The 72,089-nt window shown below is 35.2% G+C and overlaps 4 protein-coding genes and 1 pseudogene across 5 annotated transcripts; 2 read left to right on the top strand and 3 right to left on the bottom strand.

Moving 5' to 3' along the window:
• The first annotated feature begins 13,312 nt into the window (after positions 1–13,312).
• On the top strand, positions 13,313–17,999 carry LOC139878959 (mitochondrial-processing peptidase subunit alpha-like). Its single transcript, XM_071865399.1, has 13 exons — positions 13,313–13,465; positions 14,344–14,577; positions 14,965–15,261; positions 15,356–15,523; positions 15,923–16,093; positions 16,184–16,264; positions 16,408–16,474; positions 16,714–16,811; positions 16,890–16,962; positions 17,081–17,151; positions 17,255–17,304; positions 17,470–17,582; positions 17,659–17,999. The coding sequence occupies exons 1-13, from the start codon at positions 13,427–13,429 to the stop codon at positions 17,703–17,705; spliced, it is 1,509 nt and encodes a 502-aa protein (XP_071721500.1). The 5' UTR covers positions 13,313–13,426; the 3' UTR covers positions 17,706–17,999.
• Positions 18,000–19,177: 1,178 nt separating this feature from the next.
• On the bottom strand, positions 19,178–21,283 carry LOC139878943 (phosphatidylglycerophosphate phosphatase PTPMT2-like). Its single transcript, XM_071865398.1, has 6 exons — positions 20,751–21,283; positions 20,354–20,476; positions 20,156–20,249; positions 19,991–20,073; positions 19,749–19,838; positions 19,178–19,671 (listed from the first exon to the last, which is right to left on the bottom strand). The coding sequence occupies exons 1-6, from the start codon at positions 20,949–20,951 to the stop codon at positions 19,417–19,419; spliced, it is 846 nt and encodes a 281-aa protein (XP_071721499.1). The 5' UTR covers positions 20,952–21,283; the 3' UTR covers positions 19,178–19,416.
• LOC139843202 (leucine-rich repeat extensin-like protein 4) lies at positions 21,234–24,802 on the top strand (annotated as a pseudogene).
• Positions 24,803–25,297: 495 nt separating this feature from the next.
• Positions 25,298–26,663, bottom strand: LOC139878927 (large ribosomal subunit protein eL31-like). The gene is made up of 3 exons (XM_071865397.1): positions 26,562–26,663; positions 26,352–26,460; positions 25,298–25,789 (listed from the first exon to the last, which is right to left on the bottom strand). Exons 2-3 carry the CDS (start codon positions 26,432–26,434, stop codon positions 25,510–25,512), a joined length of 363 nt encoding a protein of 120 aa, XP_071721498.1. The 5' UTR covers positions 26,435–26,460; positions 26,562–26,663; the 3' UTR covers positions 25,298–25,509.
• A 9,885-nt stretch (positions 26,664–36,548) lies between these two features.
• LOC139878901 (zinc protease PQQL-like) lies at positions 36,549–45,873 on the bottom strand. 2 transcript variants are annotated; one of them, XM_071865395.1, is made up of 21 exons: positions 45,551–45,873; positions 43,883–44,129; positions 43,681–43,806; positions 43,410–43,547; positions 42,950–43,084; positions 42,575–42,832; positions 42,365–42,502; positions 42,208–42,277; positions 41,894–42,107; positions 40,889–40,994; positions 40,065–40,298; positions 39,650–39,814; positions 39,422–39,571; positions 39,250–39,341; positions 38,457–38,538; positions 38,279–38,362; positions 38,069–38,185; positions 37,882–37,992; positions 37,462–37,542; positions 36,927–37,097; positions 36,549–36,786 (listed from the first exon to the last, which is right to left on the bottom strand). In XM_071865395.1, exons 1-21 carry the CDS (start codon positions 45,763–45,765, stop codon positions 36,709–36,711), a joined length of 3,012 nt encoding a protein of 1,003 aa, XP_071721496.1. In that variant the 5' UTR covers positions 45,766–45,873; the 3' UTR covers positions 36,549–36,708. The 2 variants fall into 2 exon arrangements, with proteins under 2 accessions (XP_071721496.1, XP_071721497.1); XM_071865396.1 differs by lacking the exons at positions 36,549–36,786; positions 36,927–37,097; positions 37,462–37,542; positions 37,882–37,992 and having other exon boundaries at positions 38,067–38,185; positions 38,457–38,533.
• Between the last annotated feature and the right edge of the window lie 26,216 nt (positions 45,874–72,089).

The following is a 72,089-nucleotide window of genomic DNA, read 5'->3' as shown; positions in this document are numbered from 1 at the left end:
TGAAGTCCATGGAAATACCTTCCCACTTCCACTGGGGTATCTCTGGTTGAGTTAATAATCCTGATGGCTTCTGATGCTCAGCCTTAACTTTAGTGCAAGTCAAGCACTTCCCGACATAGGTAGCAATGTCAGCTTTCAAATTCGGCCACCAATAAAATGCCTTCAAATCTTGGTACATTTTATTTGATCCCGGATGAATTGAGTATCTCGACTTGTGTGCTTCCTCCAACACTAGTTCTCTCAATCCACCAAACTTTGATACCCAAATTCGGTTAGCAAAGTACCGTGTTCCATCCTCCTTGATGTCAAACTTCTTATCCATCTCTTTGAGAAATTCAACATCAACATTCTCTTGTTTCATGGCTTCTTGTTGTGCTTCGCGGATTTGTGATGTGAGATTCGTACGGACAACTATGTTAAGCGCTTTAACCCTAAGAGGTTTCTCTCGCTCCTATCTGCTCAAGGCATCTGCCACAACATTCGCCTTGCCTGGATGGTATTGAAGTTCGCAGCTATAATCGTTAAGTAGCTCTATCCAACGTCGTTGTCTCATGTTGAGCTGCTTCTGATCGAATATGTGCTGTAAACTCTTATGGTCAGTGAAGATAGTGAACTTGGTTCCAAACAGGTAGTGTCTCCACATTTTAAGTGCAAAGACAACAGCTCCTAACTCAAGATCGTGCGTAGTGTAGTTCTGCTCATGAATCTTTAACTGACGCGATCCATAAGCAATAACTTTGTTTTGCTGCATAAGCACGCAACCCATTCCTTGTCGTGAGGCATCACAATAAACAACAAAGTCTTCACTTCCCTCGGGTAGAGACAATATCGGGGCAGTTGTCAACTTCTCTTTCAACAACTGAAATGCAGTCTCTTGCGGTTCTGACTACTCAAACTTCTTGCCCTTATGAGTCAATGCAGTTAATGGTTGGGCAATCTTAGAGAATCCTTCAATGAATCTCCTGTAGTAACCAGCTAAACCCAATAATTTCCGAATCTGCGTTGGCATCTTTGGAGTTTCCCAATTCTTAATCGACTCAATCTTTGCCGGATCGACCTGTATTCCATTGGCCCCTACAACATAGCCAAGAAATTGTACTTTTGATAACCAAAAGTCACACTTAGAGAACTTTGCATACAACTGCTCTTCTCTAAGCACGGTCAATATCGATCGTAGATGCTGCTCGTGCTCTTCCTTGTTCTTGGAGTACACCAATATATCATCAATAAACATAATGACGAATTTATCTAGGTATGGCTTACACACACGGTTCATGAGGTCCATGAACACTGCTAGTGCGTTCGTCAAGCCAAACGACATCACTGTAAACTCATAATGTCCATAACGTGTTCTAAACGCTGTCTTCGGGATATCAGCTTCTTTGACTCTCAATTGGTGATACCCGGATCTCAAACCAATCTTCGAATAACAACTGAATCCCTGCAGCTGATCAAATAAGTCATCAATTCTCGGTAGCGGATACCGATTCTTGATTGTCAACTTGTTCAATTTTCTGTTGTCGATACACAACCTCATCGACCCATCCTTCTTCTTAACAAACAAGACTGGAGCTCCAACTCGGAAATTCATGGCTATGTGACCCACCTTCTAGTATCGGTCGCAAATTAGGACATTACAACTCTGATATTCTTCACCACAGGAAGCTCTTGTAGTTCTAAAGGTGCAAGTCCGTATATCGTACGCGTAACGGGTGCAGCTGCTGGCACCAAATTAATCCGAGGGCCATTGGCCTAGCGGTATCAAGGAGTCCTTCTGACTCTGAGGTAATGAGTTAAATTCTCGTTTAGTAGATTATTCGTGTAAAATTATCGGATGTTCGACTCATTCAACCCTTTATCAACTTCACGGTGGGGTGGACGTGTAACCTCAGGGCAATCTCTAATGGTCGGGAAATACTCGGGTCTCTTAAATGTCGGCTCATCTTTACTCACATGTGCCAGAATTGCGATACATTCTCATATCATGTACTTCTGGACCTTCGAGTAATTAGCGTAACATGACGGTGTACTGATCTCTTCTCCGTACTCTATTATTATTGGTGAAAAAAATTCGAATAGTCTTCGGGTCGTAGCTGCCTTGGTTGTATCGTCAGATAACCAGTTTGTTTCAACCACGAGGTTAAAATTTCCCAGTTCAATAGTTCTATAAAGTACATGTTGTCTAAGGGAGGCACAGGGTTATAAAGGTTGTGACCAATTTCTCTAGCGTTAAGGCTTCCATCAGCACCGGTGTTAACATCGTGTATAAGCATTATGATCGGTGGGTGAGAGCAGTTTCGTGAAGAATTTCATGGAAAATGAAATTGAATAAGGTATAATGGCAACCCGAACAAAATATGATATTTAATCGAAAAGGGTTGGTACAATCTCCCAGAAGTGTGTGCCTCGCAGGAAACAGATGAAGTGTAGTTCGCGTCGATGCGTTCAAAGTTGGTTGGTAATGTTTGTGGGTATAACGAAAATGATTGCCGCTTAAGAAAAGTATGTTGGGGCAGAATGAGAAAGGATATAGTGACAAGTAGTATTACTAGTAGTAATGAGTGATGGGGTTAGCGATAAGTAGCGATGGATGGTGATAAGCAGTGATGATAGCGGTGGCAAATAAGTTATTAGATAGCATGCTCGCATCATGAGTATATATACATGTATACTAATGCACCAAATATGGCATAATAGTTATCAATCGGTAGGCTCGTGTTGGGAAACAAAATCATGATCGGCGAGTGACTGAATGATAGGTAAGTTGGAAATCGAGTGGACAATATCTACTATGTATTGTGCGGGTTGTTACCAGGAATCCTCCTCTAAAGACGTATCAGAATTAAGTTGTGATGCACAGTAGTGAGTAGTAAAGCGTGGATGTGTTAATGGTGATGAGTAGTGCTTGGTAGTGGTAAGTAGTATTGATTAGTATTGAGTAGTAGCAAGTAGCAAGGGGTAATAGTACGTAGTATTTAGTAATAACAAGCAGTGAGAAGTAGTGATCAGTCGTGACTAGTAGTCAGAGGCAGCGTGGAGTAGTAGTTAGCAGCAATAAACAGTACTGAGTAGTGGTATGAGATGACGAGTATGTTTAAGTAGTGTCTTTGTAGTGACGGGTGGTGATCGGTGGTGGCAGGAAGTGTCGAGCGGTGAGGAGTGGTGTCATGCTTACAAGTTACATATAAGTTATAATAACAATTAGTTTGCACAGTGTAAGTCTCTACTCATATTTAAGGTTATACAGTTTGTGTTCACAACGGTGTTTATCCAAGTAACCTACTTGACTCGCTCCCAATTCCTTATTTTTGCGATGTCGGAACTTCTATATGAGTCACCGTAATGTAATCCCGGTCATTACATTATGCTATCTCACATATCCATTCGACATCACTCCATAAGTTCAAGATAGCGTAGCCAACTTAATTTAGTTAAATCTGGCTTCGTGTGTACGTATGTGTTTCGTGATATAGTATATTTAGTCCAAGTCCATGTTGTATGGTATAAGGCATATATGTATGTGGTGTAATGTGTAGCCCTACATGTAGCATTGTGAAGCAAATAGTGCAGGTATGGTGTATAAAAGGCATCCAAGACACACAACTATAGACTAGACTTCACTAATGCGCCCTACGGTTAGACACACTCACGTATCCTAGTTCCCTATAGCCACGGCTCTGATACCAAATGTAACACCCCGTCAAATCCCTTTAACGGAATATTAACTCTGGTCCCAGTGCTTGGCTTGACTTCTACGTAACAGCAATATTCTACAGCGGAAGCAATTAATACCTGAGAATAAAACATGCAAAACGGGTCAACAATAATGTTGAGTGAATCTACAGGTTTTAGGTAAACAATACAGTATGTTTAAGAAATAACATTTTGAAAACGTTTACTAGTGAAAGACCACCAAAGTTTAATGTTAAAGTTTTTAGAAAACACCGTTTCTCGTTTCAAAAGTTTGTTGACACTACCATGTCAAATTTCAATCATTTGTAGACAACACCCTGTCAAGTTTTATCTCATTTGCTCGTAAACCACAGTTTAAATATCGTTGTATAGTATCTGAAAAACAGTTATCAGAAAAATAGTTTAATTTCCTTGACCACAAGATTCTATCGCTGCATACAACGAGCACCTGAATACTAGCATTAACCCGAGTATAGAAACCACTATACCCGCCTTTACCTCTTAAAATGTTATACACTTGTTCAAATGTATTTAATGTTCAAAATAAATGCACCACTGCTTTTATAGTGGGTGAGGTTGTCAACCTAACAGATTCGTCCATCTAAATTGTGCTTACACCGATGGTATTAAAAGTATTCAAGCTAGAGGATTTTTGAACAAACTCATTATGCATATGTGTAGTACTCATGTCAATATAAAAGTAATTGAAAACGTAAATGTAACAGCGTGTATTCTTATCCCTGAAAACATGTAAAAAGCGGGACTGTAGACTCACCTTTGAATAAAGCTCGGAATGAAAGACAAACGACTCGTACGGTTTAGACCCGAGTAATGTAACCTAAGTATATGTATTTAGGTTGGTCAATATATGTATCTTAAACAAGTGTGGTTTCATAGCATACGTTGTCTTATTGCTCAACTCGACGCGATTTAAAGTAAAAGTCAACTATATCATGCAAGTCAAACAAAGTCAACTGGAGTCAAACCGAAAGTCAAACTTGGTCAAAGTAGTCAACTAAAGTCAACATCAGTAGGTTCATGTCAAATATTGGTCAATAAGTCAAACCTAAGTCAAACAATACGTTTTAGGTCATGAATGATCATTTTCACAATCTCAGTTTATCGTCATGCACAAAGTTTATGAACATGTAGCATACTTAGCACATTATCTCATAGTACAAAATTCAAGTAAATATGAAAAACTCCAGATCATAATTATACTTAAAATCGATTCCAAAAAGTCTGGCCAGGGACTCATACGACAATTAAAAGTCAGGAATCAGAAGGGATACATTTGGGGTTTGCCAAGTCAGTTTCTGACCGCGCACTGATTTCATTTTGGCTATAACCGGAGTTAGGAACATGAAATTGATACAATACTAGTTTCCATAGTTCAAGGACAAATCAAAGTAACACATATCAAAAATCTAGCCACTTTTGTTTAGCCAATTGGTACAGTTTATTCGTGCAAGTTGATCATTCAGTTTTCAGCTCAAATCAGAATTCACATAAAGTATGGCTCTATTGTGCCCAATGCATAAGGTTTCAGAGATTGACATAAACTAAAAATAAGTCACATATCATGTTAAGTTTCATTTTCCAGAAGAATACATGCCCAAACAATTCAAAAAATACACAGAGTACAAAACCGTGTGCAATTTACAGATTCGATTCCCATTTAGTTAGTCACATTCGCATACGATTATCCGAAGATCTAGATACAATTAGCCTATGATATCTACATGAGAGATGAAGTACTTTTTGTATAATTTTCAAATATGCAAAGCTTTAATCACAAAAGTTAACACATTTTATCATACAGGGTAATCTTCATGCAAGTGCTGTATAAAACTACATTTACACTAATTCTAGCATATCTCGGGCTATACATAAGCAAACGACATGATATCCTAGTCTAACTTGAGTGTTTTTAAATTATATTTCCATTGGTATAAGTCTAACATGCCAATTCGTTTTCTATCAATACCATATTTCTGATCAAGCAACAAAAACACAACGATAATTCAAATCGACATAACATAATCATACGAAAACGAAATCAAGCGAATCCAAAGCCTAAACTCAATAGTTTTTCGCAAGGAATCTGATTACAACATAATAATTAACATTTGAAAAACTTAATTTTTCTGATCAAACAAATACAAATTCGTTTTTAAACCCTAGCGCATCAAACAATCAAAATAACGATTACAATTAACACGTACGCGTATAGACTTGAGCAATTGACAACATAACTATGAAACTCTAATAAAATTCAGATTTTAAGAATTAGGGTTTATGCAATTATACCTTTGATCGCTAAAAGAATTATATCAACGCGTAGAGGAGATCGAGAATTGCAAGTTTGATGTTCAAGGCTTAAGCAAAAATTGAATTTTTGATGGTGGTATTGGTGGTGGAAGTCGACGGCAGCCCAAGGGGAGAGAGGAGCCAAAAATTCGACTGATATTTTTGTTTGTGAGGGTTTACAGAGTTTTTAGGTTACTAGTTAATTTATATCAAGCCCTAACTCTTCTAATTAACACTTAAGTCCCTGTAGTAGTAAAAATTAAACATAAAGGGGGTGGGGAGTGGGGTTTCGGCCATGGCCCACTTGGGATGGGTTCTCGAGCTCTGGTTTTGCAATCCTGTGTATTTGTGGTCCGTTTTAAGTGCCGTTTAGTCGTACCGAAGGCCCAGAATACTAACCCGATCGTTAAACGCAACCAATCGCTTAATTTATTAAAAACCCAATAAATTAAATATTTTAAAATGTTAATAATTAATAAAATTAATTATTAAAATAAACCCGAGCGTTTCGTTGCTCAAAAAGCTATTATCAAAATCGAATCGTTTTTATCGTATTTCATTATCCGAAATATTTATTTGAATTAATTTCAACCCATATTAATTATTGTAACCCTCCAAAGATCAAGTACGCATTTATTACACATAAACACATAAAAGTTAAATAATCGCCGTTAAATAAACTAACGGAAGGTTAACGAAAGTAACGGAAAAATCAGGGTTGTTACAAATAGTATTACAATTATTATTATTAACATGATTATCATTATCAATATGGTTATTATTATTATTATGATTAAACTAATTATTAGTAATACTATAATAATGCAATTACATATTATTATCATTAAAAATGAGTATTATTAACATAACTGTAAATATTATTATCATCATTAATATTAATTTTAGGATTATTATTATTATTAACACTAATATGATTATAAGTATTATTATTTATATTATCATGAGTATTATTATTATGTATTTACGAAAATCATTACCAAAACTATCATTAACAATAAAACTAATATTTTTATAGTTATTGTCATTAATATCATTAGTATTATCACAAATAGAATTATTAACATTATTACTTTTCTTAGAAATCTTAAGTATTATAATTATTATCATACTTAATATTATATTATTATAATTACTATCTTCATTAACAAACAAGTGACATATATATATATATATATATATATATATATATATATATATATATATATATATATATATATATATACATACATACATATATAAATATATTCAATACATATAACATAACAAAATTTATATTGTTGAATAAATGAAACATATGTATATATATTCAATATAAAAAAAATAATATAACTAATAAAGTTATATATATATAAATTGGATCGATTACGATTATGTATATTAATAAATATACAAATGATATAGGTTCGTGAATTCAAGGTCAACCCTGCATTGTTCGGTATCGTCATATGTATTTTTTACTACAAAATACAGTATTGTGAGTTCATTTGATTCCCTTTTACTCTTTACATTTTTGGGACTGAGAATACATGCGCTGTTTTTTACAACTGCTTTATTAAATGGTTTTGAAATATATTTTGAACTGCGAATACATGAAATGCTTTTATCAATGTTTGACTAGATAGACACAAGCAAAACATTCCTCGAATGAATTATTATGCAGAAAGAAGTTCTGCGGATTATTATTGAATTATGTGGACATGATAATTGCCACCATTGAATTATGTGGACATGATAATTGCCACCGTTGAATTATGTGGACATGATAATTGCCACCCTTGAAGGCTGGCCGAAAACTACACGCACCTTAGTGAATCCGCACCACACGCGACTCAACTACCTCCACCGCACAACAATTGGGATTGGCCGAACTACACGCGCCCTAGTGAATCCGAACTACACGAGAATCACTATCCCAAAAGAATGACCGCATCCACACGTGTCACTGTGAATCCGAACTACACGAGACTCACTTCTTCAATATAATGACCGCATCCACACGTGTCATTGTGAATCCGAACTACACGAGACTCACTTCCACAATAAGACGACCGAACTACACGCGTCACCGTGAATCCGCATCCACACACGATCCACTTCCCAAATATCAACACAGGAATGGTACTCACATTCCCCATCGGTACTTGCATTTCTCGATACGTTATACAGTACCGATATAACACTACTCCCATGATGAAGTTAGCGGACCGAGTCAATGGTCATAACCCACCAATAACACACGCTCTTTAGGCCCCATACAACGAGTAGTGTAACATCGCGCACTGCTACACCATAGTGAATCCTAACGGAATACACTAACCATTCACCACAACAAAGTATATATACGCATACTTAAAATCATTCCATACCGCCTGGAATTTCCGCACACAAATCATACGCCCACGCGAACATCGCTATCACAATCGAGCAAGAACCACCTATATCGCACATAGGCACAAAACAATAATTCTCTAGAAGAGAATCCGACACGCACATCCCTTAATCGAGGAATCTCACCTTGCTCGTAAAACACGTCCATTATCTCTCAACGAGATTTACCACATTACCACCTCGGTGGTAATTCGAATCCGAAACCATAAGTACAATTTAACCAAAATTGTACTCTACCACAAATCGACCAAAACTAGGTCCCGACACAAATCCCGGATCTACTAAGAGTATCATCCGAAATTTCACACTAAAACCTCCCCGTGCGGGAGTGTCAACTCCCCCACTTGGAACTACGTTCCATAACCGCACCTTGTACAACCGTACAATACTACCAAGGGTAGACTTTACTAACAATTGGGTTCACACGATCCATCGCCACATCTTGCTCCAATCTTGAGCACCCGAAGGATTTTAACCTATCCTTAAACACTTCGAACGAAAAGTGTACCACAAATTACACAAACTCTACTCTCGCAATCATCTAATTGCTATAGTTTGTCAAATTTCCCACCTAGTCACTCATGTACCTAAGGGTTTCTCTCCGGCACCCCAAGTAAAATGTAACCGCGACACAAACGGAGTCAAACACCAAGCTAGTAGGTATGAAAGAGGCACCTATCGTTGCGTCCCATAGACTCCATTAACAACGTTCATCGAGATTCAAAACACTCGACCTCAAGGGTTTCACCCACCCGACGAACCACACGGTTCACCAACTTCAACACGAGAGCGAACACGCTCAATCCTCCTAACACCAAAGCCCACACCCATGGCTTGGTAAAAACATTTCCCAACACTAAGGAATGTTGGTTGCACCAAGTCTTACGCCCTTCATCCGTCAATCCAAAACGTCACCGTAGGGTAATTCCATTAGGAATGTCACCCGTAACAATAACATGCACAACACAATGCATTCAACAAACCGAGCTCATCGGCACATAATAAATAATTAAAGGACATATTTATTAAAACGAAACGTACCTTAACGTCTCCTTGCCACACCCGTCCCTGCTAACTTGGGACACTCCGACTTACGATGTCCTTCTTCTTGGCAATTGAAGCACACCGTGCCATCCCCCTTTGGCACCGAACATTCCCAAGACTTGTGACCCCTCAAGCCACAATTTTAACACCTAGACGCACTAGAGTCCGATATACTCGTTCGTGTACCACCCGTGCTCATACTCGGACCCTTAGTCCTCTTACTTGGAGCACCATACGAAATAACCCTTCTCTCACTTGAAGGTTCACCCATCTTCGATCGCGAATACGACTCGAAACCCCTAACCACAGCGAATAATTCCGCAAACGATTTCGCGTGACCTCTGCTAATTTTGTTCTTCAAGTCATCATTCAAAGTTCGATAGAAATCCTCCATCAACAAACGATCATTCCCCGTATACTCCGGGCAAAAACGAGCCTTCGCCATAAAGGTCGTCTTGAGAGTATTCAAATCCATAGAACCCAGTTGCAAATTTTGCAACTCATTACGCAATTTCGACAAGTCAGCTGATGTCCGGAACTCCTCAAAGAATTCCTCCTTAAACTCTTCCCACGATAACGCCATAAACAGCTCACCACCGATAAGATCAATCTTACCATCCAACCAATCCTTCGCTCTACCCCGCAATAAGCTAGTAGCGAGTCTTGTCCTCTTCTCGGGAGGGCATTCAATAGTACGAAAACACCCTTCGACATCCGAGATCCATGTTGTGCTAACCAAAGGATCCGGTTTCCTGTCATACATCGGGGGTTTAGTCCTCATGAAGCTCTTAAGACAACGCTCCATTTCACTACTACTTCGAAATTCGGAATACTTCATATCCATTTCTACTCGAAACGTACCCATTTGCTCCGCAACGGCGGCCGCATCTCTAGCGTTAAACTCAGCATCATTCGTCTCGATCTCGTTTCGAGTCGTCATTCTGAATAATTCAAAACGATTATTCCACGAACGTATAAAACCCTACGCACAACACCGCCCCATCTTGCTCAACACTCATCGTACATCACTTGTTAGACACGATTTGCACCCGTAATAAGGTTTGCAAGTCCTTATTACGCACACACGCCGTATCAACTCGTTAGTACAACGACTATCTTGCTCGATGATATTCGCAAACGCAACATAAACATAAACACAACGCAATAATATTAATAATATCTGCATATTAATATAACCTTTAGTTCACCTACAAATTAAGGCACTAACCAAGTTTCCATTCCGACCCGTAATCCTACAAATCCCGCAACAAATATGCACACACAAAAGTCTAAGTTTAGGCACCTATTTCAAGTCACCTAAATCCCTTAGACCATGCTCTGATACCACTTGTAACGACCCAACCCGTTATTCGACCAAAAACACGCCTTAAAAACAAAAAATTCTGAAACAACACATCTGGACGGCGTCCAGTTATCTGGACGGCGTCCAGTATTAAAGGACTGGATGGCATCTAAGGCCTTTGGACGGCGTCCAAATGAACTAAAACATTCTAATCAGCATTACCATTTTACGCGAGCGAAAAACCCGCTTCCCGACACTCTCACACGAAAACACTTTCACAATATGTTAGAATAATTAAAACTAAGAGTTTTCCACAATAAAACCGAGTTTTACGACACCGGGCCCACATCGGCCGTTTTACGACTTTCGTACAAAATTACGAGTTTTCGACCATATAAATTTTAACACAAAAACGAAGACCGAGCATGGTGATTGGGGATACGCTACCCAATCCTAATCAAATCCAAAAGCACATCTTCTAAAACAAACTACGCGAGTCCACTAGTTCCCACGCTTACCCGAGCCACCGTCTCCAAGCAATCTATAAAAAAATATAAACAACGAGAGGGTAAGCTAACGCTTAGTGAGTGAGAATATACTACATACATATATATGCATAAAATGGACACGCCACACAATGATAATCAAATAACGCATACCGGAGCATCCAAGCATAAAGGCAAGCTAAGCTAAGCATACCGTACGATCACTAAGCATCAAGCTAATAATATCAACAATAAGATAAGTTCACCAACGACGATGTGAACAACGCCAATAAGCTACACCCGGTGGGTTAGCTACATCACAACAATACAACAATGTACAATATATGTGTAAACCGCCCAAGGTTAACCCCTTAACCCAATACCAAAACCGACTACCAATTACCAAAATGAAGATTGGCCGAACTACACGAGCCTTAGTAAACCCGCATCCACACGAGACTACTATCTTCAATATCACAACAACATCGAGGTTGGCCGAACTACACGAGCCTTAGTGAATCCACATCCACACGAGATCACTACCTCAATAAGATGACCGAACTACACGCGTCATCGTGAATCCGAACTACACGAGACTCACGTCCGATAAGATGACCGAACTACACGCGTCATCGTGAATCCGCATCCACACGTTCTCCAATCACAACCCACATCATCGGGGTATTCCAATCCACAACACAATATCAACCCTTCGCCATTGGGGTTGTGAAATCCACATCACAAGCACATGTGATAACGTACACACAAAGTGTGCACCTCGCCAAAGGTGGTCAGCCAAAACGCACAACCGTGCCAATTGGACCTATACGCAAGTCTATCAAAACCACCTATTTGTGAAGTGAGTTCTATAACCGAGAACCACTCCACCCGACCCGCACCCATCCTACACATACATATGCACATAGGATATTAACACTCACCTTGTCGCCTTGATGAATGCAACCGAATAATCCGCAACGCGCCAATGGAAAGTACCTATTCCATTATCACAATACAAACAACACACTTAGAGTGGATTTACAAACCAACTCAAATCGACACTTAGTGCAATTTCGACCCATTGCACTTTCAAGCACCAAACCGCGTCCAAACTAACCAATAATCACTAACACAAGTGAGAATGGTCCTAATACGCCAATTAAACCCGAACACAAGTGTTAAACACTCGTCTTGCCCAAATTGACACCAAACCCTAATTTTGACCCATTTCAAAATTAGTCAACCAAATACTCTCAAAAGGGTTCCAACACTTCCATAATCACTAAACCTAGTGATTAAACCCAATATCAAAGTCTAGACATGGCCAAAACGTCAATCAACCCAAAACCCGCCAAGTGACAAGAATAACTAGTCACCATAAACCCACTTCATCATCTAAAAGGGTTTCACAACCAATCAAGCTCAAACCCTAACTTGAATATCAAATCTAACAAATGAAATTCGGAGTTTGAACTTACCAATACTATCACAATGTAACCGTGAACGAGATGAACAACTTTAAAACCCGAGCTTTGACGAGAATCTGACTCCTTCCTCTCCAAATGGAGCTCTCTCTCTCTCTCTAAAGCTCATCCTCTCTCTAAGGTTTGAAGGTGAGAGTGTTTATGGGTGTAAAATGAGGATAAGATGATCAATGGGTTAGCTTTGAAGGCTCCAAACCGACCCCAAGTGAAATTACCAATTTACCCCTTTTTAAAACAAAACTAACAGCTGTCCCGTCAGTTCTATTGGACGACGTCCTAAATCTTGGACGGCGTCCAACTCTTCTACACTGGACGGCGTCCCCAAACTTGGACGGCGTCCCATACAACTGAAACAGGAATAAGGTCTTACATTTTTTTTTCTTAAAGAGTTTTTATAAGAAAAGGCCAAAGGGTGCATGGATGACAGGAACTGTCACTTTGGGCCTTATTAGACGATTAGATTATCAAAATACAAAACTAAGCCCATGCTCAAGCCCAAGCCCAAGCCTAAGCCCAGATCTGACACGTGCCAGTATTTTGTTCACACGAGTTAACACCAATCACCCCCTCTCCAGTCTCAAACCCCAAAATTCGCCCCACAAAACAAACAAGTTTCCCCAGGTTGCTTCCCTTTTGGCTTCTGCAGCTAACATCTTTAATTATTTCTTCGGTTGTTGCTAATTTATTCATTAATCGCCATGTATCGTGCCGCTGCTTCAAGAATCAGAATCCTGAAGGTCAGTCAATACGGATCAAATCTTTGATTCCAACAAAAAAAGTTAATTCTTGACCTATTGATTTGAATTAATGCGTTATAATTCCCTAGGGTTTTTAGATCTGAATGTAATCTGTTATGTGTGTTTGTATTGTTTTAATTCATAGTAAATCCAGCATATGAGCATAAATGATGCTTATCTTTGGTTAAATTAAGAAAAATTACGTGTTAAATTTAATCTTTTTGTGATAAAGGCAGAAACTTTTTTTATTTATTTATATTGTGGAAATCTTTTTGGTATAATGATGAAGTGCATAATAAAAATCTTTACTTTAATCAGGTTTTAATGGTTTCTGGTAATAATGGCTAAGGTGTCTTTATTATCACTGGTTATAAAAAATTATTGTAGAAAATAGAAATCTACTGATGTGTAAATTATTCAAGCGAATAATGTGAAACAATTTTTTAGTTTTGTTGTTAACTCACAAAATAGTAGATCACATTAAAGCTTACAAATTTAAGTGTGGAGCATGAGAAAATCTAAAAAAAAATGATTGTAAATGGTTGTGACTTAGGAGAGCTCTTTGTAGAATACCTATTTAGTCTAGTTTAATGATACACAACTCGAATAATCAATATTGTCATTATCGTCACTTGTTAGTGACGCCATTGTTTATGGTTCACAAAGATGAAGTAAAATTTATGAGATGGAGAGACATACAAGAGAATGTACAACTTTTTGTACCCGTCTTTTATGATGTATGCGCCTTTTGATTAGTTGTAATCAATATTATCATTAAACCTTTTCCCCCAAAATACGCGGCAGCGAATTTTAATAAATTTATGTTGTGCTATTATCTAATTCCCCAAAAAAATGTACTGATTTTCTATATATAATAGGGCCATGCCGGTAACAGGACACTGGCAAGGTTTGCAAGTTCAAGTGCGGTTGCATCCAAATCATCTTCAGGGGGCATACTTAGTTGGTTTAAAGGTGGAAATAGCCTTCCTCCTTTAGACTTTCCACTTCAGGGTATCGAACTCCCATCTTCTCTTCCCGATCACATCGAAACCGGCAAGACCAAAATAACAACACTCTCAAACGGTGTCAGAATTGCATCCGAAACGTCATCAGTAAGGGAGTCTATTATTTTATGTTGTATACTTAATGAGTTAATGTGAACTCGTATAATGTACTCCCTGCGTCCCAATTTGATAGTCCACAGACAAAAAAACACACATGTTAAGAAATGTCATTATCACATTGTACTTTTTGTTTACTTAACTTTTTTACCCATAACTTTTTACCTAAATTTTTGTTTTACATGCATAAAGTAAGGGTACAAAAGAACTTTACCTCATTATTCTATATACTTATGAAAGTGAACTATAAATCTGGGACAACCCAAAACGGAAAACTTGACCATTAAATTGGGACAAAGGTAGTATGAGTAACATGTTTTTTGTTCTTATTAATTTATTTTTGTTACATAATCATGATTATTTGCGTAAATTGGACAGAACCCTGCAGCTTCCATTGGGCTGTATGTGAATTCCGGGTCAATCTATGAAACACCTGTATCATTTGGGGCTACACACCTTTTAGAGCGTATGGCTTTTAAAAGTACGACAAACCGAAGCCACTTGCGTTTAGTGAGAGAAGTCGAGGCTATTGGCGGAAACGTAACGGCATCCGCTTCAAGGGAACAAATGGGTTACACCTATGATGCTTTGAAAACATATGTTCCTCAAATGGTAGAGCTACTCGTTGACAGTACAAGAAATCAGGTTTTCTTGGATTGGGAGGTCAAAGAACAGGTCTTCTCAAATGTCTCTTCTTATAGATTGTTGTTGTTCTTTTTTTGGATGTTTATTTAGAGTGACGTATATGTATTATGTTTAAAATATGCAGATCGAGAAAGTGAAAGCCGAGATTGGTGAGTATGCAAATAATCCGGAGGCGTTGTTGCAAGAGGCAATTCATTCGGCTGGATATTCGGGTGCATTAGCCAATCCTCTTCTTGCATCTGAAGGCTCACTTAACAGATTAGATGGTACCATATTGGAAGAATTTGTAGCTGTAAGTATCTTTATATGTGTGTGTGTGTGTGTGTGTGTGTTTTGCTCTGTTGAGGTTGTAAAATGGATATGGAGGGTGTCGGTTAACGGATCCGAAAGGGCTAATTGTAGTACTTATAAAAAACCAATTGGGATCAGGCTAGGCCAACCTACAATCATTTTTCTTTCTTGGATTTTCTAATTAATTAATGTTCTAACAATGTTGTTCTAATGCTAATTTAATGAAGCTTACGAAATTGACCCGTTAGAGGATAACTGCAAACCAAATTGACCGGTCTATTTATTATTAGTGGTTCTAAATTGCTACCTCTAATGTGCGATATTTTCATTGTTCCAAGATATCTCTTCATCAGGTGTGGATCTTTTTGTTTCTAAATCTGGTAATTTTAATAATTTGCAGGCAAATTATACTGCACCAAGAATAGTTCTTGCTGCATCAGGTGTTGAACACGAGGAACTATTGAAGTATGCAGAGCCTCTTCTGTCTGACTTACCAGGTGGTGCTCTTGTTGAAGAACCAAAGTCGGTTTATGTCGGTGGTGATCATCGTGTTATGGCTGACACAGGCGGGGTGTGTATTTTTAATTGTTTTTTTTTTTATCTTTTTAATATTTTTATCGCGCTCTTCTGTATAATTTACCAAATTGTCCTTGGTGACCAGAAAACTAGTTTTGCCCTTGCATTTGAACTTCCCGGTGGATGGCTTAAGGAGAAAGATGCCATGACTTTGACAGTTCTTCAGGTAGCTTGTCGTACATTTTGGCAATACTATATATACATATATGTGTATGTGTGTATATATATATATACATGTAGTTGGGTCCCAGCTGATCTATATATGGCGAAGGGATGTCGACTGATGGGTATGTGATTTTTTAATTGTAGATGCTAATGGGAGGAGGTGGATCATTTTCAGCTGGGGGTCCTGGAAAAGGGATGTACTCACGGCTTTGTAAGTTGTGCTTTTCTTCAATTTAGATACTTTTGCACATAATCTCACTCTTCATGTAATGATGGTTTAGTTGAGATGTGAATATATCAGATTTAAACAGTGATCATGAATGTTTACTTGTATGAATGTTTACTTGTGATACTGCTACGTGTGTGCTCTGTTTGTTAAAATTGGTAGTTATATTAATTAATATTTTTATTTTTATCATCACATTTCTGATTTGATTACATGGTGTGCAGATCTTCGAGTCTTGAATGAGTACCCAGATATTCATTCATTTTCAGCATTCAACTCAGTCTACAACAACACTGCCCTTTTTGGAATCCAAGCTACCACTGTAAGATATATATATTAAATTAAGAGTTTAATTATAAAATTTATAGGTTAATCTTATAGTTCAATCGTTTTGCTGTAGAGTTCTGCGTTTGCACCAAAAGCCATTGATGTAGCAGCTAAAGAGCTTATTGCAGTTGCCACTAACGGAGAAGGTCTGCTTTTCGACATGCCTTTATCTAATCTTTCTTGCTTATAATTAAACAAATAAGTACTCTTCCTACTGTTTTGTTTTACTGGTTGTTATTTAAAAGATCAAATTTTGTTTTTCAGTCACCCAGGTACAGCTGGACCGTGCAAAACAATCAACCAAGTCTGCCATTCTAATGAACTTGGAATCAAGAGTATGTAATCTAACTGCAGTTATCTGCTAACCAACCTGATTAGTAACATAGCAAATTGTACTGAATGAGTGGATATGGCTTATGGTTTACGTGTGCATTGCAGATGGTTGCTTCAGAAGATATAGGTAGACAGATATTGACGTATGGAGAAAGGTAATGCTTTCATTAGTATTCATCTGTGTAAATAAAACTGAGGAAATTTGTTTGTAATGGTCAACTGTTCAAACTAGTTACTCATAGGGCAAATTGTAGATTTAAGTATTACTATTAATTTGCTTTGCGTTTTGATTAAATCTGTTTTTTAAACATTTTGAATAGGAAACCTGTTGAGTTTTTCTTGAAAGCTATAGACGAAGTAACAGCCAAAGATATAGCTTCTATTGCACAGAAGCTTCTTAAATCCCCGCTTACAATGGCTTCTCATGGAGATGGTAATTATTATTCTTTTCAGGGACTTTTTTGTCATTTCGGCCATCATCTGAATTGATTTCCTCTGTTTTATTGCAGTTATAAATGTGCCAACCTACGACTCTGTTAGCAGCAAATTCCATTGATTGTAACGTTTGCTTTTGCTTCAGAGCAACAAAATCAAGTGGATGTTTTTTCTTATTGTTATTTTAAAAATATGAAAAAGGAAATAATTCAAGGAATGCCAATTGCAACCCATCATTTTTTACTCTTTTATCACTGTAATATTTTTTTCTGTTGGTGGAGTTGGTTGTTTGTGCAACGGCTTTCAAAGTTCAAACTGTTTCTCCAGCAATGTTGCTGCAGATTTGTAACTTCTGGTTTTGTCAGAATTTTTTTAATTTAGTTGAACACCATGATTCTTAAAAAGGCTATTTGTTCCTCCGGCAAAGCTTGTCACTCGTCACTCAGCTATCCTCAATTCTATTTCAACATAATATAATGTGACTCCATTTTACAAAATCTAAAAACTTCCAAAAACAGAAATCATTTCGGCAAAAGACTGAAAAATTCTGGCAAGCTCTCTTACGCTGCGCAACAATTTTGGCCAGTTCTAAGGAGAAATAATAGTAGAATGCTCATAATAAAAACATAGACAAGTACTCCAAAATTCAGGAAATGCAAGTATATAGGTCTATAACTGGCTGAATGTATGCGGCTGAGTTTCCGTAACTGACTAGTTTTAGAATCATAATGTTTAAGATTTCTGAATGTGTGTGGCTGAGATTCCGTAACTGACATGTTTATTTAGTAATATAAGAAAGAATTCTTCACGTTATATTATCATTTATGGTTTAAGTCAATTTCTCAACTCACGTAAAAACGTAAATACTACGGAGTACATCATTTGATGATTCAGTAACTGTATTAATTGTGCCATTACTAGATGGTATGGACCTTTTAAGTTTAATTGATTAACTAGTGAAATGACCCGTGAAATTACGGGTTTGTTTAAATGAAATAATTTAATAACATGTTTTATGTATTAAGTGAATGTAAATGTTAAAGTCATTTATTTTAATGAGCCGTTTAACTAAAAAACTTGTTATTGTTTTTACAAATATATAGAGACATGTATTTTCACATACATATATAACGTAATTAATTTCGTAAAAAGAATCCATATTTGAATATTAAAATATAATAATTATAATTATATTTATTATATTAAAAGTAAATAATAATAACAATAAAGTTCGCTCAAAGTTGAGTATTTATATTTATATTTATAATAATAATAATAATAATAATAATAATAATAATAATAATAATAATAATAATAATAAATAATAGTTAGTAATAATAATTGTCTTTTATATTTTTTTAGAAAATTAAAATTACAATTTAGGAGAGATTAGTATTTTCTTTTATAAAAAATTTCGTATATTTTTTTTAATAATCATCATTATAAAAATTAAAGAGTAATAATAGCTTAATGATGACATCATCATTTTAGAGCTTTATATGACTGTATCATCATTTTAGAGCTTTATATGACTGTATAGATATAAGTTTAGATACATACATCTATCAAATAAAAGACGCAAAAGCAAAATACTTGGCTAAAATGCGGAATATCTTATTCATATAACAAAAGATAAGTAAACACCAACTGAAAACAAATATTTACACAAAGACAACCGGAGATGCCAACAAAGTATCCATTCAGTTTCCTTTGTCGTTCCTCCAATATTATTATTAGTCATCAACAAAAAAACACAAGTCACTGAAGCAATAAAATAGCTCACTTATTGAAAAACTATTTTCCATAATGCTCCAAACACCAACAACAAAAAACTAACAAGCAGGCGTCTCGGTTAGTTTCAAACTGAGAGGACCCGAGACGCTAGACACTTTCAACGATGCAAAGAGACACGAGAGTTTTGCTATCATGGGACCCGCTCTTGCCACCCTTGGCACCAGCGCCAATTCATTCCCTTGTGACGGGCAATGATACCCTTCCAAATCCGCTTTCGTTATCAACACAGCATCACCTGATGATGCGGGACTAGTATTTGACACTGACCGCCAATGCTTGTATTCTTGCACCGCCTACATACACGACAATAGATACATTTCAAGTCACGTTAATCAGAAAATTAAAAGTGATTGCAGAATTAGAGACTAACCTTCCATTGAGAGGGTGCCAAGAGCACTCTAGGCCGCCTAGATCGCACATATTCCAACGCAGAAGCTGGGGTCATGTTCTTATATTCAACCTGCAAAATTTTTAATCCCGACTCGTCTATACAAATTCAAAAAATTCAGATGACACTTTTTTAATCCACTAGTTAGAATCTACAAAGGTCTTATTACAAATATCAAAAAACGTTAATCTACTTAGTTAATCTACTTAGTGACCGAAAGTTACCAAATAACAGAGTACGATGGTTGTGCTTCTTCCTCTACCAGCTTTGCAGTGCACATATGTGGTTTTACCACGTGTCGCATTCACTGTGAACACAAAAAACGCATACGAAGTCAACATTCAACGCCCCTATCATATAACATTTCTTTATCGATGTGGTTTACTCACTGTGAATGAAGTTTACGGCTCGATCAATGTCCACAAACGAAGGAGCAAATAGGTAGTCTCGGGTAGGAATAACAAGATGGTCAATCCCATGAGCCTAAAACGTACGATAAACACAAACGAATAACATCAACCAACTCCAAAAGTAATATGGAGTACATAAAAAAGAACAACAACCAACGATGGTGTCTTAAGGCTTACCCGATATAAAGATGAAGGAACCAGAGTTTCATACGGTTCGTTAAGAGTGATGACACCACCAACATCAAGCTGCTTCAACCGTGGAACGTCCTTGGGGAACGGAACAGCACCCAGCAATATAAACTGTTTAAAGCATAAATAAGTAAAAAAACAAAATCAGATTCAATCAAATCAATATCTGATTACACCATTAACTAGATCAAAACAATACCAATGCTTTTGTAACAATTTTATTCTAAATTATAAGTTTCGAAAAATGGTCAACTATTAAAAAGTCAACCAAACCCTAAAAACCAATCCAATATTCATTCAAGTCAATCACACATGATAACATCAATTAACGACAAACACGAAATAATATTATAATATTAATTATAACCAGAAATAAAGTATATACCTGATCAACTTGATCCCACCACCTAAATTCAGATTGAATTTTATTACGGAAAACATTATACAAAAGCGTCGGGTAAAACAGGATCCGAGCTCCGGCACCGACTAACGCACGCTTAGCATCAACGGCAACGATTTGCCGTTTATAATCATAGTCAACGGTACGTTCAATGATAGATGAATCATCCAAATCTTCGATCTTCATGTCACCGATCGCAAGTATATTTCGAATAAAATCAAAACCCTCACTCCTTGAGTACAAATTAATATGCCTGCAATTAAATAGTGAGACGTAATTGCTGTTTTCAATACACCGATTCACTTTCTGTATCTAGCATCTTCGATTAATAGAAATAGATCGATGAATTCAGAAATATTCTGATTTTTTAGGTATAAATTAAAGGAAATATTGGATATATGTGAAATAGAATTGATTCAAAGTGAACTAATTTTGTTGAAATAAAAGGAATTAGGGATTTGAAAAGAAATGGGAAATTTGATGATTTGGTGGAAAAATAGGAAGGAAAAGGAAGTGTCTGAGTATCGGTTAATTAATATTAATAAATTACCAATATCTTGTTTATGGGAGTATCATGTCACCTATACGCAATCTTTACAAGTTTTGGATTTAGTTTCATTTTATTTAGATTTAGCAATTTAATAGTTAATTATTTAATTTTTATTTTATATTGATATTATTATTTGATGATTATATATAATAATTTTATACGCATTAATGATACCCATAATATTACATTAAAAATTCTTATTTTTTATATTCAAAACCGAGAAAATGTTACACAATCTCTAATGACTATATTTTTGTAAAGTTTTTCTAAATTATTGTATCATATTTTTTTTTCTTAAATATAACTTCACAAAAAGTCACGGTCATAAGTTTCATACCTATAAATAAGTATAAGTATTATTTGTTAAAAGATAAGTTTTAAAATTTTAAATATAATTTTACTAAGGAAATAGAGTAAAAAGATTTGAGATTTCTCAAATCAAACACCATATTTCTCAAATCTTTACAAACACCATATTCTATTTCCTTTTAATGGTTTTTCAGATGATGAGTAACTATAACTATCTTGTACGTATATTGGAGGTACGATCTTTTGTTAAGTTTATTTATAGAAAGCCATAACCACCGAGGCATTTGCCTGAGTGGTATCGCGGGGTGTTTAACACCCTCGCCGGGTAAGAGGTCCAGGGTTCGAACCTGGCTTCTGAATGATCAAATTAAACATGGACTGAAATAGGCTCCATTGAGGTCAGCCCAAAGGGAAGGTTTTACCGACCCGATCCGGGACTAAGGTCTGGCCCGCCTGCCCCTCGGGATGGTTTAAGGGTTCGGATCCCTGTGATCGTGGTTCGGGTTTCCTGCCCGAACGTGTGTGTGTGCAAATGATGACTAGGCTTCGGTCCGGACTGATGCAATCTTGCCGTTAAAAAAAAAAAAAAAAAAAAAAAATTATAGAAAGCCATAACACAATTTTTTTGAAAAAAAATATAAATGCTACAAAGAAAAGGCCATTGAAAATGTTATCTTGTCTTCCCTTAAATGGTGTTCATGTGCCATAACCTACCATTTTCATATGAATTGTTTAGATTTTATTATTACACTCTTACAGACTTTTCACATGTGCATAATGGAATTCTAACCATCAATCATCAACCACTCAAAAAGTTTAGCCATAACGTACACATTATCAATCTAAGTATTGATGTACTCATTCCATCCTACCATTGGAAATTCTATTACGAGTACATGTTGGCCCATTATAAATCACCTCATATTTTAATCAATTATATCAAAAATTAAGTGAACGGAGATTCTTGATTGGTAAATTATAATTAGTGAGATTCTTTAAAACTGTGTATCCAATCAAAGTGTACACTTTGAATGAGAGGGAGAAAGTACAACACAGTTAAAATTGTTGTTATCGGCATAAATACATATGCAGTATGAAACTGTGAGATAATGTATGCTTTTATAAAACTTAAGCTCAATGTGTTGTAAGCATGATTCCAATGGGAGATTGGGTCGAATTCTATATGTAAGATTAGGGATCGGCATAAATTTGGAGAATCTTCTCATGGGCCATGGCCTGCACCTGATGTTGATTTAATGATTTTGATATCTTGATGAAGCACATATTTGAAAGTCACAATTTACAACAAATTTGCGCCACAACTGAAAAGAGGTTTTAGAGCAAGTGGAGAGAACTTGACTTCTAAGTCTCTCCAAATCATTATTCTCAACACATTCATATGGTGATCACTTGTATCCTCTTATGTTTACATAAGGTGCTAACTCATAGGTTCTCTTTTTGATCGTTAAAATGTACTCGATAAACTTTTTACTTACGTTCTGTTTGGTTATTATATACTGCAGTAAGTACTATAACCGAGCATAAATCAGTTTTCTTGAATCTAGGATTGACGAATTCAAAATGTTAACTGTGAAACCACGTCTATGATTACAAACTCAAATTTTCGAGTGCTTAAGTCTTAACTTCGAATTATTATTATGAACTTTTAAATGAGTACCCACTCAAATACAAGTCATACTCAAGTGCATATTGAGCATGTCTAATATGCTCATGAAGAATATATAGCTGCAATCCATACAGTAGTATAATGCTTATTTGTTGACACCTTATTTTCTATGGTGCTTCTAAGACTATAAAGATCATTCTATTTTGTAACCATCAAGAAGATTATCTAACTTTTCAAATGTATATATTTTTACCAATATTAGGCTTTTAATAAATGTTCCAAGACTATAAATGTTACTTCAAATCATATATGCATGGGGGTTGATCTTCCTAATATCTAGTTAAAATCATGCTAAACACTCTATGATTACACTAATCATAATCCATGAACAGATGTCAAAGTTGACTACAGTAGTACAGTGGAATTCTTTTAATTCCCAATAGAAAGAATGATGATAAACTTAAATGTTAAAGCACACACAATTAATTCTAAAACAACACTATTTTGTTCCACCATTACTTCTTGTAAAAGCACACCCAACTACTTCAATAACATTTTCCCTCACAAACCCCGTTTCTTAACAACCAAAATATAAAAAAAAAATCCAAGCTTTTTTCGCTTTCCGTACTCTTTACTTGAACCATTCAAGTTTCAACGTGGTACCAGTGGTAGTAATGGTGGAAGAACCTCCGGAAAAGGGTCAAACTTATCATCATCATCATCATCATCATCATCATCATCATCTTCTTCGAACGCTTACATTGCACTTCAAGCATGGAAAACAGCCATTAAGGATTTGAACTCGTGGGTTGGGTCAAATGTATGCGATTATAAAGGTGTGTTTTGTGCTGGAAATGTAGCTGCAGGGATAGATCTTAACCATGGTGGCCTTGAGGGTATTTTAGTCAAAGAACTTTCGTTACTCAAAGACATGCCATTGCTTCATCTCAACAGCAATATGTTCAGTGGCACAATCCCAAATAGTTTTCAAGACCTTAGTGCCCTTACTGACCTTGACCTCAGTAACAACCAGTTTTCTGGACCTTTTCCAAATTCCAAATCTTGTCTATTTGGACCTCAGGTTTAATCTTTTTTCGGGACCCATTCCTAATCTTGTGTTCAACAAAAATCTTGATGCCATTTTACTCAATAACAACAGATTTGAAGGTGAAATCCCACAAAGTTTAGGCAATTCACCTGCTTCTGTTTTAATTCAATGATGGGTCATTTACCTGATTCAGTTTCTTGTTTGGAAGATGTTGAAGTGTTGAATGTTGCACGTAATAAGCTGTCTGGTGAGTTGCCTGATTTGGTCTGTGAGTTGAAATCCTTGATAAGTTTGACTGTTGCATATAATTATTTCTCAGGGTTTAGTCAAGAATGTGCTAAATTGTATGGTAGAAATGTGGGATTTGATTTTGCATTGAATTGTATTCCAGGGAGAAAAATGCAGAGACCTCCTGGTGCTAGTTTGAGTTGTCTTAGAATTCCATCTCTAAGAGACTTTTTTGTGGTCACTTACTTGGTTCTCTTAAATTATCGAACCCATAACGAATAAAAAAAAAAGTTTAAATTTTGTGTCCGATTGACAAAATTTTCATTGCACGAACTCGCAAATCACAATGGTTGTAGGACACTGATTTTTTGAAAGGATAACCTGTATTATTATTATCTGTCTTTGTACTGAGAATCAAATGTTCAGAAAGATGTAAAAACCATTTTGATTTGGTTTTTGTTCACTTCAAAATTTAATCTTGATTTGTTACATAGTTTAGATCAGTAATGACTAAGAAAGTAATGTTGCCAAATATTAGTGGTTTTGAATTACAACACACTAAAGATATTACATATTTGATAGGTCAGCCTAACAATGCACCAATATTAAACACAGACAAATGTATCCATCAACCCCATCTTAGTTAAAGTTAACCCAAGCAATAATTCTAACCCACCTTCAGTAGCACAAAAGTTGACATTCAAGATTCATAATCAATTGGCATCAAGCAATAATGACAAACATAACATTTCAATGAGGGCAAGCAGCACTTGAAGCTAGTAAATTTGATGCCTTAACTAAGATACTGAATAACCAAAACACATGTAATTGGTTCTTGCAAAATAAGGGTAAACAACAAAGCATGGTCAAAATAATAGATGGCAGGCAGATGTTATAGATAGATTCAAGGAAATTGTAGATAACTAGAATCCAGACAAAGATAGTTAAGGATAAAAAACAAAACTCTGGCTGATTTTTCAAGCTAGTCTTCATCATCGATGACCTTTGTTCCAAGCCCCTTGAGTCCTTCTGGTGGAATCTCGGTAACAGTGACGAGTGAGTAGAGTTCTTCTTTAGCATCTTCATCATCATTCCTCTTCCTTGCAATCCTAACTCTGACTCTCCTTGGGACACTTCTGATACCTCGGCTCCAGATATGTTTGTTTAGCTTCACATCGACTCTCACGTCGGTTGTACCCATGGCCTTCTGGGCAAACTTTCTGATCTCCTTAATCGCCTTGGGTGCCTTCTTCTTGAAAGTGCTACAGAAAAAAGAAAGACACATCAAAATTCAGATACATTTAAGCCGATTAATCGATGAAAACAGACCCTAAGATGTAGACAGACGAGTTAGCTGAAAACCTACGAAAACTATACAAAAAACTTAATTACAAAGATGAAAAATTCTACTAATACAAAGTTCATCAACATTTAGTAAATATCAAAAGCAATACAAAGAAAGAGTTCAATCATTTTAAATTGTCTGCAACTAACTTCTACTAGCATAAAGTTCATCAACAATCAATTACATATTTTTCAACATCTTATATATTGAATACATTTCTAGTTATATCATATAAGCAATGATCTTTACAAAGTTACAGATAAAGCCTGATACATTGACCACGACAATCAATTTAATTTAATTAAAATTAATATAAAGAAACCAATAGAAACACAGCTAAAACACATAAAAATAGAAACACAATGAAATTAATACGATCACAATAAATAAATAAAAAAAAAATCCATACATTGTACAGCTAAATAAATACAGATCAAGTGAAAAAGGTATCAATTAACAATTAAAAACATCAAACATACCATCCATGGAGGCGCTTGTGGAGGTTGATGGTGTACTCCCTAGTTACAACCTCTTCCTTTCTTCCTTTTGTTTTCTCCACCATTTTTTTAATTCCTCAATACACCTTACCTGCAAACACAAACGAAATGAAAACAATGAATACCTAAAATAAAGAGTATATTAATATCGATTGCGCGATAAGAGATAACTGATTCACAGAGATAACAGACCTTAGATTTGGGAGAGGAGATGAAACCAGAGGCGCTGAAATGACTTATTGTGAGGAATAAAAACCCTAATTTGAAGCGATAGGGTTTCGTAAGTTATTTTATGGGCTTAAAACCCAGATTCTATTGGGTCAATTAACGGTCCAAAATGTTTTGTTTGTAGGAATAAACTTATATTCTATTGGGTCAAGAAACGGCCCAAATTAGGATTTTAAGTTGAGAAGGATAATTTATTTAAGCTTGAAAACTAAAAGAAAATTTAAAAGTATGAGAACGAATAAATAAAATTAATTAATTGGTAAACTAAATTTTCATCAGTGGTTTTGAGGATAGTGTCGGCTTTTCGACTAAAAAATTGATCGGTCTTGTTTGCTTTGACGTTTTTGTGTTAGTTTACTCGTTGATCGTCCTTGGTTGTTTTGCATTAGCATTTTAGTTATTCGGGTTTTGTTGCTCCTTGTTATGGTTTGTGATTTTCGAATTTCCTTGTATCGTTTGTTTCGGGAATTTTCAATTTTAATGAAAGTTTCTCATTTTCTATATTCATTTTTCGCCAAAATTATATTTTTTACAGTTTACTCGTAACATTTATGTGGTTATAATATTACTCTTGACAGTGGCGGAAGCAAGAATTTGTTTCACCGGAAGCGAAATTTTTTTTAAAAGCATAACAATTTTTTTTGACAAAATATGAAGATTTTTAGGCAAAATATGAAAGTTTTGAGACAAAATATGAAGGCTTTTGGGGCAAAATATGGAGACTTTTGGACAAAAAAAATTCACCAGATGCAAACTCGAAAATTCCAAAATTTTTGCACTGAAAATTACAAATCTACTGGGAGCGGCTGCCCCCCTCCGTCCCCACATATTTTCGCCAGTGGTCTTTGATCTAAATGGATGGCAGTCGATGTTATTTTCGGCATGGTTGATAATGGATGGATGTATTAGCATATTGATGTTTTGTCTCGATTTTCTAGCTATACTTGCTTAGTTTAGTATTTGAAGCTATTTGTTCTCTTTTAGTAAACCCTATGAACTCAAAAGAAAAGATACCTCGTAGACCTTATTTTGCAAATCAAAGAGCGACTAAATTACCTATTCAATAATTTTTTTTTAATGTCATTAATAAATTAATTATTATTATTAATTACAGTATTAATTATTAATTATTACTACCTCCGTCCCGGATTAATTGTCCAGAATTCCTTTTTGGGTCGTCCCAAATTAATTGTCCTCTTCCAAATATGAAAAGTAAATTTGATGATGTTTACAATATTGTCCCTAATGGATTATTTAAATTACAAATGTGAGAGAGATTTCTAATTAATTAGTTGAGGGTAAAACAGTAAAGTAAGAAAAAAGTACAGACATTTCTTAAACTTTGTGTTTTTTGTCTGGGGACAATTAATCTGGGACGGAGGGAGTATTATTAACCTTATATACTAAAAGTGGTGGGAAATGTTTTAGTTTAGTTATATCGCGTTCACATTAGAAACAGTCCCTCAACTTCGTCTATATTTCCACAACGGTCCCTCAAATTTACACTTTTAAGGGGTAAAAAGTGTAATTATATAATTTAATTAAAATATAAGAAACTAATTCTACCCAAATTTATAACGAGCCCTATCTTATCGCTGGGTGCGAGTTAAATTTTTCAGAGACCACCGTTCAACTCGGAAAAATCTTACGAACCCAACGGGACTAACTATATGTGAAACGGACACTTGTCAAAAAAACAATAAACACAACGACAAACAACGACAACCCGTATCTTCCCGCTCGGCACGAGTTAAATTTTTTCAACGGCAGCGTCAGACTCGAAATAATTTTATGAACAAAACGATACTAACTACGTTCGAAACGGACACTTTTTAAAAAAACGCTAAACGCAACGACAGCTCGTATCTTCCTGTTCGCCGCGAGTTAAATTTTTTCGCCAGCACCATTAGGCTCGAAATAATTTTATAAACAAAACGAAACTAACAACGTTCGAACCTGACAGATTTTAAAAAACACTAAAGACGACGACACCAACGACGACGCATAACAGATGGCCCGTTTTTCCTTCTGTAAATAAAACTGAGTTAAATATGAATACGCCAGCCGAAAGCCCCCTCCGCATCGCGCGGGCTGGTCCGGACTAGTTCATTACTATTGTTAGTAAATTTATCACAGAAGTACATTAATTGAATTATACTATGCATCTTATCAAATGATGGTAAAAAATACGACACCATCCTTTAAATATACATTTCTAAAACTAAATGTATTCAATCCACTGTTTAAAATGTCATTATATATATTTCGTCTTTTAATTTCACCTCATTTTTTCATATTAACGCCTATTTCATACTTAAATAGTTAGCTATTTCATAAATAAGTGTTAGTAGAGATATGGCTCTTATATCACAGTGAGTGGGGAGTTGAGGTAGATCTGTAGATCTATATAAGACTTATCATATAAACTTATCATTTTTACATATACCTACAATTAACATAAAAACGAAGGTGTCCTTTTATAAACCAAAACTATAATGTATTTAAGATTTGATTTCTTATACACTTGTATAATAAAATGACCCAAGTACTTATGGTTCAAGCAACTTACTAAGTTTATAAAGAGTGTTTGGGTTTGCATTTTGAAAATTGATTACACATTTTAATAATTATAATCAAATAATCAGAAACGTATTATAAATTGGTAGTGATTGAAATTAAATGTTGTTTAATAACGTAATAATCAGATAATTATTTTCTTGGTGTTTGGTAAACCATATTATTTAAAAAAAAAAAATACATGTAATTAAGGGGAAAATATGTAGAAAATGAAATAATTTGATAATCATATAATCACACTTTACTACAGTAAGGGAATAGTTACTTTTTTATTTAACGTTTTGATACTCTCAAATCACAACTAATTGATTTATATGCTTAAGTTCTCAAACATAATTATTTGATTATTTACGATTTCAAAACGCGATAATCAAATAATCAAATTGAAAACGCTAAGCCAAACACTCCCTGAATATTACTCTGACCGAGTATCACTCAAAAAAGAACCTATGGAAGATTTTAAACTCTTAGGAATGGTATGACACTCTATTGATATATCTAGAACCACATATATAGTTAACTTTACAGCACTTTGAGTATAACCTTTAATTTAGTTTAATCTTAAGCATTCATTTTGTAGTAAGGTTAGTATTAATTATATTGTACTACTTAATAATACATATTTATGAAGGATTTATTTATGAAATGATAGTAAAAGAATACCACCATCCTTTAAAGTACACATCCCTAAAACAGTAAAACTAAATGTATTATATTCATATTATTATTATTTTTTTTTTTTTGAAAGGCAACTAGTTTTATTAAAAATATAAAAGGTACACGAGATAAAAACTAGCAAGGAGCTAGACAGGACACGAGACAACACACAACCGCACAATTAAGACGTACACACAACCATAAACGCGAAATTATAGTGGACACACAAACACGAGGACATTAGATGCAACATGACACGACACAAAAATAAATTATGTTTCCGAGTCCGATGACGCACATGAAGAGCAGCATGAGCAACAGTCAATATTCTCTTCCGAATCATTCATTACATTCTCGATAAAATATCTTTCATGCCATCGAAAATTATCTCGACGTTGGTTACGCTTCATATTTCTCCTACCCCACACATGTTTAATAAAATGACTTTTAATCAATGGATGAACTTTTTTCCTTTTATCACGAAAACGAGCTACCGCGGTATATGTTGAACAAGAGGACAAATTAAGTTCACCAGACTCACTCGTGCAATTCTTTTCCTCGATAACATCAGACGTGCTATTCTTTTCCTCAATACCTTCTCCACACATAATTGGTTCAATAGGAGAAATGACATTTGAAAAAGTAAAAGTAAAACCATCACATGCTTTGGAGTCCTCGAGAAGTGCACCATCATCTTTATTAACATCTTTTTCTTTTTTAATCTTGTCTGGTATACCCTCTGGACCAATAAATGAATCACATTTAATATTTTCAATATTTTCTGGTAGGCCCTCTGAACCACTTAAAGAATTAGGATCTGGCCCAACAAAAGACTTTTGGATATTCATTGGGTTTTCCAACATCTCCTTTTTCTCACGCGTGCAGACATTACCATCGAGACCAGAGCAACTGTCAGTATACTTTGCATCGGAAACATAACAACTCGACCCCTGACCTTCACCCAACACCGGAACCTCATCTGAATTAAATTCCGGTATGGATGCAGCCGGAGAAAAAACAGACGAATTCGACCTTATCTCACCTTCTTCAGCATCTTCTGCAGTGCCGGGAACGGAAAACCTAACCTCTGTATCTTCGGAAACAGGAAACCTCGACATCGGAACATCAGCTGACATAAATTCCGGTATGTATGCAGCCGGAGAATCGTCAGGCAAGGCCGAAATTATCTCACCATCTTCAACATCAGTGGCGACATTTGCAGATTCACAATGAGACGAATCATCAGCATCTTTATCATTTAAGCTTCCATCACAGGTACCATATCTCACATCCACATTTGACGGATCTTTTTCCCCCACGCCAGATTCATTGGCAGAATCCGAAGGGGTCGAAAAATTTTCAACACGAGAATTATTCACTTCGATCAAAGACCAGGCTAATCGATCTTTGTTAAAACTAAAGACAAGATTGTGATTTCTCACCGATTCAGGCAGATTTATTTCGATACATCTTCCTTCGATCATTATCTCGATCCGATTAGACATGGGCAGTTGAGACTCCTTGTATTCACGTTTAATGTCTGCAAGTGAGTCAGCGAAACTTTTTCCTTCCCATTTAATTGGGTTAGACGGACCACGGTTCCAAGGAGCCGGTGGAAAGTCTTCAACTTTCAGGTTACTTTCGCAAACCTTACTCAAATGCCGATTAATACCCTTCCTCTCCAAAGCCTTGTACGCTCGAATCCATCTCCCATTAACTTGAATGGTGTTCAAGACTTTTGAGAAAGCGTCGATATCCGTGATGCCGTCAAAACGAACATACCCAAAGCGCTGACCGCTCGACAATCTTTTTCGTGCAAAATACACATCTTTAAGATCACCGTAGCTCTCGAAGACTCTCCGGCAATCATCTCGAGACCAAGTGTCCGGAAAGTTGAAAATCAAAAACGAAATAACTCGATTACCACACGACTTAGTACTCGAATAGCCATTTGGCTTCGACATGTAGATCAGCTCATCGTCGGCCAGGAGCCTGACCGCGTGGAGAGGATGAGATTGGAAGTCACCGGAGGTTGGAGGTTGAATATCACCGGAAGTTGTTTTAGAGATATTGTGCAAAAATTTCTTTTGTATTTCAATAATTGTCTTTCCATATTATTATTATTTAACATATCAATTGTATATATTCCGTCTTTTAAATTCACCTTATTTTACCTTATTTTTTATTTTTTTTAAAGGCGAGTTGTTAGCATCGAATACTCTCATTTGTCACACATGCACACGCTTTCGGGTGAAAACTCGAACCGCATTATAGGGATCCGAACCTTAAACTATCTCGAGGGGCAGGCGGGTCGGACCTGGGTCCTGAATATGGGTCGGTAAACCTCCTCGGGGCAATCCGGCTTTCAGGAAATAAATTTACGGATAATTTTAAGGGGAGAGTCTCGAACTTGAGACCTCCCCACCTGACTAGTAGAGTGGGTTCAGTTCACCTTATTTCCAATAAGTATATCAGCCAGCATGTATGAACAGTATTAAGGGTGTTTTGGTAACTCCACATGATTCTTATCTCTTACGACACCACCGCCTCCTGCCATCCCTTCATCCCTCATCTGCCATACCTCCATCCCTCTTCATCTAGATAAATCACAATCATCGCCGCCAACAGCCCTCCGCTGTGTTGCTTCGTCTTTCCGATTTATTACAATCGACTGAAGATGTGGGCCCAAAATTAGGGTTCCTCAGTGATTCGTTAAAATCGACTGTAGATACGTGCGAGAATTTGGGTTTCGGTTGATTAATTAAGCTTTGAAGCAGTTAAACTCTAATCGTTAAGCAGTTAATTAATTGCATGTTTTAGTCTTTGATTTTTTTTCCCTATTTATGCTTGCTCTGTTGATAAATGAGGGTTACTAAATGATGGGCTGCAGTCTGTCTCCGAGTTGGTAGCGTTGGTAGGTAAACCCATTACCCGAACAGTATGACCGCCCATTTTGCCAACTATAGATGCCATTAGTTTGAGTTGTTATGCTGATGTTCTATTTTCAAAGAGTTTAATTAGTTATAATACGGTTTTTGTGTTTTTTTAGAGAGGAGTTTGAAATCTTTTTTAAAGAGGTGGTTAGATTTGGAGATATATGCAAAGGATCCACATATAAGTAGCAAAGTTTTTATTTATATGTATATATATGACAACTGTTAAGCGAGTTGAATGAGTTGGTGTGTGCGTGATTGCAGTCTATAAGATGCCAGATTGCAGCTTATATGCGTGCCAGATTGCAGCTTATACCAGCATGATTGTAGCCCTAATGCACACTAATTGTACCACGTATGCGTGCCTAATTGCAGTCTTTACAGCCCTACTATGTTTTGGCGATAAGTGAATTACAAGAATTATCCATCTGTTTACTTATTAAGTGTTAAAAGGGTTATTATTTTTTTATCATTTCAAGCTACTCATTTGGTCATTCTAATGTATCGTAATCGCTACAACATCGAATTATAATTTGGGTTGCTTGGTCATGTCAACTTTTAACCAAAAGGTGAGGCCTCCGCACTGCACAATGAAACAATGCAAACTTTGAAAACCCACCTGCAACAACATGAACAGCTATAGCGTCTAATATCATCATCATCTTTTGTATCTTTCGTATACTATAAACGTTAGATTGCAGCTCATTCTGTTTAACCTATTTCGAAGCAGCAACGCGCTTCCGGACCTCCTCCTAGTTTTATCATATTAATGTCTATTTCAAACTTTTAAAATTTAAGTTTACGTATCATTTTTCTCTTTGGATTCGATGTTATGAAGATCTAAATATATTTCATATTCAATGTTCAGAAGATCTAAATCTATTTCATAGATCATTCATAAACTTACAACTAACAAAATAAACATAAACGTTCAAATATAAACTGAATCTATAATTTATTTTTATTTTAATTTCTGATATGATTACATAATAAAATTAAATGATTGTGTTTTTTTAACTTTTTATCTTGAAAAAAGAAAGTGAAACATAAAATAACAATTTAAAAAATATAAATAAGATTTAGTTGGCACAAATGATTGTTGTACACAAAATTTAAGTTAAAAAGTCATTTAATTTAATATAGTAAATAAATATAGTAAACTAGATGTTGTACATATATAATTTTTACTACAGTAAAATATAGTAAACTAGATGTTGTACATATATAATTATAGAAAAATGGGGTGAACGGATAAATATTTGATGTAACAAGCTTATTCGATACCACAAGCGAAATAAATATTAAAGATCAATCAAGACCAAAATGATAGATCAAGTAAAGTGGTATAACTGAACAAGATGATAAACAAAAGTAGGATTTGTGCAAGTTTGACGTCTTAATGGCTGGTATGGTAATATTTTTTTTTTACTTTCTCTTCAGTGTGGGGCAAACGGTGTCCTCTACTCCTACTTTTAACTAAAGGCGAAGAGCCGACACTGCAAGCAAGTAGAGAGCCTCCGCCCGTTTGATGGGTTGCGAGCCGAAAAGATGAAGCTCCTACCACCAACAACCTACTACAATGAGAGTTGCTTCATGGAACACACATGGTGAAAGAAGTATCTCCACTTACCTTGATCGAAAATTGAAAACATTCGGCTTTTAATAGTATTCAAGTTTAGCTCAAATGGGAGGGTGGACTGGTATAAATTTGGAAGGAAAATTCATTCATTGATCAACAATGGAATGCCAAGATTGGATAGCAAAGGTTGAATACTATTAAAAGCCGAATTTTTGAATACTAGCAAAGGTTGTCGGACATATTTTAACTCGTGATGTCATTCTTATTGTTAACTTATACGTATCCCATCAAGAATCCACAAAGCAATTCATTTGGAATCTGTTAAAATTATGCAATTTATCAAACTCATTTTTGTCTGCTCTCTTTTGTAGGCAGTTATGTTTTGGACTTCCTGTGCAAATATGCTTGCATCTGTGCTGCTTAAAGTATAGAAACTGGAGGGCTTATTTGTAACATTTTTTGGGCTGCTTATGAGGTCTTTCAAGGAGCGTGTGTTTTCTTGCCATTTGCAAGATATTCAAGAGGGCTTTATGTAACTATCCCCTAGGGTTTATGTATTTATACTTGGTGACTCTGGGTGTTGCAGTCTGACAGTGTACGATTAACTTTATCATCTCTTTCATCATCTCATCTTGTTAATCTGTAATTGTGATCACCTTTTGGTATTGTTGATCTGTTTACATCTCTTAGCCTTTGTTAATTTTGGCTAAAAGGTTTGCCCTACTGTGGTAACCTGATTGTGTTTCGATTCATTGTTTGTAAGCTGGTTGAACTTTTGGTTAATTCTATCGAAGCTGTTGATTATTATTGTGTTCTTGGGCTTAATTTCTCAGAGTCAAATTACCAACATGGCGATGAAGTGGTATGGTCCATTGTGTGTTATTTAGGTGATTTCAATTTGGATGGCAATAATCGACTTAATATTCAATGAGATGTTTTTGTGTTGGTCAAATACCGTTCGACGAATCAAGCGAAAAGTTTTCTTATGGGTTTCCACGTTCAAGCTTTGTTTTGGTCATCAATATTATGTTGGGAGAATAATCCGAGGATATTATCTCAATTCACCATGCTTTGCTTTGTTTTATGTTGGTCAGGGACAAGGCAGTACTAGTTGCCGTGTTTGGTTGTTGCTTGTAATTTTTGGCATCTTTCATCTTTCTTATGAAGGGCTTTTAATTTAATCATTTTTTTGCCATTGTCAAAAATATATAATTAAATTAGTAGATATAATTATAAATTGAAAATGCATCGTTAGAAAGTGATACTATATATACCTACTAGTGAAATTATCCGTGGAATCACGGGTTTGTTTAAACGAAATAATTTAATGACATGTTTTAGATATTAACTGAATGTAAATGTTTTAGTCGTTTATTTTAATGACCCGTTCGAATAAGAAACTTGTCGTTGTTTTTACAAATATATAGAGACATATATTTTCGCATACATATGTAACGTAATTAATCTCGTAAAGAGAATCCATATTTGAATATTAATAATATAATAATTATAATTATAATTACTATAATAAAAATAAATAATAATAATAAAGTTTGCTCAAATTTGAGTATTTATATTTATAATAATAATTATTAGTAATAATAAATGCATTTTGAAATTTTTTTAAAAAATAAAAATACAATTATTATATAAAGGTTGTACAATATGTTTTAAAATTTGTAAATATGTTGGTGTGCTGTTGAAGATTATTATTTCCTTTTATAAAAGATTTCGTATTTTTTAATTAAATTTAATATAAAATAATAACATCATCAAAGATGTTTTAAAAAATTTCTTTTTAATTTTGAATTATTTTTATGCTTAGAAAATGTTTATTTATGATATCATCATTTTAGAGATTTAATATTAACTATAGATAGATTGGAGCCAAAATATACCCATCTTCTTCTTATGTACTTTTTTTTTCTCTCTTTTTTCTAACGGCATTTTTATATACTCTTAACATCTAAATACGTTTTAAGCCTGATGAACTGATTATAATTTTAACATAGCTATAGACCGTATGTTGCAAATATAACCTATTGCCAATAACATTAACGTATAATCCGCATCAACTCGTTTCTTTAGCTCGGTAGAAATGAGCGTAAAAGACTTGCAATATTTGTTGACATTTTCCGGCATTAAAATACCAACCACAAAACCAGTAATACACAAATGGGTGAAAATTAAGGCTTGCAAAGATCGGAAGGTTAAAATCACCAAACAATTAGCTTGAAGTTGATACGAATTTAGTGATGACATCACACCAGAAGGGTAGCAGATATGTTGTGTATCTTGTATTAATCAGTTGGAGACATATGAGCTATTAGCTTTCAAAATTTAGGTTCGTACTCGAACATGGACTCTACGATTGTGATGAACTTCGTGAATATCTCCAAATGCATAATGCCAAAACTATCAGACCCGCAAAGCCAACTTGAACCTGCAACCGCAAAAATGAAAGGATCAACTTAGTTCTAAATTTTTTTAATAACATAGGACTGCATATAAAGTTCAATAGTGTTATTACTGGTAAAAGTTCGTATGCAAATACATAAGATAGCAAGGATATTTAAAACTGACCTTTGCATCAGTCACAATTGACTTTAGCAACTTAATTCGAGGATTTTGAGGCATCAAAATTACAACCGTATACTGTCTTTTGCAAGGAAACGGTATAATCTTCTGCAGTGCCAGCTGGGCTGTTGCGGGCGTTAAAGTCTTCCTAACATCAGAGCGACTATCATCTTGAACCTGCGCCAAGAAATTACCAAATATTACAATTTTTTTAAAGTACTCAACAACATCTTAAATTCACACGAGTCAATTCAAGATAGAACTAGTATGATATTTGATCCAAAAGATAGTTCACAAGTGATTAATGATAGTCAGTCGAGTTTTTCTAAAATTCCAAAACAACTGTGATTAATGATCAAAGTAATAAACAATATCATTAGAACTAATCATTTGAGTTTAAAGATGATAATCCTTTTACCAAGAAACAATATTGAGGAACATTTATATGGGTATAAAAATCGCAGGATTATTCAAAATGTAGCTAGAGCTCAAAGAAAGCAGCATGAATGAACGGGTGCGACTTGCGAGTACAGATACTTACCGCGAAAGAAGTACCAACGTCCCCAGAATAAATTCTAGATTGGTAGCTATGCAATATCCGATCTAGCCACCAGTTATTCTCCTAAATAATTATTAATAGCACCAGAGAAATTTAAGACCAATATTCAATATTCATAGTTCATAGAAATAATAGGAAAAAAGAATAGTGTACAAGTTTTAGACCCCATAAAGAAAAGTAGTTCTCGTTTTTGCTATTAACTTTGAAAATGAAATATGTGACCTTGTACTTATAATTTACTATATATTTCCTGAAAATGAGGATTAAAAGCTTTTGTTTGTGTTTTTTGTTCCCTAGTCTTATATATATATATAAGACTATTTACGAATTCCACCATTTCTTATTGCGGAATGGGAGTAAGTTAGAATCAGTAATTTTGATGTCTATTCGAAGTGCAATCACCTGTAGTCCATTTTCATGAGTCCGCTGATCAATCTCAAGAACTGTTGAAATATCTGCATCTGAAGGTCCTTCATCCTGAAGACGTTGTATCTCATCTAAAGCAAGATCAACCTGCACAAGAACTAAGTTACAAGATAATGCAAAAGTCCATATCAAATATTAACATATGAGATATTAATATCCATACCAATGCTAGAGCTACATCTGGATCACAAGAGAAGTTTACGCTGATGTCACCACGAGCATCACCAACACGTGAAGGTTTGTTGCCACCAAGAAATACAGAAATGCCAGCTGAGTAGATCTGGTAGTAGGAAGACACCAAAAGAACAACAAACAAGATAAGGGATGGATTTATGCTAAATAAGTTTACAAATGTAAGATTAAGACAAAAAACCTGTCCATGCTTAAAGCGCAAAACTTGGATTATTTTCGCTTCCAAGAGCTTGCTCAAAAACCCAATGAGGTGAACGTCCTCCATCTGTCATGGAAACAAATCCAAAGATGGTTAAAAAGAAACGCCACAAGCGTTTTTTTGTAGACACGTCTTAATAACGGGTCAATTATGTAGATACCATTTTTTCGTTCTTTAGCTCGACTGGAAAGCATAGCTGAACAGAACATTGTGCTTCCACCATCGGGCTGCGAACAACTTCTCTACAAGCAACACCGTGTATTAAATGAACATTTCGTTGTTACAAATTGTGAGAGGGGTGGAATATAAGTTCTTAAAAGGCACAGAATTATAGATGAAAGGGTAACATTCATTATGAGGGGTGGACATTTCGTTGGCACTTGGGCCTTTTTACTAAATTTTTCTTTGCCAATTTCTAGGCCCAATATTCGTTATCAGTCCGTCTATGATAAGTACTAACCCTTCCTAACTTTCTAACACAACTAAAATTGAATACAGACACTAAAATGGTAAACCCCATACGAAGTCTTTGGTCTCCAAAATTCAAAGCACCGAACTTAAGTAAGAAATAACTAATGGAGCCAAAGCCGGACTATGTGTTGATTGAAATTCTAGTCAACAATTCGAGATGTGTAAACATGTGTTAGGTAGATCCGTAGATAATGTTATGAGGAAGCAATTTAAAGTACTTATGCATTATAGGGTTTTACTTATATGAGGCTCTTGCCTAAGCGCCTAGCGCCGCGGGTGGCATATGTTAATACAACGCCGCATTCATCGAAGATTGAGGATTAATTCGACTTTTTAAACCAAGGTTCAATTCATTTGACCATTTTCCTTTAAACTACTTAATTTAGGTGTCTCACCCTTTAGGGATAAAACATAACCCACATCAAACCGTTGATATGTAAATGGTTGAAATTTCCACCATCAGGGAAAAAACATGCACACACCTGATAATGGTAGTGGGGAAAGTAAATGGCAAGCCTTTCAGATCATCGCGACTATATTTTAAAATTGGTTCAGACGGTCTCGCAATTCCACCCTGCATGGAAGACCACACGGCACATAATCAAATTTTCAAGATTTAAATCGAAGTTGGAGTAATAACGAAATTCAACTCACCAAATATTGTAATATCAATGGCCTTGCAATAGTGGGATCAATATTTCCAACGATCACCACAGTGAAAGTTGATGGGTCCTTAAAACATTTGTTGAAATATTCACATGCACTAAATGGATCAACTTGTTTAAGGTCACTGATTCTTGTCGGCTGTGGAAAACGAAGTACCCATTATATGTATATATTAGGCAAACAAAAAACAATAATAAAAAAAAAAATTATACCTACCCTGAAAAAGTAGGAGTTCCCATAATTAAGCTCCCTCACTCGGTTTGTAAAGACGGTATAGGGGTCTCTCTCTTGAGCATTAACCGATTCTTCTGACATTTGCATCACAATTTTAATGTCTTCTTCCCCCGGTACTACGTTTGTTACGAAAAGTTGGTAAACCAGCTGAAGAAAAACACGATAAAGTGTTACCGGAAAGTTTTAAATAGTAGCCAAAAAAGTTAGCAATCCGGCATAATATATTATATTGATAGATTAAAACGTTATAACGAGGTAAAAAGGTAAGCAGATTTGTATGACTTGCAGTTGCAAAAGACAGGGTTTCGCATGGCCTTTATGTTACAATGATGTCTTAACATTCAAAACTATTAACTGCATAGGTGATCATGTTACAATGATGTCTTAACATTCAAACCTGCAAGGCAGTTTCTAAATCGGTAGGTGAACAGTCCCCGTAGAAAGTTCTCATGTACGCTCCAAGTTTTGTACCAATTTCAGCTCTCTTACCAGCAAGCATATCCATCAGCACAGACGGTCTATAACCAAACACACCAATTTCTCCAGCAATAGTGGACCCCATTGAACATGAGATGTATTCATTTTCTGGTAGTTCAGATAAACCTCCATATGCATATCCTTTGAACAAAACCTGTGTGAACAGAACATATTGATCACATAAACCTCGACTAGTGACTTAATAATTGATACATAAACCTCGTCAAGTGACATATTTCATCCGTCTTCCAGCTAAAATGTATACTAATGAAGGACTTAATTAATGATGCATATTTCATGGATATTTTTTAATAAAGATCCAACCATCACCATAGTTTAATACATGTGTTGCAATGCTCGAGTAGCCAGAGTAGACAAAATATAAAGTCAGTTAAGAAAAAGAAAGAAATGTGCGTAAATATATATGAACACGGATATATAGTGTCCAGTAGTTTTTCAATTATCATTTCATTAACTCGTGAGGTGTTACAGAGATTTTTATTTTTTTAATATTATGTCCAATGTCCAATACGTAAAATAAAGGATAATATTGCACGTAGCAGTACCAAATAGAAAGGCTGCCAGAATTCAAGTCACATATTATGCTCAAAGTAAAACCTATATTAAAATAAAAGATTACAACTACCAAACATGATGTTCTTAAGTACAATTTACTCACCAATTTCATCAATAACAATCAGATAAACAAGTCCTAAGACAAATCGTGGTTGCATGGAAACGAACCTGGTCTTCAAGGAAGTCAGTGCACTTATAGCAGACACGCATGCCATTTAACAGAATTAGTTCGGTGGCTCCAATATTTACATACTCAGACTCCTGCACTATACTCCTGCAATAAAGAAAAGATGGCTGATAAGTTACATATATTGTCAATAAACGCAGACAAACATGAACCAAGCACAATGCAATGGTACATGCAACATGGATGTCATGACACTTTTTGCAGTGTCAGATGTGTAGCGAATCAGACAAAACAAAATATAACAGAATCAACTAATAGACGCCTGAGCTATGCTGCAGCACTGACCCTAAATGGATAAATAAACTGTAGTTAGCACTTCACGAAATCAAAATTCTGCAAATGCCATTTATCTTCAAAGAGATTATTAAAGCCTATTTCAGGTCAGGTTTAACTTCTTAACATGGATGTGACTGTTTTTATATCTGTTACTATGCGCGTAGTATGCAAATTCATTATAACCAATAAGAAAGTAAAATCCATCACAAGTTTCTGACTATTTCATTCGCTACTCTAGTAACATGATAGTTGATAATATCTCCTCAGTTCCAACTTCCAACAATTATAGGTAGACTTAGCAGCTTGTTAATTTTAGAATCAGGTATGGTTACAGAGCTTTAGCACATTAAGAGAATCGAACAAACAAAGAAACTCTGAAATCGGCGTTCGCAACAAAATCATTATATCAGGAGAACACAACAAAAACCTATAACTTTTCAACTATATATAGAGAAAAAGTCTCCTGAACCACCAGAAAAAACTAAACCAACGAACTAACCAGTTTCAGAAATGTGTATCTACATGTGGGATACGTACATATATTTCCATAACCATCTACATGATGTAAGTTGGTACAAGGTTAGAGATGGAATGGTGTCCCTTAGTGATACATTAAGAATACAATCATAGAGTATAATCTTCTTAAAAAGAAAAAACAATTTCTTGCATAAATGATGTCAGATGCACAATTAAATGATAAGGAAATTTACCCGGGGTTTGGCTTTGAAGTAACAATTTCCTCTGGGATGTAGTCCTCATCCCAAGGAGATATATTTCCATTTTCCTCAAGAGAATTTATCTTTAATACGGTTGTTTTGAGATCATCGACTGTTGCAACAGCTCGAGGCTCAATTGCCTTTATGACACAACTATGCGTAGTGCGGAAATTTTCCGAGTACTTGGATACTTCAGATGAAGATATGTCTACCACATCAAAAAGTAAATCCACAATTTGAATAAAGCTCTACAGTTATATATCATATACTAAAATTCAAAAGTGAATTTAGCGATATAGAAAACTTACGTGGTAAAATAGTTTTTTGGAGTTGTGCCTCATACTCAATTCCAACGACAGGTTCATTGCGAAGAAAATGCTATAAAAAATCAAATGCGAGGAATTAGACACTGGATAAACCTAATGAAACTTTGAAGATTGTAATATAAAAACACAAATGGAGTACATGCAAATATTCCTCTCGTAAACTCGTTGACTGCACTTGGTCACGCTCCAAATACGCAGATTCAATTTCGGACATCATCATTGCTCGTGCAACGGAAATTTCACGATCTGAAAATCCATGCAGCCGAACCCTGGCAACCTGAAACAAAATAAATAAGGGAAAATAATAGATACAGTGATAGATATAAGGAGATACAGGTGGAAATCAGACCTCAGTGAGCATTGATTCCAACGCATCGAGAGTTCCTTTTTCTTTGCATGACGAAGTCATTATATAGGCTTTAACTGGTTGAACAACCACATCGGCAGCAACAGAACATGAAAAATAAGGTGGATCGTTTTTGCGTGAAATTTTGAAGAATCTCTGGTTCATTGCATGGTAAAACATGGCTTCTACAAGTAAATCCCTGTAATGACTTATATTGCTAAGCTCAACCACTGGTGACTTGCAGCTGATCATGACTGCTGACTGTAACAAACAAATAAGAATATATTACGTAGATCTCCATGTAATACCCCAACATATATGAATATACTCTATGGATCATATAAAGATTTGTTAACATTGGAGACTAAGAAAACTAACCCCAGCAGCTTCAGATTCCACAAAACACGAAATACGCGGCTCCTCGTGAGATGGGACAAGAAATCTAGGTGGACTCAAGTACTCAGTTGCTGAAACTTTGCTTCCGAAATGGGTCTTTATTAATTCAGCAACACTCTGCCACAGACAAAGCAAAAAAAATGACTATGACAATTAGTTCTCAATGAAAGGAAATATGGCATGACTATTGCAAAACTCGGAATTACTCGGTTTTTGCAACTCGGAATTACTCGGCGAGCACTCGATTTTTGCAACTCGGGGAGTACTTGGAAAGTACTCGGTCAAAACTCAGGGTTACTCGGAAAATCGGTCAAAGTTCAAACTTGGTCAATATCCGAGTACTCCTTAAAAACTCCCGACCAACTACTTCCCAAGTAGCGATTTTTGCAACCTAATGGCGTCATGTATGTCAATTATAATAAGGCACTTATGTCATTCTAACCTGTGTATCAGAAAAGTCCCCAACAGCAATAACAGCCATATTCTGCAACCCGTACCACTTTGTGTAAAACCTCTTCACAATCTCAGGAGAAACTGACCGGATTACTTTCTCCAGTCCAATTGGTAAGCGCTCAGCATACTGCATTTAACAATGGATATGATGAATGAGGTAAATTAGGAAGAATGATCAACCACAAAAATAACTAGAAGCCGTTAAAAAAAAAGGAACTAGAAACTCATTTTTCATTTTTCAATTAATAATAAAAACTGACCTTTGAACCTTCCAACATTAAAAGCCAATGTGCCTCTTGCATCCTTCCATTTGCATTCCTATTTGCTCTATACTCTTCCATAACAGCTCCTCTTTCCTTTTCCAAATCATCTGCTGATATTCGAATCTACATAATAGAAAGAATATGAAATACTTAACTTAACGCATAAAACAAAGTCAGCGTGATGAATATTTGTTCTTACCTCGGTACTAAATTCTGCCAAAACTGAAATTGCTTGAGATAACAGCTCGGGTTTGTCAATAGGAACAAACAGCTCATATATTGTCTCGTCAGACGATGTAACTGCATTCTGGCAAGCACCAAACTCAGCTCCAATGCTCTCAAGAAATTTGACTATATCGTGATTTGTGTATCTCTTAGTTGCACTAAATGCAAGATGTTCAACTATATGAGCAACTCCCCGCTCTTCGTCATCTTCCAAAACTGAACTGTCATGCATTAAGATACTATAATCAGACAACCTAACAATAAAGCATGATGTATACCATAGACTACCTTAATAACTAAATCCAACATAGCTGACAAAGATAAAACTTGTGTCAAGTTTCAACATATATCGTATAAAAGGCAATTAAATCTAATCATAGTTTTGAACGTAGCTAGTAAACCTTGGATACCAACCATTAGCGAAACTAGAACATAAGGTTTACATAACAGTATCAAACAAGATAAACTGAAAGTATTCTGCAACTCTTGTCGTCTTATGTGTACGATTGTACAGCATAATTTTAACATCAATGATATTAAAAACGAAGACAAGTACTCTTAAAATTGCAAGCCGATTAATACCTTAGAAAAACCAGTCATCACAACCACATAAAAAAACCAAGTGATTTGTCATATATAGTAACTTATCTTTTTATGGAAGTGTTGTCTTAGTAACCTCAAATTTCAGAACTCTTAACAACCAAGGCACAATATGGCTCTTACACTTTCAATTAACAATGCTTTAAATGATGTTGACTATAAATCATGTAAATACAAAATATCAAGCCACATTACGCGACTCCTCAAAGGCATCTTCGGGCATGTGCCACGTGTGCAACCGAACGGGGCTCAAAATTTTGAAAAGCCTATATAATAATCTGTTCTTTTATATACACACTAGCTGAGAGCTGGAGACAAACAGGCAGGGCCAGGGGGTGTTCAGCCACCACAATAGGCCCAAATACAAAAAGCTCAAATTAGATCCAAACTAATCAATATATGAATTAACTCATAAATTTGATGCAGCAGCTTAATTTAACAAATGTGACATACTTGGATTGACGTTGAAAGCTATTAAGAATGATATATTGGTGAGTATTGATTAACTATAAAAAGTTGGACAACAATTTTGCTTTCGAAAGTGCTAGAAGAATAGTTTTATTTAAACAATAAATATAAAGAATACTTTAAGTATAATGTGATGACAAATATGTAAGAATAAAACACTTTGCCAGGATTGTTTTAAGAACTTTCTTCTTTTATTAATAACTTTTTAGTAGCATTATCCTTTTATACATATACTAACAAGTTTAACATTTATAAGGGCACCTTTTTACTTTTTTAGTCTCGATTAGGGACTTCTAAACTAATGTGACGGCCTGAGGCAATTTCTGTCGCATTTGTTAGACTGCATCTTATTTTCGCTTGTTCATCTGCAAGTGATTTGTACAAAACTTGTTCTTATTTGCTATTGGATTTTTAATTTGAACAAGAAAATTAAAATTACTCTGAGCAAATTTAAAATTAAAATTAAAATAAGTCATACACATGAATTTGACAACAATAACAACAACAAACGCCGTATATCATAAATCATAATCATAATCATAATAATTAATAATTAAAAAAGTGAAAAGTTTACCCGACTTTAACGGCGAGTGCGAGTGCAGCTCTGTTTTTAGGTTTAGAATTCAATCGAACGTAGTAAGTGAGTCCATTATCGAGTTTACCGTACTCGGCTCCGTACGGAACATCTGATAAAACTTGATCGTAATTCAATTCTATCATTTTTAGTGATCTGAATCTGTGTTTCTTAACAATCTCCGACGACGTCGTTTCTGCCGGTAATAAATCCATATTTGATTGATTTCTGTATATAACTCTCTGACGCACACAATTTTAGCTTTCAAGCTCGCTCAATCGAAGTGAAAGTGCAGCTCGAATATTCGCGACGTTTTAATTTTAATATCGACGAATCGGGGGAGTATCCCCACAATTGATTTTTACAGTATTTCTTTTTGGTCAAGATAAAACATACGTCAACTTTTCGACGTGGCACTTTAGTATTGGATATTTCTTAAAGTATTTTTTTATTAGCTTTATTATCCAACATTTTGAGAGCACCTGGCACACGAAACATATGTGACGATGACAAAGAATAACTTTGTAGTTTAATGGAATCAAACGTTTTACCTCTACATTGAAAAACCAATGTCTTACCATGTCACCATCACTCACATAGTTTATGCGGTATAAAGGTATACATAACTTTTGTGGAAGAAATTAATCTGGGTGTGTTTTCATGCCTATAGCTTAAGCTTATAGTTAATACTTATTATAATTCAGTAAACTTATAACTACCTTTAGTGGTCTGGTTCAATATATTCAAATTGAAAGAACCAATAAAAGAGAGATGTGTTGTAGAAGATATAGGAGAGAAAGAGGTTGAAGAGAGGTGTGATGTATATATGTGTGTTTTTGTAACTTACATTACACACACACACACACACACACACACACACACACACACATATATATATATATATATATATATATATATATATATATATATATATATATATATATATATATATATATATATATTACAAATTTTACTATCCATATTTGATTAATTACCATCCATATTTTACTACTAAATTTACAACACTCCCTCTTGGATGGTAATTTTTTTTAAAGAGCAATTAATACTGCCTCGTTAAAAACCTTGCTAAAGAAAACCCAGTGGGATAAAACTTTAGCTAAGGGAAAAAGAGTGCAGCATAGAGTTGACTCCCCCTCAAGTAGACAACGTTGAGTCGTCACATCTTTTGAACTTGCCTCATGCCAATATTGTGAACGTATGTTTTGAAAACAGCGATTGACAGTGCTTTGGTATAAAGATCAGCAGAGTTGTTGATTGAACGTATCTCATTTTAATCTGGTTGTCTTTTACGAGATCTTGAGTATATGAGAAGAATCTGAGGTTTTCATCTGAAACTGTATCATCTAAATCTTTTATGTACAAGTTTGGCCCATGTGATTTGTCTACAGTCTCCTTCATGGTTTGCTCAAACTGTTGTTTCAATTTCTATTCCCTTTCAGTCTTTTTCTGAGCCTTACCAATATACCATTCTTTTCCATCAAACTTATGACCGTTAAGATCGTTTATAGCTTTAGCGCCTCGTCAGCATTTACGTTTTGTTCTGTTATTTTTGATACTCTTCTTTCATTTGTACTATGTAAGCTGTATTATCTTCATAGATAGTTGTTGGGCTTTTATAGCGTTCTCGTTCACAAGAATCAATAATGATTTGTATCATTGATCTTAACTAAAATCATTCCCGAGTAGTTTCATGTAATGCAATCACTTCGGCATAATTTGATGATGTTGCAACAAGTGTTTGTTTTGAGAACATCATGATATTGCGGTGCCTCCATTTAGGAATACATATCCAGTTTTGTAAGACCCGAATATTTATCTCGCGTAATTGTGTATTAATGACATTTTGGGAATGAGGTTTCGTTATATTTAATTAAAAAGCAAAAGGATCTGAGGCTGGCATTCTGCGCGCCGCGCAATGAGGCCGCGCGCCGCGCAAATAGGCGCTGACAGAACACTCTATTTTAATTGTTTTAATGAGGGGCAATTGGGTAATTTCACATGGGGCCGGATTTGTGGGCATTTTCAGTTGGTTTAGATCCAACTTTGGATCATTTCACATCCATTCATCTTCCTCATCCATTCTTAGAGAGAGAGAGAAGTCTAGAGAGAGATTTGAGGTTTTGGGGAAGAAGAAGCTCGAATCGATCAAAGTCTCGGGTTTTAAAGTTGTTCCTTTCGTTCTCGGCTACGCGGTGATAGTATTGGTATTTTCCATTGGCGAGTTGCGGTTTACTTGGAAGCTTTCTTCAAGACTTCAAGGTGAGTGTTAATATCCTATATGCATATGTATGTGTAGGATGGGTGCGGATCGGGTGAAGTGATTCTCATCTATAGAGCTCACTTCACACGTAGGTGGATTTGATGGACTTGTGCATAGGTCCAATTGGCACGGTTGTGCGTTTTGGTTGACTACCTTTGGCAAAGTACACATTTTGGGTGTACGTTATCACACGTGGTTGTGAGTGGAATAATTATGCGTATGTGTATATAATGTATTTATTTGTGTCGTATGAATGTGGCATTGTCGCGTTGCTTAAGACACCACATTGTAAAGAAGTGGATGTCGCGTTGTTTAAGACACCACATGGTAAAGAAGTGGATGTCGCGTTGTTTAAGACACCACAATGTATTGGAGTGGATGTCGCGTTGTTTAAGACACCACCCATCGTATTGAATGGCATGTGGAATCGTCGCGTTGTTTAAGACGCCACATTGGAAAGGGTGAGTGAGTCGCGTTGTTTAAGACATCACCCGGGGGATTAGTGACTACGCGTTGATTAAGTAGCACTAACGGATGTTATGAACTCCAACGGTCTTGTATGTACCGTTTCCCTTGTTCGAATTGGTTAACCATGGTTGTATGAATTATGTATTGGCATATTTAATTATGAACTATATGCTATTGGTATTGCTAGCTAATGTGGATTTGCGGTTATTGGTATATGCACGATATGTTGCATGATTGTCGAATTGCTAATTCGTGATTAATGTTGTATTGTCGTGATGTAGTTAACCCTCCGGGTGTAGTTATTGGCTTTGTTCACATTGACGTTGGTGAACTTACCTTATTGATGGTATTATTAGCTTGTTGCTTAGTGATCGTACGGTATACTTAGATTAGCTTGCCTTTAGGCTTGGACGCTCCGGTATGCGGTATTTGTTTATTTATGTGGCGTGTCCATTTTATGCATATATATGTATGTAGTATATTATCATTCACTAAGCGTTAGCTTACCCTCTCGTTGTTGACTCTTTTTATAGATTGCATGCGGATGGTGGCTCGGGTAAGCGCGAGGATTAGAGGACTTGCATAGTTTGCGTAGAAGGCTTGCTTTTGGATTTATTAGGATTGGGTAGTGTATCCCCAATCGCCATGCTCGGCTTTGTTTTGTATTAAGAGTCTTATGGTCTAAAATTTGTATTTTGATACTTAAAGGGTAATTTGGGCACGTGTGGGCCCCACTTTGTAAAACTCGCTCAAACCTTAGTTATGTGCTAGTTTTACATATATTAATGTAAGGTTAAAAGCGTTTTGGCTAAATGTGTCGGGAAGTCGCTCATCTTTTTCGCATAAAAGGCAACCGGCAACAGCCAGCTTTTGCGCGGCGCGCAAGCTGGGGCGCGCGGCGCGCAAACAGACTTCCAGCAAATTTTTTTTTATGGTTTGAAATTTCGTCGTGTTTGGTCGGTTACGGTTTGGGTTGTTACAAGTGGTATCAGAGCATGGTCTAAGGGATTTAGGTGACTTGAGATAGGTGCCTAGACTTAGACTTTGTGTGTGCTTACTTTGTTGCGGGACTTGTAGGATTACGGGTCAGGAATAGGTTTAGTTAGTGCCTTGTTATAGGTTGACTAACGTTTGTATTAGTAATGCGGATATTATTAATATGCTTTTGTGTTGTGGTAATAATTCTCGCGTGTGTTTGTATCGCGTAGAATTTTGGTTGTGTTTGTTCTTATCATCGAGCGAGGCGGTCGTTGTACTAACGAGTCGATGCGGCGTGTGTGCGTAATAAGAACTTGCAAACCTTATTACGGGTGCAAATCGTGTCTAACAAGTGATGTACGACGAGTGTTTAGCAAGATGGGACGGTGTTGTGCGTGCGATTTTATACGTTCGTGATCTAATCGTTTTGCATTTTGAGATTGACGACGCGAAACGAGATCGAGGCGAATAACGTGGAGTTTAACGCTAGAGTTGCGGCCGCCGTTGCGGAGCAAATGAGAGCGTTTCGAGAAGAAATGGATAGGAAGTATTCCAAACTTCAAAGTAGTGGCGAAATGAAGCGTTATCTTAAGAGCTTCATGAGGACTAAACCACCGATGTACGACGGGAAACCGGATCCATTGGTAAGCACAACTTGGATTTCGGATGCCGAAGGGCGTTTTCGCACGATTGATTGCCCTCCCGAGAAGAAGACGAGGCTCGCAACTAGTTTGTTGCGGGGTAGGGCGAGGGATTGGTTGGATGGTAAGATTGATCTTGTTGGTGGTGAAACGTTTATGGTCTTATCGTGGGACGAGTTTAAGGAGGAATTCTTCGAGGAGTTCCGGATTTCGGCCGATTTGTGGGAATTGCGTAATGAGTTGCGAAACTTGCGACAAGGATCTATGTATTTAAGTACTCTCAAGACGACCTTTATGGCGAAGGCTCGTTTTTGTCCGGAATATTTGGGGAATGATCGTTTGTTAATGGGGGATTTCTATCGGACTTTGAATGATGACTTGAAAAGTAAAATTAGTAATGGTCAAGCGAAATCGTTTTCGGAATTATTCGACTCGGCTAGGGGTTTTGAGTCGCATACACGATCGAAGAAGGGTGAGCCTTCAAGGGAGAGAAGGGTTGTTTCTTATGGTGCTCCGAGTGAGAGGACTAAGGGTCCGAGTGTGAGCATGGGTGGTACGCGGACGAGTATATCGAATTCTAGCGCGTCTAGATGTTACAATGGTGGCATGAGGGGTCACAAGTCTTGGGAATGTTCGATGTCGTTTGAGTTTGAGTTGTTAAATGCCATGTGTTATGCATATTGTGGTTACGGGTGACGTTCCTAATGGAAGTATCCTATGTTGATGTTTGATTGACGGGCGAAGGGCGTAAGTCTTGGTGCAACCAAGCATTCCTTAGTATTTGGAAAATGTTTCTACCAAGCCATGGAAATGGGTTTTGGTTTTCGGTTGTTAAGCGCGTGTTCGCTTTTATGTGAAGTGATGAACCATGAGGTTCGTCGGGTGATTGGAACCCTTGAGACCGAGTGTTTAAAATCTCGATGTATGTTGGTAATGGAGTCTTTATGACGCGACATTAGGTGCCTCTTTTATACCTGCTAGCGTGGTGTCGACTCCGATTGTGTTGTAGTTACATTGTACGTAGGGTACCGGGAGAAACCCTTAAGTACATGAGTGACTAGGTTGAAATTCGACAAACTAAAGCAATTGGATAATTGCGAGTGTATAGTTCGTGTAATCTGTGGTACACTTTTCGTTCAAAGTGTTTAAGGATAGGTTAAGATCCTTAGTATGCTCAAGGTTTGGAGCAGGGTATGGTAATGGGTCGTGTGAACCCAATTGTTGGTAAAGTCTACCTTTGGTAGCATTGTACGGTTGTACATGACGTGGTTATGGAACGTAGTTCCAAGTAGGGAAGCTACACTCCCGCACGAGGAGACCTTAGGGTGAGATTTCGGATGACATTTTTGGTAGGTCCAAAACTTGTGTTGGGACCTAGTCTTGGTCGATTTGTGGTAGAATACAATTACGGTTAAGTTGTACTTATGGTTTGGATTTAAATTATCACCGAGGTGGTAACGTGGTAAATCTCGTTGAGAGATAATGGGCGTGTTTGGCGAGCAAGGTGAAATCCCTCGGTTAAGGGATGTGCGTGTCGGATTCTCTTCTAGAGAAATATTGTTTTGTGCCTGTGTTTGATATAGGTGGTTCTTGCTCGATAGTGTGGATGGTTAGTGGTATCCGTTAGGATTTGTTATAGTGGTGAAGCATGACTTTCGGAGTCCGCTGACTTCATCATGAGGTATTGTTATATTGGTGGAGCATGACCTTCGGGGTCCGCTGACTTCATCATGAGAGTAGTGATATATTGATGAAGCATGACCGTTGACAGGGTCCGCTGACTTCATCCGGTGTTGAGTGAACTATCGGTTGTTTATACGCCGATGGTGGGATCGTGAGGACCATGTTGTGTGATTAGTGATGTGATAGCCGTGTTTCGCTCACATGTTGTTACGAGTGTGACAATAGTCGATTTTGTATACCTTAGGTTTAGCGTTGCCTTAGTCGTTTTGGGCGCTTTTGGTTTTAGCCGCTGCTTATGATGTTAGGATAGTGGCATATTTGTTATATTGCACGCTACAAAGGATGTTTAGTGGTAAGTGTAACCCGTAAGGATTCATGTGGTGCGATCTTCAACGTTCGGATTGTTGACTTCAAGTTGAGACTTGGTCGCTTTAGCGTTGTACTCGGTAATAGTACGCTAAGGGATTTATACCTCGATACGAGATTTGGTTGAGTTTCCCCGATGTTAGGGAATGAGCATGGTTTTAGTGCTCGGATGGTGATTTGGATAAATCACGGGTGACGATTTAGTTGTTGAAGGCGATTCGTTGGGAAGAATTGCCTAGGGAAGTCGGATTTGGGACTTATGATGAGTACCGTTGAGTGAGGTCCTTTTGATTAAGTGATGAGGATCACGAGGACGTGATCGAGTTTAAGTGGGGGAGAGTTGTAAGACCCGAATATTTATCTCGCGTAATTGTGTATTAATGACATTTTGGGAATGAGGTTTCGTTATATTTAATTAAAAAGCAAAAGGATCTGAGGCTGGCATTCTGCGCGCCGCGCAATGAGGCCGCGCGCCGCGCAAATAGGCGCTGACAGAACACTCTATTTTAATTGTTTTAATGAGGGGCAATTGGGTAATTTCACATGGGGCCGGATTTGTGGGCATTTTCAGTTGGTTTAGATCCAACTTTGGATCATTTCACATCCATTCATCTTCCTCATCCATTCTTAGAGAGAGAGAGAAGTCTAGAGAGAGATTTGAGGTTTTGGGGAAGAAGAAGCTCGAATCGATCAAAGTCTCGGGTTTTAAAGTTGTTCCTTTCGTTCTCGGCTACGCGGTGATAGTATTGGTATTTTCCATTGGCGAGTTGCGGTTTACTTGGAAGCTTTCTTCAAGACTTCAAGGTGAGTGTTAATATCCTATATGCATATGTATGTGTAGGATGGGTGCGGATCGGGTGAAGTGATTCTCATCTATAGAGCTCACTTCACACGTAGGTGGATTTGATGGACTTGTGCATAGGTCCAATTGGCACGGTTGTGCGTTTTGGTTGACTACCTTTGGCAAAGTACACATTTTGGGTGTACGTTATCACACGTGGTTGTGAGTGGAATAATTATGCGTATGTGTATATAATGTATTTATTTGTGTCGTATGAATGTGGCATTGTCGCGTTGCTTAAGACACCACATTGTAAAGAAGTGGATGTCGCGTTGTTTAAGACACCACATGGTAAAGAAGTGGATGTCGCGTTGTTTAAGACACCACAATGTATTGGAGTGGATGTCGCGTTGTTTAAGACACCACCCATCGTATTGAATGGCATGTGGAATCGTCGCGTTGTTTAAGACGCCACATTGGAAAGGGTGAGTGAGTCGCGTTGTTTAAGACATCACCCGGGGGATTAGTGACTACGCGTTGATTAAGTAGCACTAACGGATGTTATGAACTCCAACGGTCTTGTATGTACCGTTTCCCTTGTTCGAATTGGTTAACCATGGTTGTATGAATTATGTATTGGCATATTTAATTATGAACTATATGCTATTGGTATTGCTAGCTAATGTGGATTTGCGGTTATTGGTATATGCACGATATGTTGCATGATTGTCGAATTGCTAATTCGTGATTAATGTTGTATTGTCGTGATGTAGTTAACCCTCCGGGTGTAGTTATTGGCGTTGTTCACATTGACGTTGGTGAACTTACCTTATTGATGGTATTATTAGCTTGTTGCTTAGTGATCGTACGGTATACTTAGATTAGCTTGCCTTTAGGCTTGGACGCTCCGGTATGCGGTATTTGTTTATTTATGTGGCGTGTCCATTTTATGCATATATATGTATGTAGTATATTATCATTCACTAAGCGTTAGCTTACCCTCTCGTTGTTGACTCTTTTTATAGATTGCATGCGGATGGTGGCTCGGGTAAGCGCGAGGATTAGAGGACTTGCATAGTTTGCGTAGAAGGCTTGCTTTTGGATTTATTAGGATTGGGTAGTGTATCCCCAATCGCCATGCTCGGCTTTGTTTTGTATTAAGAGTCTTATGGTCTAAAATTTGTATTTTGATACTTAAAGGGTAATTTGGGCACGTGTGGGCCCCACTTTGTAAAACTCGCTCAAACCTTAGTTATGTGCTAGTTTTACATATATTAATGTAAGGTTAAAAGCGTTTTGGCTAAATGTGTCGGGAAGTCGCTCATCTTTTTCGCATAAAAGGCAACCGGCAACAGCCAGCTTTTGCGCGGCGCGCAAGCTGGGGCGCGCGGCGCGCAAACAGACTTCCAGCAAATTTTTTTTTATGGTTTGAAATTTCGTCGTGTTTGGTCGGTTACGGTTTGGGTTGTTACAAGTTTGAGATTTAGCTTTATGTAGATCAGATAAATAATCTGCATCTGTATAACCAAACAAATCTTGTTTCGAGTTGTTAGAATAAAATAATTATAAATCAGTAGTTCCCCGAAGGTATCAAACTATTTGTTTGATCCCATTCCAATGTCTTTTGATAGAGGCTGAGCTGAACCTTGTCAACAAATTAACTGTAAAAGAAAAGTCAGATCTTGTATAATTTGTAAAATACATAATAACCCCAATTGCACTAAGATATGGAACTTCTGATCCGTAAAGATCTTTATGATCTTCTCGGGGATGAAATGGATCAGTGTCAATATTGAGCGATCTAACAACCAATGGTTTTGACTTTAAAAAAATGTTTTAAAATCTTTTCGGTATAAGTTGTTTGATGTACAAGTAAACAATTAGGCATATGTTCAATTTGCAATCCAAGGTAATACTTGGTTTTTTCAAGATCTTTCATTTCAAATTAATTCTTTAGAAGTTGAATGATTTCATAGATCTCTTTATTTGTTCATATGATGTTAAGACCATTGACATAAATAACTACGATATATATATCTGGTCATTGTTTTCATAATTAAAACATATGTGCAAATAAGTTTATATGTATACACTTTTCTTATCAAGTAATCACTTAATCCGTTATACTATTGTATCAAACCATATAAAAATCTTTGTGATTCAATGGAACACATTTCTTTAGGTTTTGTATTAGATGTTTCTGATACCTTAAACCCTTCAGGTATATTCATATATATCACTATCAAGTGATCCATATAGATAAGTAGTAACAACATCCATGAGATGCATTTAAGTAACTACCAGGTTGATTAAGTATCTAATAAGTAATTGTATCCATTACATAAAGATAAGTTTTTCTCATAATTCATTTCTGGTCTTTGTGGGAAATCTTGAGTTACAAGTCTAGTTTTGCCTTGTAACTTCATTTGCACATTTCTTTTCGGATAAAAATTGATTTGTATCCCATTGTTTCACATCTTTAAAAGTGATAACGATTGATCCAAAAACTTTTCTTTTATTGAGCGATTCTAATTCAGCTCGTATTGCTCCTTTCCGTTGAGCTCAATCACGTCTATTTTGATATTCAATGACAGATTTTGGTTCCAGATCATCATCTTTATTCATGATGTCATTGTAACATTATATGAAAATATCTCATCAAGATTTTTCATTTCATTTCAGTTCCATAATATTGCATAATTTATTGCAATTTATGTATTTACATTTATCAATATCCTCTGCAGAAGGAGTATTGATTTGTGGTTCTTCTTGAACACTTTCTTTTACCTCATTATCAGCTGATTTTCTTTTTTGATGATTTTTATTTTTGGAACCAATTGGTCTCCCACGTTTCTACCGTAGCAAAGACTCATGAGTGACATTATTGCCAGCTTTTGTAATTTCAATTCTAGCTGAAGCATTTACTGCTGGTATATATGATTTAGTCACTTATTTTTTTGTATCTTTAAATGCATAAAGTAATTAATTTGCAAGTTCTTGCATATGCATTATATTTGAACTTTCTTTTCGCATTCTTTTGTGCGATGATCAATATTCCTTAATTGATGTTCACACCATGAAACATCATTTTATTTATATTTCATTTCTCCCCCTAATATAGGGATCAATGTTTCATTAAAGTGACAATCGACAAAACTTGCTGTAAAAACATCACCCGTCATGGGTTCAATATATCTTATGATTGAAGATGTTTAATATCTAACATATATTTCAATCCTTCTTTGAGGAACCATTTGTTGTGGTGGTTCAATTAAAAATACACTGCACAACCAAATGTTCTAAGATGGAAAATATTTGGTCTTCACCAAAATTAAGTTGGTAATGGAGAATATTTATAACTTGCACTTGATTTAATGCGAATTAATGTCGCATCATGTAAATTTACATGTCCCCATATAAATATTGAGAGTTTTGTACTCATTTCCAATTGTCTAGTTATTAGCTGCAAGCGTTTATCTATTGATTCAGCTAAACCAATTTTGTGTATGCACATGAGCAACTGGATGTTCAACAACAATCCTTGTAGAAATATAATAATCATTAAATGCTTGAGATGTTAACTCACCAGCATTATCAAGTCTCATCCTTTTAATGGTGTAATCAGAATAATGTGTTCTTAATTTAACAATTTGTGCAAGAAACTTTGTAAATGCCATATTACGGCTTGATAACACACAAACATGAGACCATCCGATAGATGCGTCTATTAGAACCATGAAATATCAAAATGGTCCACATGATGGATGAATTGGTCCATATATATAATCTTGAATTCTTTCAAGAAACATTGGTGATTCTTTCTCAATATTCTTTTCATTAATCACCATATGTGCTTTTCATTAATCATTATATGTGCTTTTCATCATATATCATTTTCACCATATGCGCTTTTAATCATATGCGCTGCGTTTTTTATCATATGCACTTTTCATCATATGCGCTTTTAATCATATGCACTGTGCTTTTAATCATATGCGATTTTCATCATATGCGCTTCTGGTACATTTATATATGTATAATGTAAACCAGGACTAAGCCTTGGTAGTTTTCAACCACATGATTCTTGTCGGTGATGCATAAATATTTCTCATTTTCTGTTATCATTTACCGATAATCATATCCATTATGATATATATAATAGAGAAACTTAATCAATTTCTCTTTGATTTTGAGAGAAAACAAATCATTATTTACCAGAAAATTTGTACCATTTGGTAACATGAATTTTGCCTTTCTTTTTTATCAAGTTCGCAGGACCTGATATAGTATTAATAATTCTTTCAGTTGATTTCAAATTAATGAAATATTTCTTAGATTTGATTATAGTGTGTGTTACCACTATCTGCAATACATAGGTCTCTACCATTTAATTGATGCTGTATTTCAGCAAGATCATACTAAAACTTCAAATAAGATAAGCAAATAATGAATAATATTTTAGCAAAATAATTAAATTAATTTACCTGCAACCAAGTTACAATCTGAAGCACATAAAAGATAACACTTAATAAACATATATATATTATGCATCATTTAAGAATGGTGACCCTAGTGATTACATTCGATCACTTATTTAAGATACAAATTTTTCTGTGCATGTAGGTGAAATAGTAATGAAATATATTATCTAAATTAACTATACATTTATCATTAGATCTAAATTCATTTGGATTCATGTGAAAATTGGTATCCACCTTCTTTGACTTTAGTATCATAACAAATTGAATTATTAGTATACATCTCGATATTTATTTTATGAGACATGAATGAAGGTTTTTTGAGGGAATTTACAAATAAAGTATTACTTCCCATTAGAAAAGCCTTTTGATAAAGTTTATAATTTTTTTTAATAAAAATAAAAAACCTTTTCCTATTTTCCATACTATTTTCCAACTTCACTAGCAAAATATGAAATCTAGTGCCTGAGTCACAAATTGTTTGGAACTATGTTTGTCCAGTTATCATATATAGAATATAGTCCATGTTGTAAAAAGACTTGAGCAAAGTCAAAGGTCAAATTATAATTAGTAATATCAAGCCCGTTGAGGTCAAAGGTCAAATTATAATTAGTAATATCAAGCCCGGCTCAATGGGGAGCAAGATGAACATCTACTCAGGGCCCAATATTCTAATAAGCTCAGCCCGGTAGAAAAATACTACCCAAATTCAAGAAATGTTAACACACAATATAAAAATCTCAAGTAAACAGGCCAATTTGTTACATCATTTTGCTTTACAATACTGCTTTGGAATACATGGACTTTTGATTTTATTTATACAATATATTTTTTTGTTTGTACACCGATGTGGGACAAAACTTGTCCACTGATTTTATAACCTATCGAATAAAATAAAAAATTCTTTTAGACTAAAATTCAACATGGAATTACTGTTACACCTTGAATTTAGTGACATTTTTTTTTGTTATTTTGTGGCTTCTATTTGAGGTGTTATTAGTTCACGTGTTCTTGATAATATGAAATATAATATGATACTTTTATTAAAACATATGGAGTATATGCTTAGATAAAAAAAATGTGTTTATTCATTCACTTGATGATACAATTAGATAATAAAGTAACCTTGTGTGATAATAAATTAACCGTGTGTTTATTGATATGACGTTAATTGACGTTTTTTTTAATAGTTTATACTATTTGTTAGGGCCTTTTTTTTTTCGCTTCGCTCAGGGCACTCAAATTCTCAGGACCGGCCCTGAGTAATATATAATACATATGCCGACTAATCTTTTGATATTCGAATCTCAACAAAAATGTAACTTTATATAACATGGTTGGTGAGCCTACCAAGGAAAACCTCAAACAAATACTACAAACTTAAATAATTCATTTCAAGAAACAACTTTTACCTACTTTCCAAAAAAAAAAATGTGAAAATGCTCCATGCTCTTTAATATTGTTCCAAAATAATAGTTTATTGAAATCGATAATTAATAATTAATTGTTGTAATAATTATAAAAACGAATTAGTAACATGGACTTTAATAAAAATACAAACAACTTTTTCTTATTTTAACTTTTAAGATTTACTTTTAATAAAAATACAAACTACTTTTTCTTATTTTAACTTTTAAGATTTACTTTTAATAAAAATACAAACTACTTTTTCTTATTTTAACTTTTAAGATTATAAATTTAAGAATAAACATTAGTATGCATGAAATAAATAATGATTAATTGCATAAATAATCATAAATGTTAGATAACATATAAAGACCCCATCGTATTCGTATTGATCGGAATTAATCTCGACCAATGGTACCGTGTTGTCAAATGACGTGTTGCGTACATAAAGTACCGTGTTGTCAAATGACGTGTTGCGTACAATCATGAGGTCTTATTAACATAAATATAAATGTTAGTGAAGTTAATAAGAGTTAGATTACAGAAAATATAATTCAGGCGGTATAACCGACCATATATAACTTAAATAACATAAATATAAATGTTAGTGAAGTTAATAAAAGTTAGATTACAGAAATATAATTCAGGCAGTATAACCGACCATATATAACTTAAATAACATAAATATAAATGTTAGTGAAGTTAATAAAAGTTATATTACAGAAATATAATTCAGGCGGTATAACTGACCATATATAACATAAATATAAATGTTAGTGAAGTTAATAAAAGTTAGATAATTTCTTACCTTGATTAGTGACGTGTGCTTGCTTAGATAAACCTTGATTATACGGAGCACTTCGTGATGATAACGTGTTATAATTCAATAGGCTTATAACTACCTTTAGTGGCCTGGTTCAATATATTCAAATTGAAAGAACCAATAAAAGAGAGATGTGTTGTAGAAGATATAGGAGAGAAAGAGGTTGAAGAGAGGTGTGATGTATTTAATGTATATATGTGTGTTTTTGTAACTTACATTACACACACACACACACATACACACACACACACACACACATATATATATATATATATATATATATATATATATATATATATATATTACAAATTTTACTATCCATATTTGACTAATTACCATCCATATTTTACTACTAAATTTACAACAATACTTATGTTTTTATGAAGGGGCAAAAATTTGTAATTTTTAGATTTTATAATTTTTAGTGTAAATTTTTTAAATTTTTCGATTTTATCCCAGTGTATTTTTTGTCTCAAAACCTTCATATTTTGTCCAAAAAAAAATTGCTACGCTTTCAAAAAAATTTCGCCCCCGGTGAATAATATTTCTGTTCCCACCACTGTTTTTAAGCGTTATTTGGTAACAAAAAAAGAATAAAGCTTATATAAAATTGTAAAGCTTAAAAATAAAGCCCTTCTCAGCTAGCTTATGAAAAAATACGTAGAGCTTATAAAACATAAAGTTAAAAAAAAACTCTTATATATATTATTTTACGATTTTATATTTTGTCCATTTAAATTACACAATAATAAACTTCTAGCTTCACCTACTTTACCAATACTTACTGAAAATAAGCTCCAGTTAGCAGCTTGAAAAATAAGCTCCAGCTACCAGCTAGTTCATCCAAACACACAGTCTCATTTTTTTCAGTTTATATGAAATGGCCTTTGAACCTTCCCGCATCAAAAGTGCTATATACTCTTCCATAACAGCTCTTCCTTCCTTTTTCCAAATCATCTGCTGATATTGGAATCCACATATAAAATAAATATGAAACACTTAACATATAAAACCAAGTCAGTATGATGAGTATTTGTTCTTACTCCTTTACTAAATTTTGCCAAAACTAAATTGCTTGAGATAACAGCTCAAGTTTGTCAACATAAAGAAACAACGAATAGACTCTCTCGTCAAACGATGTTATTGCATTCAAACAATAACCAAACTCAACTCCAATGCTCTCAAGAAATCACGATATAGTCAACTTTCTTGGGAGCAGTGAAGCTGAATTTCGTGCTTGTCAAATGCAGTTACATCGTCTGACGAGACAGTCTATGAGCTATTTGTTTCTTGTGACATACCTGACCTGTTATCTCAAGCAATTTTAGTATTGGCAGGATTTAGTATATAGGTAAGAACAAATATTCATCATAGCGATTTGTTTTATATGTTAAGTATTTCATATTTTTTCTGTTTGTGGATTCGAGTATCAGGAGATGATTTTGGAAAAGAAAAGAGGAGTTGGTATGAAAGACAATCAAATACAACTTTTTGATGTTGGATGGTTTAAAAGCCTTGTCCTATAAAGTGAAAAATAAGTCTCTAGTTCCTTTTGTGGCTGATTATCTTCCTAAATCACCTCATGTGTCATGTCGATTAACTACAATATGAGTGTATGACGAGCCCTTACCAATTGAATTAGAGAAAGTAATCCGATCAGTTCTCCAGAGATCGTGAAGCGGTTTTAGACAAAGTGGTATCGATTGCATAATATGGTTGTTATTGTTATTGGGGACTTTTCTAATGCATATGTTAGAATGACATAGGTAGCTTATTAATTGACGGTGACGATTATTAGCAGTAATATATACAGAGAAATGGGTGAATGAGCTATTTCTCCAAATCATGATGTAATATTTATAGATATAGAGAAGTAGTTGTTGAGTGCGAAGAAGAATTAAACGAGGAATCAAACGAGTTACGTGTTCGAAGTAAAAGTTGGATTGTTGTCTGGTGATGACTCGCGATCACGAGATTTGTAGAGGAAGGAAAGTCGCGATCGCAAAAAAGTGTCTAGGCGGCAAGAATTTTCTAGAACATGTTAGCTTGCTCTCAAAGCTATTTCCTTGTTTGTTTTCTCCTATAAATACATACTCATGTAACCTGTAATTCTATGCACGGAATTATAAGAAGAAAATCTCTAATTTGCATCCGTGGAGTAAACATTTATCCATGTTTTGGAGTTGGGATATAACCACGTTAAATTCTGTGTCGTTTATGCATTATTTATCGTTTCATGCTTTATATTAATCGTTTATCGTTGTGGGTGTGGTGATTGGTTTAAATCACATGTCTTGTTGGGTCCATAATTCCTAACAAGTGGTATCTAGAGCTCAATGTTTCGAGTTTTGTAGCGATGGCGATTTGAAAGCATGGTGAACAAACGACGAGTTTGTGCAACATTTATCGAGATCAAAGAGCTTAGTTGGGATATCACGAAGAACTCATGGGTATGTCTATGTACTCAATTGATAATATATTAAAATTGGTCTATCATTATAATAGATTCTTGTGGTGGTTCACGGCGGTAACGGAGTCGGTGGTCGGATTGATAGTTTTTGTTGTGGAAGAGATTTTCAAAATACGGAGGTTCTGGTGCAGTTGTGGTAGAAAATTCATAACGATTTTGTTAACCGTTGGATCGACATGATATTGTAACTGTAGGTTTTCTACTAATAGTTGTAGTCGTGTTCAAAACTTCATAGAGATCGGATTGTGCAATTGGGAGATACAATTTTCCGAAGGTGCGGTAACTCAGGTTAGGGTTAATTGCAGAGATGTGGTAAAAAATTAATAGCGGGTTCACTAACTGATGGATCCTTTTGAAATTGTTTTTGTAATTTTTAGACACGTGGATCTAATTCCTATCAAAATTTCGTAAAGATATGACTGTTCAATTTGAAGTTATATTTTTTCTAAATTGGCAGCCGTCATGAAAAACTCTTTTGGGGTTTGTTTGCGCAGCTGTGCGAGAAATTAATTGTGGGTTCGTCTACCGTTGGATGGATTTAATGTTTGGGCCAGGGATACTATACACATAGATATAGATTTAGTAAAATATTGAGGTTGATCGGACCGTTGGATTTTCAGATACAAATTTTTGAATTTGGGCAGTTTAAGGGTTAAACTTTATAGGGTTTGATGACGTGAGTGCGGGACGGTTTTGTCTTGTGAAACTTCAAGAGATACAAGCCGTGTTTTCATAGATGTTGGTTTGTTACGGGAGTTCAGTAGGGTGGTTACACTCTGATTTGAACGATGTTTTAATGAACGAGGTGAATCGGTTTGAAAGTCGACAATAGGAGTTATCGGGGGAAGTTTGGTGCTTGTATGTTATGAAATGTGGTGACCAAGTGTATGGTCCGATATTCCAGGATGATTGGAATATGATGAAAATTGAGCTTTCTAGGATCGTTGAGGGTGTCGGGAACTCGGTATGAGTTCGGTAACCGACGGAAGTTATCGAGCTAGTGCGAGTTAGTCGACTAGTGGAGTTGTGGAGATGATTATGCGACATCGTTCTCTAATGTTCTCAAGATTAGTGTGATGATTCCGGGTAACACTAGAGCTTTGAATACTTGTTTTGCTCTCTGATGGCAAAGAAATTTGTGACTGGCCGATGGTATGAACCAAGTTTCTTTTCGAGTAGGCATGGTTTATTTCTTACTCATACAGTGGGAGCGTAATTATGTGAGAAGATGGGATTTGTAAAAATCATAGCTATGAGGAGGTCAGTGAACCAGAGAGAAAGCGTCTGTTGGGTTTTCTTGTTGCTCGTAAAGAAAATCATTGATAGATGGGATAATATATACGAGTGGTCGTTGACACGTGAGTTCGGGATTGGATGTGTCTAGATCGATGTGTGAGGCGATGTTGTCTCGTGAAAGAATCCTATAAATTGAAGTGTCGCATACTTCAATTGTTCTTCTAGTGTAAGAAGATGATATTCTAGGTTTAATAAGATGGTGGCGAAAGAAACCGAGATGACCGAAGCTAGCAACTAAGAGATTGGATTATCGCTCAAAGGTATTTTTTGGTGTCGAATGTGATGACCCGGGAATTTCCGACCAAATTTAAACTTGATCTTTATATGTTTCCGACACGATAAGCAGAGTCTGTAATGTTGAAATCTTAAAAACTTTGAACTGTGTTTAATATATTCATTGACCTTTGACTATTTCCCGACGATTCACGAACAATTGTTTGTAAATAATTATGTATATATGATAAGGCTAAAAAGGAACATATATTTCATAGCAATATCCCTTCTAAATAATAGGTTTTCATATGTAATTGTGTTATATTTTTATTGTAATTGTTTAAATAAATAAGTGCGAAGAAAAAAGGCGAAAACGAAGATTTGAAGACACAAACGTCCAAAAAGCTCAAATGTACAAGATACAATTCAAAAGGTTCAATTTATTGATGAGAAACGTCTAAAAATGACAAGAGTACAAGTTACAAAACGCAAAGTACAAGATATTAAATTATACGAAAGGACGTTCGAAAATCCGGAACCGGTACCCGAGCCAACTATCAACGCTCGACGCAACGGAGCTGAAAGTACAAGTCAACTATGCACAAGAATATAATATAATATTTAAATAATTCATAATAAGAATAATAATAAATAATAAAAAGTTGTTAATTGAGCATAGTTAAGGGGTCATAAGTGAAAATTTCAATTCAATATTTGCCTATAAAAGGCAATTCATTTGATCGATTTATGTACACTTTTCTTCATATTTCTTTCTCTCTTCTGTAATATGTAATATATATTTATATTATAATTTTAATATAAGTTAATTTTAATAATAAAGTTATGGTTTAGTTGGGTTATTGTAAGAAATGTTTTACGGGTTTTAAGTCGAAATTCTGTCCGTGCAACGCTACGCGATTAATCACCACTGTAAGCTATGTTCTTCCTTTTTAATTTAATGTCTCGTAACTAAGTTATTATTATGCTTATTTGAGCCGAAGTAATCGTGATATTAGGCTAAAATATTAAGATGGGGTTATTGAACTTTGGACCATAATTAAGGTTTGGGCAAAAGACCGACACTTGTGGAAATTGGACTATTGACTATTAATAGATTAGGGGTATTGTCTAATTGAGTGACAACTCATTGGAGTCTGTCGAACCTATCTTCAAATTAATTAACCTAATAATTAATAATGATTATGGTTGTCTTATTTAGTGACGTTCATATGGAATCTGTTATAATCATTTAATTAATTAATTGGGTTGGGTAATTGATTATTTATTCTGATCAAGTGGATGAATTAATATTCATAAACTAATTAAAAACAGGGGTGGATTACATACAGTTATAACTGGTGTAATTGTTGACAGAAGTGATAACTGCGTCACAGTTTAAATCCTTAAATAGTTGGAATATTTGACTTCGGGTATATGGGTAATTTGACGAGGATACTCGCACTTTATATTTATGACCGATGGACTATTATGGACAAAAACCAGATAGACGTATCAAATAAACCAGGACAAAGGACAATTAACCCATGGTAATAAATTAAAATCAACACGTCAAACATCATGATTACGGAAGTTTAAATAAGCATAATTCTTTTATTGTATTTCTCATCGTATCTTTATTTACTGTCATTTTATTACTTGCAATTTTATTTACTGTCATTTTATTTATTGTCATTATTTTACGCACTTTAATTATCGTCATTTATCTTTGCGCTTAAAATATAGAATCGACAACCGGTCATTAAACGGTAAAAAACCCCCTTTTATAATAATATTACTGATAATGCTAAAAACGAACATATATTTCATAGCATTATTCCTCAAGAAAGACAAGCTTTTAGTTGCAATTGTTCTATTTACAAGTGATATTCGTTTAAATAATAAAAGGTGAAGACAAAAGACAGATTCGACGAATTGAAGATGCAAACGACCAAAAAGCTCAAAAGTACAAAATACAATCAAAGAGGTTCCAATTATTGATAAGAAACGTCTCGAAATTACAAGAGTACAAGATTCAAAACGAAAAGTACAAGATATTAAATTATACGCAAGGACGTTCGAAAATCCGGAACCGGGACATGAGTCAACTCTCAACACTCGACGCAACGGACTAAAAATTACAAGTCAACTATGCACATAAATATAATATAATATTTAAATAATTCTTATAATTATTTAATATATTATATTATTTATAAAACCGTCGGCAGAAGAAAACAACCAAAAATGAGCCTCCCCAGCTGGCCATGCGATCGCATGGCCTGGAAGGCATAAATCCATGCGATCGCATGAGCCCCCGTTCTAGCCCACATGCCTATAAAAATTGAGCTTTGGTGCACCAAAAATATCCATCCATCTTTCTCTCTTCTCTCATATATACGTAAAATATATATATATATATATATATAATTTATATTTTAATTTTAATTTTAATTTTAATCCTAATAATAAGGGTATGTTAGCGAATATTGTAAGGGTGTAAGTCGAAATTCTGTCCGTGTAACGCTATGCTATTTTTAATCATTGTAAGTTATGTTCAACCTTTTTACATTAATGTCTCGTAGCTAAGTTATTATTATGCTTATTTAAAACGAAGTAATCATGATGTTGGGGTAATTACTAAAATTGGGTAATTGGGCTTTGTACCATAATTGGGGTTTGGACAAAAGAACGACACTTGTGGAAATTAGACTATGGGCTATTAATGGGCTTTATATTTGTTTAACTAAATGATAGTTTGTTAATGTTAATATAAAGATTTACAATTGGGCGTCCCTATAAATTACCATATACACTCAATCGGACACGATGGGCGGGGTATTTATATGTACGAATAATCGTTCATTTAACCGGACACGGGAATGGATTAATAGCCACTAGAATAATTAAAACAGGGGTGAAATTATGTACAAGGACACTTGGTATAATTGATAACAAAATATTAAAACCTTGGGTTACACTCAGTCGACATCCTGGTATAATTATTAAACAAAGTATTAAAATCTTGTTACAGTTTAAGTCCCCAATTAGTTGGAATATTTAACTTCGGGTATAAGGATAATTTGACGAGGACACTCGCACTTTATATTTATGACTGATGGACTGTTATGGACAAAAACCAGACGGACATATTAAATAATCCAGGACAAAGGACAATTAACCCATGGGCATAAAACTAAAATCAACACGTCAAACATCATGATTACGGAAGTTTAAATAAGCATAATTCTTTTATTTCATATTTAATTTCCTTTATTTTATATTTAATTGCACTTCTAATTATCGCATTTTTATTGTTATTGTATTTAATTGCACTTTTAATTATCGTACTTTTTAATTATCGCAAGTTTATTTTATCGCACTTTTATTATTCGCAATTTCATTATCGTTATTTACTTTATGCTTTAATTTAAGTCTTGTATTTATTTTTAATATTTTACATTTGGTTTTAACTGCGACTAAAGTTTTAAAATCGACAAACCGGTCATTAAACGGTAAAAACCCCCCTTTTATAATAATAATATTACTTATATATATTTGTGTTTTATAAAAGTAAACTAATATAGCGTTAAGCTTTGTTTAAAAAGATTCCCTGTGGAACGAACCGGACTTACTAAAAACTACACTACTGTACGATTAGGTACACTGCCTATAAGTGTTGTAGCAAGGTTTAAGTATATCCATTCTATAAATAAATAAATATCTTGTGTAAAATTGTATCGTATTTAATAGTATTTTCTGCTAAAATATAAGCTATTTCGTATACCACGCTGCAGACATCAAGTATTTTTGGCGCCGCTGCCGGGGACATCATTCTAGCTTAAAAGCCGGAAGCGCAACGCTAATAAACAAAAAAAAAAAAAATTTTTTAGTACGCTTTTGTAAAAATACGTTTTAAATATTCAAAAATAAAAAAAAGAAAAACAAAAATATAAATATTTTTTCTTAGAGTTTGGTAAATATTTAAGTTTTATAAAGTTTCTTTATTTCTATTTTTTTTATTTTGTAAAAATATAAGTTTTATTTAATTAATAAATATATTTTATATTTTACAGCAAAAAAAAAATTAAAAATTAATTCTGCCCGAACACTGTAGCAGCCCAGCTCTTGGCCAGAAACCCTAGCCCATGCGATCGCATGGCTGGGCAACTGAGGACTCATGCGATCGCATGAGCCCATCTGACACGCCAGATTAGACTGCAACTGCATTATTTACGGATAATAATAATAATAATTATTATATTTAAACCCTAATTAGGGTTATATATAATATATATTAATTTAGTTTTTATTATTAATTTGTATTTTTAGTTTAATTAGTTTATTTAAATTGTAAAATTAATAGTTTAATAAAATAAATAATATAAAAATAATATTTTTATAAAAATTGTACTTTTTACAACTTTTTGTATATTTTTATATTTTGTCCCTTTTTAATCATTTTAGTGTAATATTTGTATTTTTCGCTCATATTTAGTTTTAATTCATAGTTTTTGCCATAGTTATTTTTACTTCTAGATTTTTAGGCTTTGCCGTAAAATCCCTTAAGTGCTTTTTATTTAGACTAAGATTTAGGTGCTTTAGAATTTTGCGACGCCTTTTTAAGTTTTAGTTTCTTTTTAAGTAATTCCATTTGGGATTTAGTTTTTCCTGTAAGCTTTAATATTTTTAGACACCTTTTACTATGTATCAATTATCATTCCAATTAGTAATTTCAATTTGCGATTATAATTTTAAGTTAGTTGTAGTAATAAGGTTAGGTTAGTCAAAGTACTTTTAAGTTTTATAAGTTTCTTTAATTTTTCCATCACCTTTTATTTTTCAACCATTTTTCTTTTCCGATCTTTTTCGACGAACTCTTTTTCTTTCTTATTTCTCGCTATTCTAGTTTTTAGGACATAGATTTTTATTCTACTTCTTATCTAATTTTCTTAAAATTACGAAAATTTATTTTAAGTAGTTAAATTGATAGACATCAAAATTTTCTGGTTCGTAGTAATAGTTGGATTTGTACGTGGACCGGGTTATTGGAGCCAAACAGTCCTCAATTATATTGAGACCAAACGAATCCTGCCCCTCTGCTGCATCTTTTGGCTATTCGAAACGTGGGCAAAATCAGAAAAGTCTATTGATTGGATAACTTATTATAATTTTTCTTTCCTTTTTAAAACTAATAGGATATTCAGTGAATGCACCGAGCCAGACGTTCACCACCTTTTGTACGTTCACCACCTGTAACTAGATCAAGACATTTAGCAAATATAACCGCCGTTGATTTCTCTTTAGAATCGTCATCCAGTCGACCAAGTACTTCAGTTCAAATTTCCGATAATCCATTTTTTGAACCCGACCTCACAATTGAGAATCCGGAGAATATTCAGGAACGGTTCGTAGATCCTGAACCACTAAATTTTCCTCCGGAACCACCAATCATTCAAACGGAGATTGTTGAGGAACGAACCATTAAATCAGAATCCTCTAGTGATTTCGATTCAACAAATTCAATTATGGAGAATCTGGAACCTTTAAGTATGGAAGACCGAATGAGAGCTAAACGCACTGGCCAAGGTCACGCAATTACTCATCCAGACATTAATGCGCCAGATTATGAAATCAAAGGACAAATTCTACACATGGTGACTAATCAATGCCAATTTAGTGGTGCGCCGAAGGAAGATCCAAATGAACATCTACGTACCTTTAATAGGATCTGCACACTATTTAAAATCCGAGAAGTGGAGGATCAACAGATATATCCCATGTTATTTCCCTGGACTTTAAAAGGAGAAGCCAAAGATTGGTTGGAATCGTTACCTGAAGGGGCGATTGATACATGGGATGTTTTAGTTGACAAATTTCTTAAACAATTCTTTCCTGCATCTAAAGCCGTAAGACTTCAAGCAGAAATTGTTACGTTTACACAGAAGCCAAATGAAACTCTATATGAGGCATGGACAAGATATGGAAAGTTGTTAAGAGGATGTCCGCAACATGGTTTAGACACCTGTCAAATAGTACAAATATTCTACCAAGGATGCGACATCACTACAAGGAAAGATATAGATATAGCAGCTGGTGGTTCTATTATGAAGAAAACCGAAACTGATGCTTACAAAATTATTGATAACACTGCTTCCCACTCACATGAGTGGCACCAAGAAAAAGATATCATTAGATCATCTAAAGCAGCTAGAGCCGATTCTAGCCATGACTTAGATTCCATTTCCGCAAAGATAGATGCTGTGGAGAGACGAATGGAAAAGATGACTAAAGATATTCACTCAATACGAATTAGTTGTGAGCAGTGTGGAGGACCACATTTGACAAAAGATTGTCTCAGTATTGAATTAACAATGGAACAAAGAGAGAATATTTCATACATAAACCAAAGGCCCGGAAATAATTATCAGAATAATTATCAACCGCCAAGACCGATTTACAATCAAAACCAGAATTATAACAGAAATATTCCATACAACAACCAACAAGGTCCTAGCAATCAACAAGTATCCAATAATACTTACAATCAGCAAAGACCGAATTTTCAAAACAAACCACCACAACAAACCGATGATAAAAAGCCGAATTTAGAAGATATGATGACAAAGCTAGTTGAAACTCAAACACAGTTTTTCACATCTCAGAAACAAACCAATGAACAAAATGCTCAAGCATTTAGAAATCAACAAGCTTCTATTCAAAATCTGGAACAAGAAGTAAGTAACCTAGCAAGGATAATAGGTGAAAGAAAATCGGGAAGTCTACCTAGTGATACAAATGCTAACCCCCGGAATGAAACAGCTAAAGCCATTACCACAAGAAGTGGTACAACACTTAAACCACCTGAAATACCTGTAACTTCTGATGAAGCTATTCCTACTCCACAAGAACCACAACCTGATCAAGATAAGGAAAAAGAACCGGTAGTTGAAAAGGTTAATGAAGATAACACAGTTAAGGATAAACCTTATGTTAAACCATACCAACCACCACTTCCTTACCCGAGTAAAATGAAGAAAGAGAAACTTGAAGCCGAGCAATCTAAATTTTTGGATATGTTTAAACAGATAAATGTAAATCTTCCTTTCATTGATGTGATTTCAGGAATGCCTAGATATGCTAAATTCTTGAAAGATCTAATCTCAAATAGAAAGAAAATGGAAGAACTCTCGGCTGTTACTATGAATGCTAATTGTTCAGCAGTGCTGTTGAATAAGATACCAGAAAAACTATCTGATCCAGGAAGTTTCACAATTCCATGTTTTCTGGGTAGTCTTAGTTCAATAGAAGCATTGGCAGACTTAGGTGCTAGTATAAATTTAATGCCATATTCACTGTACGCTAAACTAGACCTTGGAGAATTGAAACCAACCAGAATAAGCATACAACTAGCCGATAGATCAATAAAGTATCCTAGAGGGATAATGGAGAACATGCTAGTTAAAGTTGGTACTTTAGTATTTCCAGTAGATTTTGTTATTTTGGACATGGAAGAAGATTCTCAAGTTCCTCTCATATTAGGAAGACCATTCTTAAACACGGCTAAAGCAATGATAGACGTGTTCGGTAAGAAATTGACCCTAAGTATAGAGGATGAGAGTGTTACCTTTTCAGTTGATAGAGCAATGCAACAACCACAATCTACAGATGATACATGTTATTATATTCAAACTATAGATGCACATGCAGAATTATTAGAAGAATTTCCAGAATTACAAGGAACAGGAGAATGTTCTTTAGGAGAAGGTAATGAACCAATTGATGAAGCTGAAATGTTAGCTACACTTATAGCTAATGGATATGAACCAACAACAGAAGAAATTCAAATGCTAAAAGAAGAAGACAAATATCGATATAAATCATCGATAGAAGAACCTCCGAAATTAGAGTTAAAGCCACTTCCAAAGCATTTGGAATACGCTTATTTACATGGTGAATCTGAATTACCTGTAATAATATCGTCTTCTCTTACTGAAAATGAGAAATCACAACTCATTTCTGTGTTGAAAGCTCATAAACCAGCCATTGCATGGAAGATTCATGATATTAAAGGAATAAGGCCTTCGTATTGCACACATAAAATCCTTATGGAAGAAGGTCATAAAACGTATGTGCAACGCCAACGAAGACTAAATCCTAATATGCAAGATGTAGTTAAGAAAGAGATTATTAAACTGCTAGATGCAGGTCTAATTTATCCAATCTCTGATAGTCCATGGGTAAGCCCAGTTCAATGCGTACCTAAGAAGGGTGGCATGACTGTCATTATAAATGAGAAAAATGAGCTTATTCCTACTAGAACCGTAACAGGATGGCGTGTATGTATTGATTATAGAAAATTAAATGACACCACCAGAAAAGATCACTTTCCCTTACCTTTCATAGATCAAATGTTGGAAAGATTAGCCGGAAATAGTTACTATTGTTTTCTAGATGGATTTTCCGGATATTTTCAAATTCCAATAGCACCCGAAGATCAAGAGAAAACCATATTCACGTGCCCTTATGGTACTTTTGCTTACAAACGCATGCCATTTGGACTTTGCAACGCCCCTGCAACCTTTCAAAGGTGTATGATGGCGATTTTTCACGACATGATAGAAGAATGCATGGAAGTTTTCATGGATGACTTTTCA

This window comes from Rutidosis leptorrhynchoides, chromosome 1 (assembly GCF_046630445.1).
Source record: "Rutidosis leptorrhynchoides isolate AG116_Rl617_1_P2 chromosome 1, CSIRO_AGI_Rlap_v1, whole genome shotgun sequence".
Lineage (NCBI taxonomy): Eukaryota > Viridiplantae > Streptophyta > Magnoliopsida > Asterales > Asteraceae > Rutidosis > Rutidosis leptorrhynchoides.
The sequence above is the reverse complement of the archived record's forward strand: the minus strand, read 5'-3'. Positions and strand labels throughout refer to the sequence as shown.

What these genes read in the sequence shown, in the direction of transcription:
- LOC139878959 (XM_071865399.1), top strand. Translation starts at nt 13,427, where the DNA reads ATGTATCGTGCCGCTGCTTCAAGAATCAGAATCCTGAAG. An exon ending in CAAGAATCAGAATCCTGAAG is followed by an intron (nt 13,466 to 14,343) that starts GTCAGTCAATAC and finishes TATATATAATAG; the next exon opens with GGCCATGCCGGTAACAGGAC. An exon ending in AGTTGCCACTAACGGAGAAG is followed by an intron (nt 16,963 to 17,080) that starts GTCTGCTTTTCG and finishes TTTGTTTTTCAG; the next exon opens with TCACCCAGGTACAGCTGGAC.
- LOC139878943 (XM_071865398.1), bottom strand. Translation starts at nt 20,951, where the DNA reads ATGAAGATCGAAGATTTGGATGATTCATCTATCATTGAACGTACCGTT. An exon ending in TTCCTTCATCTTTATATCGG is followed by an intron (nt 20,250 to 20,353) that starts GTAAGCCTTAAG and finishes CGTACGTTTTAG; the next exon opens with GCTCATGGGATTGACCATCT. An exon ending in AGCCGTAAACTTCATTCACA is followed by an intron (nt 20,074 to 20,155) that starts GTGAGTAAACCA and finishes TTGTGTTCACAG; the next exon opens with TGAATGCGACACGTGGTAAA.
- LOC139878927 (XM_071865397.1), bottom strand. Translation starts at nt 26,434, where the DNA reads ATGGTGGAGAAAACAAAAGGAAGAAAGGAAGAGGTTGTAACTAGGGAG. An exon ending in CACAAGCGCCTCCATGGATG is followed by an intron (nt 25,790 to 26,351) that starts GTATGTTTGATG and finishes TTTTTTCTGTAG; the next exon opens with CACTTTCAAGAAGAAGGCAC.
- LOC139878901 (XM_071865395.1), bottom strand. Translation starts at nt 45,765, where the DNA reads ATGGATTTATTACCGGCAGAAACGACGTCGTCGGAGATTGTTAAGAAA. An exon ending in TAATGTTGGAAGGTTCAAAG is followed by an intron (nt 43,548 to 43,680) that starts GTCAGTTTTTAT and finishes TGTTAAATGCAG; the next exon opens with TATGCTGAGCGCTTACCAAT. An exon ending in ACGTTGGTACTTCTTTCGCG is followed by an intron (nt 37,098 to 37,461) that starts GTAAGTATCTGT and finishes TTCTTGGCGCAG; the next exon opens with GTTCAAGATGATAGTCGCTC.